Source organism: Zingiber officinale, chromosome 6B (assembly GCF_018446385.1).
Source record: "Zingiber officinale cultivar Zhangliang chromosome 6B, Zo_v1.1, whole genome shotgun sequence".
Taxonomy (NCBI): Eukaryota; Viridiplantae; Streptophyta; class Magnoliopsida; order Zingiberales; family Zingiberaceae; genus Zingiber; species Zingiber officinale.
In genome coordinates, this window is record NC_055996.1 from 61,431,317 (window position 1) to 61,503,405 (window position 72,089).

At 38.2% G+C, this 72,089-nt stretch overlaps 1 protein-coding gene and 1 pseudogene across 1 annotated transcript; one reads left to right on the top strand and one right to left on the bottom strand.

Annotated features, from left to right (window-relative positions):
• Positions 1–15,103: 15,103 nt before the first annotated feature.
• On the top strand, positions 15,104–17,399 carry LOC121992535 (transcription termination factor MTERF8, chloroplastic-like). The gene is made up of 2 exons (XM_042546993.1): positions 15,104–16,325; positions 17,220–17,399. Exon 1 carries the CDS (start codon positions 15,137–15,139, stop codon positions 16,322–16,324), a length of 1,188 nt encoding a protein of 395 aa, XP_042402927.1. The 5' UTR covers positions 15,104–15,136; the 3' UTR covers position 16,325; positions 17,220–17,399.
• Positions 17,400–53,448: 36,049 nt separating this feature from the next.
• On the bottom strand, positions 53,449–53,543 carry LOC121993293 (annotated as a pseudogene).
• Positions 53,544–72,089: the final 18,546 nt, after the last annotated feature.

Genomic DNA, 72,089 nt, shown 5'->3' on the forward strand with positions numbered 1-72,089 from the left:
AAAAGAAACGACCTCTAATGGTCCTACTCAATACACTCTTAGTGTACTAGTGTAATTATATAGTTAAGATAATATAACAACTAATTACACTACGACCTTCCAATGGTTTGTTCCTTTCCATCATGGTCGTGAGTTACTGTTTATAATTTATAAGGTACTGATAACATGATCTTCTGTGTGTGACACCACACACCATGTTATCTACAATATAAATTAATTGAACAACTACATTTATCACAAATGTAGACATTTGACCAATGTGTTTCTTATTTCTAGATAAATATTTTATACCAAAAGCTAGGCTTTTAGTATACATTCTAACAATCTCCCACTTATACTAAAAGACTAAGCTGTCATATCTGCTGCCATACATCTGATTCCCATGCCTTTCAAAAAGCTCTTGCCTTAAGGACCTTAGGTTATCATCTAATGCAATATAGGCGGCAACAACTTCTCCTCGTTATACAATTTCTCCTATTGGGTAGTACTTGCGCTCTATTGTGTTTACTTGCCTTATAGACTCATGGTTTCTTCGAGTTTGTTACTGCACCATTATTACAATAAATTGTAATAATCTTTGGACAAACTAGAAATCATATCTAAGTCTATCTTGAGGTAATTAAGTCATTCAGCTTTTATGGCTACCTCAGAGGCTTGCCATATACTCAGCTTCTATGGTGGAGTCCAGAAAAACACCTATGCTTATCACTCTTCTATAGTTATGACTTTTCCTCCTAAAGTAAACACAAAACCCCGAGGTCGACTTATTATTGTCCCTATCCGATTGGAAGTCAAAATCCGTGTAACCCACAAGGACCAAATTAACTGCCTTGTAAGCTAGCATATAATCTCTAGCGCCTCTAAGGTACTTTAATATATGCTTTACTGCAGTCCAATGTCCTTGTCTAGGGTTACTTTGATATCTGCTAACTATGCCCTTGGCAAAACAGATTTCTGATCTCGTGCATAGCATACATTAGGTTGTCTAACTGCCAAAGCATAAAGAACTGCTTACATGTCCTCAATCTCCTTTGATGTCATCGGAGACATCTCTTTAGATAAAGACACTCCGTGCTTAAAAGATAAGAAACCTTTCGAGGAGTTTTGCATGCTTAAAATGAGCAAGGATTTTTCGATGTATCAAGCTTGGGATAAATAAAATATATTTTTTCTTTCGATCCCTTATTACTTTGATCTCAAAAATATATACATTCTCCCAAGTCCTTTATATCGAATTATTTGGACAACCATACCCTTACTTCTGACAACATTTTGATATTGTTTCCAACTACCAAAAATGTTATCTTCGTATAGTACAAGAAATACCACCACGTTTCCATCACACCTTTTGTATACACAAGACTTATCCGTTTACTCAATAAATCCATAGGTCTGGATTACTTTGATAAACCGGATGTTCCAAGACCTTGAAGCTTTGCCTCAGTCCATAGACTGATTGAGCTTGCACACAAGATGCTCTTAGCCCTTTGCAATGAACCCTTCTGGTTGCTTTATATGGATGCTTTCATCAAGACTTCCATTAAGGAATGCTGTCTTGACATCCACTTGCCAAATAGATAAAAGAATCTGGATAGACTTAAGCATGGCTACCAGTGAAAAAGTTTCCTTTTTCATCAAGCCTTGCTTTGAAAGTTTCTACCTTCCTGTCTATCCCTCTTTTCCTAATATAGACCTTTTTACATCCAAAGGCTTTTACACCATTTGGTGGTTCTACAAGCTTCCAGATTTTATTAGAATACATATATTCTAATTCTTTTATTCATTACTCTTTGCCAAGATGCTGCATCTTTATCTTGGAGTGTTTCGTCATATGTCCGGAGATCAGGTTCATGTCCTCCAGGGATCGAGTCCAAAAACTCTCCCAAAACATGAATCTTTTTAGGTTGCCTAACAACCCTCCCACTACGACAAGGCACTTTCTGCAATTGTGTATCATTTGTGATACGTGTTGCAGTTTCCTTGTGGTATCTCATCTTGTACAGTTGGTACTAGATTAGACATGCCTTTTATTATTTCCTTAAGAATAAATTTTCTTATGGGCACATGGTTTATTACATAGTCCTTTTCTAAAAATCGGTCATTGATGCTAACAATGACCTTCTGATTTTTAAGACTATAAACCTACTTTCATTTTACTAGGATAACCCACAAACAAGTGAATTCCTGTCCAACTTATCATTGTCTCTCTTCTGCATATGTGCTGGACTACCCGAATCCGAATATGCTTCGAAATAGGCTTACACCTATTCAACAATTCTATATGAGTAGAGAGTTCTGACTTTAGAAGGTACTATATTTACTCCCGTTTTCAGAGTATATCCTTAAAATGATTTTGATAATATTCTTAATAACTCATCAATCTACTTATTTCCATAAGAGTCTTATACCTTCCTTTTCCTACACCATTCTGTTGGAGTGTACTAGGTGCAGTTAGTTTGGATTGAATCCGTACTTCTGATAAATGACTCCTAAATTCTCCCAAGAGGTACTTGCCACTACGATCTTACCGTAGTGTCTTGATACTTTTACTTTGTCGTTTCTCCACATCAGCCTCGTACTCTTTGAACTAATCAAAGCACTTAGACTTGTGGCATATCAAGTAAATATATCCGTATCTCAAATAGTTGTCTATAAAATAGATGAAATATTTGAAACAACCTCTTGCCTGGATGCTCATAGGATCACACAAATCAGAATGAACCAATTCCAATATATCTTTGACTCCATACCCCTTAGACTTAAAAGCTTCTTGGTTATTTTTTCTTCTAAGTAAGACTCGTAGGTTGGAAAGATTTCCACTACTAATGAACCCAAAAGTTCATCAGCTACCAATGAATCCTACTCAAGTTAATATAACCTAGCCTTAGAAGCCAAAGATATAATTGGTTCATTTTCGAAGGTTACTTTCTCTTAAAGTTAGAAGATGTGTTACTAATTTCCATTTGTTGCATCGTGAGAGTTATTGGATTTATAAATTGCCAACCAATGTACTAGAACAGATAACTTCCCTCTTTTTCTTAATAATAACTTTATTATTAAAAGAGGCAGAATATCAAGTTCTTTGAATAGTTTAGAAACTGAAAACTAGTTCTTTCTAAACTTGGTGCGTAAAGACAATTACTCAAAAATCCATGTTTTATTCTTATCAAAAGATAAACATCTCCCACTGCAACAACTACCATTTTTACAGTAGTGCCCATGTAGACAGTGTTTTAATTTTCATTTAGTTGCCGGGTTTCCTGGAACCCTGCAATGAATTGCGGACATGATTAATGGCATCTGTATCTACACTCCAGGTTCTGGTAGATAACACCGCTAAACATGTTTCAACTAATGAATTAAATACACCTATATTGTTCTTAGTTCTAAGAAGACAGTTTACCTTAATGTCCAAGTCCTATTTCCAATTATTACAATTGGGATTACTAAGTCTTTCTTATAGTATGACTACTAGGGGATTGACAAACATTTTAAATCCTAAGAATCACAAAAATACTTGGTCAAGATCAACTCCTTAAAAATCCCCATGAATTTTGTATGCCACGATAGTGTGAACGTATACAAAATCGAAGAGGAGATTTTATTCATTAATTTTATTATCTCGTCAACTTTACTTTATGACGAATAAAATTAATAGTTGATATGTCTTTGATCAAATATTTGGTCAAAAACTTTTGAATTTAAAAAAAATATTGATTCCTCAAACAATATTATTTAAATTCACCAACACCTCAAACACCGTGAATTTTGCATGCCACGTTAGTGTGGATGTATACAAATTCAACATTTGTAAAAGGAGGGTTTTAACCCATTAATTTTATTATCTTGTCAACCTAACTTTTTGACAAATAAAATTAATAGTTGGTATCATTTGGTCACACAAATAATAGCAGTGACTCCGATGGGGAGGATACTATTAGATGTGTCTAAGTGTATACCATTACTTGACACTAAGTCCATTAATAAGATTATGCCCCTTCCGTTGGGGAAGATCACACGCTCTTAATTAACTTCCTATAGTCATCCAAAAATGGAAGTCTGTTCTAGTGATCTACAAACAAGCTCATCCGTTATGGAGGAAGGCACTCAGAGCCAACGCGCAAGCTTGTTTGCATCACTTACAAACCAGTAATGGAGACCATGAGATTTACTTAAAAATCCCTCTCCCACTTAGTTATTTATAAATGAGGAATTTTAACTATGCTAGCCTACTAAATATGTAAACTAACATGCACACACAGCACAATATAAAAGCAACAAATAGAAAATCTAATTTTCAACTATTATGACTTTTGTCTCTTGTTGTCCTCCGTGTGTTGTCATCCCAAGCTGCTGTCATATTTGGCCACTGCCACCGGGTCTACCTGTCGCATCCATCTTGCTCCTAGTTCTGCTGCACCTCTGGTCCTTAGAAGGTTCCACGCTTTGCAAGATTCGATCCGCGACATAAATAGAATTTTACATTTTGATCCTATATTCCTCGAAGGAATGTACATGTAAACTAGATCGAACATAAAATAAAATTTACATCCATCAATCCTATATTCCATAAAAGGAATGTACATGTAACTAGATCAAAAATAAAATCCTAATAAAACTAAATACAGCTCCTGCTGTATTTTATAATACAATCATGCACACACAATAAAATGCCCTTGATATGTCCAAGGGTCCAATCACACACATAATAACTATAAGCCATAATAGTTGGATCCTACATCCACAAAGTTAGCACATCCTACTATTAACCTGCCTAAATTATGTATGACATGTGCATAATTAAACTAATACCAAATACACAGAGGCAAAACCCTAGCTCTGATATCAATTGTTGGTTGCTACTCGGAAAACCTAGAGGTTCCACTGTACAAAAATTTTGCACAAAGGTCTGAACCTTTTCCTAGCTACCATGTGTTCTTTTAAATTAAATTTTGGATCGCCTGCGGAACTTAACACGTTTGATCCAAAACTTAATCTATTTATTCTTTAAGGTTTTGACTTGGATCTCCTGCGGAACTTAACACGTTTGATCCAAATCACCTAAGTTATTAATTTCATTAAATATTAATTTCCAAAATTGGTTCCCAGTACTGACGTGGCGAGGCACATGACCTTCTTGGATATGGGAGCAACCACCACCGACTAGACAAAACCTTTTAAGGAAAGCTAATATTTAATTTCCTAAAATAACTTTAGGTCAACCGAAAAGAACAATCAAATCACAAGGAAAAGAAAAACAAAAGAACACTATATCAAAAACAAATTCGAAACACTAGAATCGTATGCCTCTTGTATTTAGTATTATTTCCAAAAATAACTAGTATGATGCGAAAAGAAAAATTACTAGTTATACCTTTTAGAAAACCTCTTGATCTTCTACCGTATTCCTCTTCTAACCTCGGACGTTGTGTGGGCAACGATCTTCCGAGATGAGAACCACCAAGCACCTTCTTCTTCCTTACAAGTTTCGACCATCAAAACTTCTCCTAGGATGAAGAGGTTCGGCCACCACCACCATGCTCCAAGGGATGCTAGAAAAGAGGCTTCTTTTCTCTCCTTCTTCTCCTTCTTAGATCTGGCCACCAAAGCTATCTCCACCATGAGAAGGTTTCAGCCACACAAAGGAGAGGAGAGGAAAGAAAGGGCCGGCCACACCCAAGGAGAAAAGAGAGGAAAAATAGAATAGAGTTCTTTTTCATGAAGCCTCCTCTACCCCCTCTTTTATAATCCTTGGTCTTGGCAAATAAGGAAAATTTAATAAAAACTTCCTTAATTCTTTTGCCATTGAAAAGGAAAATTTATTTAATTAAAAATAATTTTCTTCTCATCAATTCATATGGCCGCCCATATTAAAGCTACAAACAAGGAGAGTTTTAATTAATTAAAACTTCCTAATTTGTCTCTAGAAATTTATAAAAAATTTCTCCAATAATTTTCATCCCTTCATGATTGGTTAATAAAAAGGAAATTTTATAAATTAAAATCTTTCTTTTAAACATGTGGATAAAAAGAAAGTTATCTCTAAAAATTAAAATCTCTTTTAATCTACAAATAAGGAAAGATATCAAATCTTTTCTTAATCTCTTGTAGAAACTTATAAAAGAGAATATTTAATTTTTAAACTCTCTTTTAAATCATGAACATGGTTAAAAAGGAAAGTTTTCTTAAAATTTAAAATCCTCCTTTAATCAATAAATAAGGAAAGATTTCAAATTTTAAACTCTCTTTTAAACATGTAGATGATTTACAAATTAGGAAAGTTTTTACCAAAAATTAAAACCATCCTTTTAAACTACAAATAAGGAAAAAGATTAATCTCTTCTCTTAATCTTTTGTAGAAAGCTATAAAAGGAAATTTTTAATTTTTAAATTCTCTTTTAAAATCATGATATCCACATAAGAAATAATTTTAATAAAAATTCTTTTTAATATTCTAGTGGCCGACCACCTAAGCTTGGGACCCAAGCTTTGGCCGGCCACCTACATGGCTCATCCACTTGGTCTTGGCCGGCCCTAGCTTTGGTTCCAAGCTAGCTTGGCCGGCCCCATTGGATGGGTAAGAAGGTGGGTATGCGGTGGGTATAAATCTCTATATACTAGAGGATACGATAGGGACCGAGAGGAGGAATTAGTTTTGGTCTCCCGATAAAATTAAGCATCCCGTGCTCGCCCCGAATACACAACTTAATTTTATCAATAATAATTCATTCCACTAGAGAACTATTATTGAACTACCGCACCAATCCCAAATTATATTTTGGGCTCCTTCTTATCATGAGTGTGTTAGTCTCCCTGTGTTTAAGATAACAAATGTCCACTAATTAAGTAAGTTACTGACAACTTACTTAATTAATATCTAGCTCCAAGAGTAGTACCACTCAACTTCATCATCATGTCGGACTTAAGTCCACCTGCAGGGTTTAACATGACAATCCTTATGAGCTCATCTTGGGGACATTCTCAACCTAGATTACTAGGACACAGTTTCCTTCTATAATCAACAACACACACTATAAGTGATATCATTTCCCAACTTATCGGGCTTATTGATTCATCGAACTAAATCTCACCCATTGATAAATTAAAGAAATAAATATCAAATATATGTGCTTGTTATTATATTAGGATTAAGAGCACACACTTCCATAATAACTGAGGTCTTTGTTCCTTTATAAAGTCAGTATAAAAGAAACGACCTCTAATGGTCCTACTCAATACACTCTTAGTGTACTAGTGTAATTATATAGTTAAGATAAAATAACACCTAATTACACTACGACCTTCCAATGGTTTGTTCCTTTCCATCATGGTCGTGAGCTACTGTTTATAATTTATAAGGTACTGATAACATGATCTTCTGTGTGTGACACCACACACCATGTTATCTACAATATAAATTAATTGAACAACTACATTTATCACAAATGTAGACATTTGACCAATGTGATTCTTATTTCTAGATAAATGTTTTATACCAAAAGCTAGGCTTTTAGTATACATTCTAACAACTTTAACCATAATTTTAAATATTTACTATTCAAACTCATATATATATATATATATATATATATATATATATATATATATATATATATATATATATATATATATATATATATATATATATATATATATATATATATATATATATATATATATATATATTATAATATAATAGGAGCATGGGTGGATCAAGCCAGCCCTGGTTGAATTATCGATTTTGAACAATTTAGCTTGGATGACAACGAGAAGAGATCGAAAGTTTGTAGTTTCTCATAACTTTATTTTATCATAGATGAAAAATATCACATTATTATTTCATTAATAGGGTTAGTAATTGGGGTATAAATAATGTACTATTTTCGTCGGATGTTGTGGCTTATGCACGATTAATCTTGGATGGAAGGCCTGACCCCACAAACCGACTATTTAGATGACGTTTGCTTTAGGAGTTTAGGAATGAGGAAATTAATTCATTCCTAACCCTTGTGTTTAGTTGATGAAAATAAAATTAAAATTTTAAAATGAAACTAAAAAACTTGGATATTAATGAAACTTGCCTACTCCTTTGAGTTTTGATGAAAATAGTAATGAGAATTAAGTTTTAGACAAAAATACCCTTAATATATTTGGTCGTTTTTTCTTTCTCTCTCCTTATTCTATCATCGCACTTTCTCTCTCGTTATTATCTCTCATCGCAGTTTTTCTCTTTTCATTTTCTTCCATCACACTTTCTTTCTCATCGTAATTTCTCTTTCATCACACTCTCTTTCCTTATTTTTTATCATCATATTTACTCTCTCATTATACTTTCTCTCTTCTCAATCTCTCCTATCACACACTTTCTCTCCTCATTTTCTTTCATCACACTTTATTTCTATTCATTCTCTCCCATCATACTTTCTCTCTTGTCATATTTTCTCTCTCCTCTTCCTCTCTCTAGGTTTTGTACTAAGTTTAGTGGATAGGACTATTTGGAAAACCTCAAAGGCATAGTTACTCTAATGATGTCCAGGTGACTCACCATAGCCTAGAAGTTTATCCAAAGAATGCATGTTTGTTGAGCCCAAAGCTAAACCTAAATCTAACACAAAGTTAAATCAAATCCTAAAAATTGAATCTAATTCATCTCACAAAATCATAAGATTCCCTGATTGAAAACTTAGATCGGGTGAAATGATTATGAAATTAAAATTAAAATTAAAATTAAATTTAATTAAAGTTAAATTAAAATTAAAATTAAAAGTAAATTAAATCGATATTAAAATAAAAATAAAAATAATTAAATTAAATTAATTTAAAATTAAAATTAAATTAAATTAAAGTAAAGTAAAGTAAATTAAAATTAAAATTAAAATTAATATTTAAAATTAAAATTAAAATTAAATTAATTGAAAATTAAATTAAATTAAAAATCTTTGTAACTTAAAAATTATTTTAAAAAAATCTTTTTAACTTAAAATTTTTTCTCTTAATTTTTTTTTAACTTTAAAATTTATTTTAAACTTAATTTTTTTAAAATAAATATTTTTAACTTAAAAATCTATTTTAAACTTAAAATTTTTCTTAAAAAACTTTTTAACTTTAAAAATATTTTTAACTTAAAAATTTATTTTAAACTTAATTTTTTTTTAAAAAAAAATTTAACTTAGAATTTTTCTTAAAAATCTTTTTAACTTAAAAATTTATTTTAAACTTAAAATTTTTCTTAAAAATCTTTTTAACTTTAAAAATATTTTTAACTTAAATTTTTTTTAACTTAAAATTTTATTTTAAACTTAAACTTTTTTAAAAATCTTTTTAAATTAAAAATTATTTTTAATTTAAAATTTTTCTTAAAAATCTTTTTAACTTTAAAAATATTTTTAACTTAAATTTTTTTAAAAATTTATTTTAAACATATTTTTTTTTAAAAAAAAAATCTTTTTAACTTAAAAATTATTTTTAACTTAAAAATTATTTTTAACTTAAAAATTTTAAACTTAGAATTTTTCTTAAAAATCTTTTTAACTTAAAAATTATTTTAAAAATATTTTTAATTTTAAAAAAAATATTTTAACTTAAATTTTTTTTTTAACTTAAAAATTATTTTAAAAATCTTGTTTACTTAAAAATTATTTTAAAAATCTTTTTAACTTAAAAATTATTTTAACTTAATTTTTTTTTAACTTAAAAATTTATTTTAAACTTAAGAATTTTTCTTAAAAATCTTTTTAACTTAAAAATTTATTTTAAACTTAAAATTTTTCTTTAAAAAAAATCTTTTAACTTTAAAAATTTTACTTTTAACCTAAAAAAAAATGTGAAACGTGGTCAAAAACCAGGGGCTGACACCCTTGGTATTCGCTTCTGGGGCACCCGGAAGGGACTCCGGGCGCCCTGCCCGGAACACATCCCAGGCGCCCCGCCCGGAACACATCCCGGGCGCCCGGAATGGGTCCGAGCGCCCGGAGCCCCTATATATAGGGGGGCAAGGACGCCCCCTCCCTTTGCACCAAAACTTCTTCACTCTTGCCAATGCTCTTTCCGAGCTTCACCGCATGAGTGATCAAAATTAAAAATTTTCTTCGTTTTGCGGTTATTACGCTGCTGCGAATCAACTGAGGTCGTCATTTCTAGAATTATTTTACGATGGTTCCTCGATAAATCTCTTTTTCTTTTCTAAGTTTTTTTTAATGTGCTTTATTTTAGTATTTTCTGCTTAGCATAGTTTTGTTTGATAATCTAGGAAACGTCCTAATACTGGTGTTGGGCCCTCCACAGCTAGTATTGACCCTATGTTCCCTACTGATGAATTTAGGATTAGGTTTGACTCTACCACTTATATGCCCATAAGGACCAGATGTTTAAATAGACAGTTTTTTATGCGTTATAGGTCATTAATTACTATAGTTTGCAGAACCTTGTTTATTGTACTAGTTCGGTAAATATAGGTTTATGTACTGAATTTTATAACAACCTAGTGAAAGTAGATGACCTCATTTATACTACTAGGGTAGCTAGTACTGATATCACGCTATCCCCTACTGTCATCCAGACCTTTTTAGGCCTACGACCATCTACTTGCCCTTTTCAGTGTTATCCTCCTAGGGATTTACCGTTTAGTGATCCTTACTCGCATATTATTCTTGATACGATTTATTCGTATTTTTTTGGATGAGAGTGAGTACCCACTGTGACCCAGTTTAGGTCTGTTTCCCTTTAAGTTTAGGACTATTCCCTCTATAAGGTCTTAGTCTTCTGTATTCTACCATTGATCACCCACGACATCGCGGTGATGCGTCCATTTCACTCTTTTCTTCTTTACGCATTTTGCCATAGGTTAGATATTGACATTAGTCTACATATTTTTTCTACCATTATCCGCTCGCCCGGATTCACTACTAGTGGATGAGTTTATATGTCGTACTGTCATATTTTGACGGCATATATTGCCTCTTTACGCATTGATGTCACCAGAGATGATATCCGCGTTTTGACCGAGTTTGACATCATAAGGTCTAGGAACTTTTACATAGGTGGTATCCATATAGATGATGAGGGTATTATGTCTTGGCGGAGGGGGGCACAGCACCAGCCCAACACAGATGCTCAGCCAGACACCCAGCAGGAGGAGGCAGAGCATGATGAGGCTGATCCTGCCCCACCATCGCCTCCAGCTCGAGCACCGTGTCCCGCTCCTCGCACTCTAGCTGACCAAGTGACCGGACTAGCTAGAGGACTATGCCAAGTCTCTAGCAGGATACCTCCGATTTTCGCCGAGATATACGACGAGAGGTTTCCGACTTACGACGGGAGGTGCGACAGGAGGTCTCCGACTTGCGACAGGATATGCGGCAAGAGATCTTCGACCTTCAATGTGACTTATCCACTTCTCGAGAGGAAGACCGAACCCGACATACAGAGTTGTTAGAGATATTAGGCTCCATGGGTTCGGGCCCACCTCTCTCATCATCCCGATAGCCTAGACTATCACCATCCCGATACATTATATTTTTTTCCACATGTACTTGACTTTTGTGCTTATTGACTTAGTTATATTCTCATTTCGGATATTGACTTGTCTTGCTTGTCTAATAGATTAAGAATTTTAAAATTGTTTTCAAAAATGGTTGTTTTCAAATTCTAAGGTAAAATATTTTTATGTTTTCAAAATTTTTCATTTTTAGAATTTCAAAAACAGTTTTAGCTTTAGACTAGGTTAATCCCTTAGAAAGCATATACCCATAGGGCTAGTACTTGAGCATCTCATCAACACCTTAGGATTCCCTTGCTTGTGATTGTTGAACATAGAAAGGGGTGAGATGCATAGGCACATTGTCTGAACTTAAGATGCTTATTTTAGTGCATCGGCATAAGTCTGGGCTTTAAATACAAAACAGACATTAATCAGGTTAAGTTATTCAGTTTAGTCAAATACTAACTGATTTCAATTAGACTTAACCTAACTAACCAAGTGAAAGTTGTTATCTTCTAATAGTCAGTAAGTAACTAATTGGTTAGACAGTTGTTTATTTTTAATGTCAGGTTCAGGGGGAGGATTAAGTTAAACTATTTTTTTCTCTTTGAAAATATTTTGTAAAATTATCTTTGAAAATTGTTTTTACTTAGCCTTGAAAATCATAGTTAATAAACCTAAGTTTTAAAACTGACGTTTATAAAACAAAGTTTCTTTTATATAATATTTGGATCTTAAAGTTTTTTTTTCAAAGTTAGACTTATAAATTGAATCTAGCTTAGATTTTAAAATTGATTATTTAAAAAAAATTAATTTGAAAATTAGATTTTACTTAATTGGATTTTTTTAAACTTTATTTTGAATTTACAAACTAAGTTTTTCAAAATTATTTTCCTTAAACTTGAAAATTGAATCTTTTCAAAGTGTTTTCAGCTTGGAGACTTATTTTATTAAAATTAGGTTAATTTTACAAAACTTTTCTAAAGTTATCTTTCTAGCTTTGCCATCTTTCAAACCTAACTATTTTGAAAAGGTTATTAAAAATCACTCTTTCTAAGTTATCTTTCTAAATTAGCTATTTTTCATAACTTAGCTATTTTTGAAAAGGTTAAGAGATATTTTGTTAAAGCAAAATATTTAATTATTTAAACTCCCCCGAGTCAATCTGACTTATGTTAGTATTCTTTCTTGCAATGTTTCTTTTGTATTTATGATTATTTGATCCATGTTTATGTTTAATGAATGTCAAAGGGGAAGGGTTAGGTGGTTAAGTTAGTTAAAACGATAAAATACCAAATTTAAACCAAATTTAAAACAAAAACTAACTTAAAAACCTTATAATGCTTGTTTTACTTGCATTCTTTTTCACTAACTTAAATAGGTTGTCATTGCATAAAAAAGGGGGAGATTGTTGGTGTGGTTAACACTAACGGTCTAACTCAGGTTTTGATGAATGACAAAATAGGTTAAGTTAGTTTTGTTGTTATCTAACACTCTAATCGAGTGTGCAGGTGAAGTCCAGACAGGTCGACGGGCTGACCGGATGTCTGGCACGAAGCCCAGCTAGGTCGACGGGCCGACCGGATAGCTGGCACGAAGTCCAAACGGGTCGACGGGCTGACCGGACGTTTGGCACGAAATCCAGCTAGGTCGACGGTCTGGTCGGATAGCTGGCACGAAGTCCAGATGGGTCGAAGGGCTGACCGGACGTCTGGCAGGTAAGTTAAGGTGAGTCACTAGAGGAGAGTGACTGTGAGGACGTGTTCCCGGGAAAGGAACTTAGGCGCCGATCCGACTTAGAACCATTTCGAAACTCTAAGTCGAGATCTTAACTAGATTCCGGTCTCGGAGAGACGGAATCTAATTAATACTCTTTTATGTTTGATTATAAACTGCGCTAACAATCTGTTTTGCAGGATATATAATTACCTCGGACTAACGTTTTCTTACAGGAAGGAAGCTGCTGGAAAACATGGGTCCAGGCGCCCGGAGATCCGGGCGCCTGGAGGCAAATATTATCCACTTCGCGGCGTCGACACGTGGAGCTTCATGATTGGCTCGGCTACGTCACATCCAGGGCGCCTCGAAGGGATCTGGGTGCCTCGAACCTCCTATATAAGGAGGGTCAGGGTAAGCATCAACATCAACTCACGATATGCTCCTTTGTGCTTCTACGACGTTGCGAAGGCTCTCCGATAAAGCTCTGTTTTTCTGTCTTATTGTCTATTATCGGTATTTTCTTTCTAGCATTTCCGTACCTAACTTTTTATAATCAAATATTCGAATTGCTAGTGGATTGTCCAACGAAAGCACTCAACGAGTGCAAGCCTTGGAGTAGGAGTCGACAAAGGCTCTGAACCAAGTAAAAAATGACTCTTGTTAGTGTTGCTTTATTCTTTTGCCTTTACTTTTCCGCTGTGCGCTCTACGATTTTTTTATCGCTATTCACCTCCCCCCCTAGCGAAACTCATCGATCCAACACATATTTTCTCTCTACTTTTTCTCTTTTCATTTTCTTCCATCACATTTTCTTTCTCATATGCTTTCTCTGCCATCATACTCTCTTTCCTCATTCTTTCTCATCATACTTATTCTCTCATCATACTTTCTCTTTTCTCAATCTCTCCCCTCCAGACGGTCTAGTGGCTAGCACATGAGGTGTTGCCATCATAAGGTCTAGGGTTTGAATCTCGATATAGCTGAGGTAAATATCTCGCTCATGCGTTAGTCACTATTCGAAAGGCTAGTAGTCACCCGTGATTTACCTCCTCCGTGTTGACCCGGAGACGGGTTGACGGGGGTGCTGGGGGATAACACAGTCACTTTTTGCCACTATGATCTCTCACATCACACTTTCTTTCCTTATTTTCTCTCATTACACTTTACCTTTTTTCATTCTTTTCCCATCACATTTTCTTTCTCATTACACTTTCTCTCTCATCAAATTTTTTCACATTCACTTTCTCTCACATATATATTTTTCTCTAAGGGTAAAAAAGAAAATTTTGATTAATTCTGATAAAAAATATTTAACTAAACAAAACATTATTTTTAAGAATGATATTCATACTCATATTTATTCTCATTTTACAATATTATAATTCATATTCCGATTTCAATTTCTATGAAAGAATCAAACGTCATCTTAGTAAGTTTGAGTAGCACTGATGATGAGGTCTGAGATTTAAATCTCGGCATAACAGAGGTAAATATCTTTCTCATGCATCGGCCATTATTTCAAATGCTAGTAGCCACCACTACGATGCGTCAGTCACTATTCCAAATGCTAGTAGTCATTTATCATTTCTCTCCTCTGTGTTTGTCTTAGGAGGAATTAACGGAGACGCTGGGTGAGCGCAGCCACCACCACCTTGAGTAGCGCTGATAGCCATGTCACTGTAGCTCGAGGTGTATAAATAATGTACTTACAAACTATGATGGACATTTCAATGATCTCAAAAGTGAAAATATATGTGAAATTTGAGAGGTGAAATGCTACTTTCACTAACTTTCTTTCCAACGAATTTAACTAGCCGGTAAAATGTAAATTATCAAATTCTGAGGACAAATGAAAAACTTTGAAAAAATAAATAAATCCCGGAGCAATATAAACATGCTAGGGTTTTGGGGGAGCAAATCGAAATCTCCGAAGGCTAGATGATGAAGAGGCTACATTACTTCTCCTTCTTCTGCAAAACCGTGTATTTCAGTCGTTCTCCTCACCCCCACTATGCTGCCCTCCTCTTTGCCGTCTTACCTTACTCGGACTCCGCCACCGCCGCCGGCGCCGCATCCGCCACTGGGAAGCACATGTTCATGGTCCAATACCTCGTCGACTCATGTGGCTTCGACCAGGAGAAGGCCACCGAGGCCTCGAAGCTTCTCAAGGGCATCCAATCCCGGCAACAGCCCGACTCCGTCCTTGCTTTCCTCAGAAGTTACGGCTTCGATGACGCATCAGTGAAAAAGCTCCTACGTTATTCCCCCCAATGTCTTCTTTTGGACGTAGAGAAGACACTTGCGCCAAAGTTCCGAGCTTTCGAAGATCTGGGTCTCTCCCCATCCGAGATCGTCCACCTCGTCTGGTCGAATCCCTCCACCGTCCAAGTCAAACATGAACGCACTGTGCCTAAGATCGAATTTTGGCAAGGCCTTCTTGGGTCCAAGGATGCGCTGGTGAAGTTGTTCAAGAGAAACCGAGCGATTCTTTCGTACAGTATCGAGAAGAAGATCCAGCCCAACCTTGAGTTGCTCCGGGAATGCGGCTTGGACGGCCCAAAGCTTACCTCTGTGTTGCGGTACTGCCCACAGATCGTGGCACAGAATGCTGATTTCTTGAAGACCTTGATCAGTCGCGCGGAGGACTTGGGAGTGCCACAGACATCGGGGATGTTCCATATTACTCTGCGTTCACTCTTCATGGTCAGTCCAGAGAAGTTCAAGATGCAAATGGAATTGTTCCAGAGCTTCGGGTGGTCAGAGGACAATTTTGTTGCGGCATTCCAAAAGTGTCCTACCTTCACACAAAGGTCTTTGACGACATTGCAGAGAAAAATGGAGTTTTTGATTAATGAGGTTGGATATGCTTCTTCTTTCATTGCTATACGTCCGATACTATTGATAATGAGCTTGGAGAGAAGGTTAATTCCAAGACATCGGATCTTGGCAACCTTGAAGTCTAGGGGGCACTGTCAAAGGGATTACAAAGTGACGACATATATGATGGCTTCTGAGACCAAATTTGTAGAGAAGTACATTATCTTCTATAAGGATAGATATCCAGATCTGAGTGAACTCTACGCAAGCTTGAAACACACAAATACTTCTGATTCTGGACTTCAATGAGGTAAATCATTTTTCCCCTGCAATTTATCGCTCATGTTACCTTATTTTCACTGTATGGCTTCTCCTTTGTCAAACTCTAAAGCTAATATTTATGCCAACAAGCATGCATATGCGAAGATTCACAGAATCATAGCTTGTTTTTACATGTCAATAAGAACGAAGATGAGAACAATTCACAGGATCATGATCTTGATTTTGTGTCAATTGAGCTAAAAGCTCACAGGTTTGTTGCTTGCTATGTTAGACAATTGTTATTCTTGTATTCACGCAAACTCTACTACAAGAGACATTCTTCCTTTATGAAACATTCAGTAACATCTCCTTGTTTGAGTAGTAGTTACTCATCTATAAGTCCCATGGAATGTTGCATGGTTGGCCAATCAAGTCTCCTAACATATTTTTATAAATGGGAGAGAAACTGCTGCCACACATGCAATGATTATCACTTCTTGGATTTTGTCGATTGAAATGATATTACATGTTTGACACTGAATAGCTGCAATCTTCCAAAACACTACACTACTTGTGGGTCTGTGACATGAAAGGCCACTTTGAACCCATGGGGAACTATGCAAACTTTTGGATGGCTGAGAGCCAAACAGGAATGGACTAGTTTAAGAAAGAACAAGTGAGGTTAGACAAGCTTTTTGTTTGTCTGGAACCGAAAGGCTTGGTCCCTACAATAAGTACGAATAATGCAAGATATGCCTCCAAATAATTGGAAATGAGCAGATGAATCTCTGAGAAGTTTTGTAAAGAATTAAAATGGTAAATAGATGCAATCTTACCTATGGATAATAGTTAAGAGCTGCTTTTGTCCTTTCCTTCTAGAACTCCTTTCGTTGTTTGAGTAACTATCAACAAAGTTGTGATTTGGGTTGCATAATTTTCCTAGAGTGACACAAGGCAAATCTACCTGCTTCTGTACAGATCACAAGCAAGGTGAACTTCTAGTTCTCTGTTACACTCTTTTCATGATCTCTGTTAGTTATAGATCATATTGCCAGGTCATTTGTTAGTAAAACTTTGTACTTTGAAACATTAAAAATAGTAGAAAAGTGAAAGCCACATTGGTAGTGCATTCAATGTGTGGAGGTGGCTCAACTTGTTGATCTTCATTCTCAGTTTTGCTTGTACTCAGAAGTGAAGCAAGTCAATTTCCAACTAGCATAAAAAAATGTAGGATAATTCGTTAGCTCGAGTGTTTTTATTCTTTTTTGAAAAAATAGGATTCGAATTTGATCTGTTAAAATTCAGGGCTGACAGTATTGGACATTGATCCAAATACAATCAATAATGATAACATTAAGAAGTCAGTATATGGTCTAGGACTCTAAGTATGTGAATAGGCAATATGGATAAACTTGAGTTAAATTACTTTTAGAAATTTTAATGATGTTTTATCTTAGAGCATTCACATCATATTCCTATCCAAAATTTAAAATTTAAAGTGCAAAAAGCTATTTTATTAAATTTAGATATGTATTTTTTTTATATATTAACTTTTCTATAATTTATACTATCTTTAGTTTTTTTTTTTTTAATATTTTTTTCTCTATCTATGTAATATCTATTTTTTATTAATTAATTTATTCTTCTTTTATGTCTTTTAAATTAAATGATATTTTAATATTTAGATAATGAATTTTATTACATAAATTTAAAGAAATACTATTTATGAAATATAAATATAGAGAATAGATAAGGTAGTTGACCTAAATTTTTTTTAGATAGCTGATGTGGATATTCTTATACTTTTTTTTTAGAATAGTTTACTATTTTTAACTCATTTAAAATTATTTTAAAAATATAGTATATTATTATGTTACTTTATGCAATAATTTGTTGGCATAAATTAGATATCATACATCGATTTTTTTTCTTAATTGTTTATATATCTAGGAAACGATTAAGTTCCCATATAATGAAAAGAAAATGATAATGTTTTCAAAGGTTAAATTGCAAAATGAGGCAAATTAGGAGAAAGCAGGTCAAGGATGGAAGTTGGAATTTGTGCTAAAAGTTTCATAGACAATTAATTATTAGATTTGGAGCAATAAATGTGAATACAAGGAGATGAACCGTTTTAGGGCAGTGTTTTTCCCTTTACCAGCTATAAATTATTAGTTTCATCAATTGACAACATTTTGACATTGAAGAAAATGCCAATTAAATTTAAAAGGGTCAATTTATCTTTAGTTGTTGCCTGGCTATGATTTTTTGGCTTGGTCATGATTCAGCGGCTTGGCTATGATTTCCACAGTTAAGAGACGCGACTACGATGGAGATTGCAATTTCATGATCTAATTCTAACAATGATTTATGGCTGTAATTTCGTGATCAGTTGTAGTTATCTTGCGGTTGGTGAAATCACGGTAGTCGTGATGATCATAAATCAACATTTGAATTTTTCTTATGATGTTTTTTCACAAGGAGGAAAAAGACTATTTTATGAAATAACTGCATCTTTCTTTGATAAATTCATCAGAAAAGAAGTCTTACGAATTTTTTTCCCACAATTTTTAAATAAATTTAATTAATAAATTTATATTTCGAACAAAATAGAATTAAAGATTTAAATTACTCTCATTCCTGATAGAGAATAGTAGAGGGTATACTTGGTAAGTTGAAATTTATGGCAATCATAAATAATGTGTAGTACCTTCATATTCTTTACGTGAAAAAGATAATTTTGATGAAATAAAAGATAATAATTTAAATATGATTTGTAAAAACTTTAAAATAATTCCCACTTATCAATTATAGGAAGGTTGAAAAATAGATGAGCTGGATATGACCCCATGGAGACAGAGCTGAGCTGTTAGACAAGCTCACAGTTTGGTAGTAGGTTGAAAAGTTCTCTACTCAACTAAATCTAAAATGTCAAAGTGGGTTATGGGATGAATATATATATATATAGAAAAAATATGAATAATTATTGAATTGGATCATTTCATTTATTTCTGTTTTGAGTTTTCCATTTTTCCAACTTATGGGCCAACTCGAGCCAAACCTTCCCAACTTGAGTCCGCAATCCACGTGGATTGGCTTGTTTAAATTTGTTTTTATTGTAATGATAATTGATCCTGTCGGGAAGCTGAGAAGATTGATATGTCATTGTGTCGTGTCCGGAATGTTGACCGTATCTCCATGACTCAGATGATGAGGTGCCTTCTGTGTTGACTGACCAAGTCGTCCGAAGTCCCCGGATCGACAGTACCTGTATCCAGTGATCGGGTTGCCTCGGTCCCTGACGCCCTGATGCTCGAAGCGGGGTCCCACAAATGTATAAGTAGTCGAACACTAATGACAGAATAATGAAATGAATGCAGGAAAGGTACGATGACGTACCCTGGCCCCGGGGGGGCGCCCTCGAATGGATGGATGAGCTGGCTGCGGCGCTGATCAGGTCGTCGTGGCCATGAAGAATAGATAGACCTCGGCCAGATGAGCAACTGGCTCCTGTGGCTCAAAGTCGGACGCGATATGGATCCGTATGGTGATGCGCAGTCTAACTACAACGCTAGCTCGCAGGCCGGAATAGGGGCACGAAGGCCGAAATAGGGGCACAAAGGTCGGAATGCAATAGCGGCGCGTAGGCCGAATACTCTATCGGCTCGCAGGCCAGAGTAGACAAATAGTAAAAACCTGAGCATGCGGACGACGGCTGCACGGAGAATGACGGTGGTTGTTGCCGGAGGCGGCGCCCGCTGGAGGTAGTGCCGACGGCTGCTGGAGATGACGGCAGCGACATCTTTTGTCGCCGAAGGCAGCGGCGCTGAACGCCGGAGGCGGTGGCGCTGGACGCTAGGGGCAGTGGCGCTGGACGCCGGAGTCGGTGGCGCTGGACGCCGGAGTCGGTGGCGCTGGACGCCGGAGTCGGTGGCGCTGGACGCCGGGGGCAGTGGTGCTGGATGCCGGAGTCGGCTGCTACCTGCCTCAGCCGGCTATGGCCCGGATCGAGGAAGAGGAGAAGGGCGAGAAATGCAAGGACGATCTCTGTTGGCCGGAGGTGATCGGCGCCGGAGGGGATGAGGAGGAGAGGTGTCGAGGGTGAGAGCAGCCCGAAAAAGGGGTGTCGGCGGCTCCTCCGGTGTGCCATGGTGGTGACAGCCGCGCCCCCAAATCCCTCTTCCTCCTCCGTTTGTGCCCTGGCGACGGAAAAACCTCCACTTTGCTCTTGGCGGCGCCACCCCGAAACGAACCCAGCCCCCTCTGTTCACGAACCCCCTTCTCCTCTCTTAATACCCTAACAGTGAAAAGACCCCCTTACCCCTCTCTTCCTCCCTATTTACCTTTATACCCAACACTGCATCCGCATCAATAATATTTTAACTCAACTCACTTACATTGTTTAGTTGACTCGGCAGGTTCAATTTAAATTGTTGCCTCTAGATAGAGATAGTGAAGCTTATGTTTGGATTAGTGTTGGCCATATAACATTTTGAATGGAGCTCTGCTCTCTCCTGGATCATAAAGGTGTAATTAAGTTCTCAGGATATACTCCCCTTTAATCATAAAATTGGAGCAGACCTTCTATATGGCTTGCTCCGAGTGGGAGAAAGCAGAGCTGGCTGCTTTCCATTTACAGGATGAGGCTAACGCCTGGTGGATTACTCAGCGTTCCATCATCGGCGAGCGGAACGTTACTTGGGCCAAGTTCAGAGAGGCTTTTGAAAGTCGTTTCTTTCCACTATCATATCAGATGGCTCTCCAACAGGATTTCATGAGTCTGCGGCAAAACAATCGCTCAGTGACAAAATATAGTACTGAATTCAACCGGTTGGCTAAGTTTTGTCCAGAGTTAGTTGTGGAGGATAGATTTCGCATGATGCAGTTTATACAGGGACTAGATGGTTATCTGTAAGTAAGGCTTGCCGGTTTAGGGATCGTATCTTACTCAGATGCACTGGATCGAGCTTTGATGATAGAGTTAGCTCAGCAGAGAGCATTTCCGGACAGGAAGAGGAAGCATACGGGTCAAGCATCCAAACAGATCCAGCAGACACCGGTGACAGGACAGCAGCAGAGTAGTCGCAGTCGGTCAGGTCAGGGTACTTCTGGGGTATCTCGTAGGCCTCAGAAGTCAGGGCGGTCTTCTTCTGGACGTTCCCGGTTTTCTCAGCAGAACCGGCAACCACCTTCCAGCGATACTCACTATTTCCGATGTGGGTCCAGAGATCACCTTACCCCAGCTTGCTCTCTGGGACAGTCAGTTTACTTTTATTGCAAACTGCTTGGGCACCAGAGCCGAGATTGTCAGTTGAAGGCTCAGCACACGGGTTCCGGAGGGTCAGGTCAGAGGGGACAGTCTAGTCAGTCAGGGGCATATCGAGGAGGGCAGAAAGCCCAATCTTCACATCGTCAGCAGGGGATAGCTTCACCTGCAGCAGCAGCATTTGGCATGCTTAGACAGGAGTACTCCAGTGCTTCCATAGCACCCCAGAGTTCTGTTTAAGGACCTTATTATCCGACGCAGGGGTAGTATCAGATGCAGCCTCAGCCTCTAGGCCAGTACCAGACTCAGTTCCAGTCATCGGCACAGTATCAGTCACTGTCCTCTCAGTCTCCTCTGGCACATTATCCAGCACTACCTCAGTGGAAGGCTTTTGCCCAGCCGCAGCAGCCGCTGGCAGCGCTACCACCTCCTCCTCCGCCAGAGACTGGACGTGTTCATGCGATTACCAGAGAGGATGTGCAGCGAGCCGAAGGATCCATTTTCCGCGGTATGATTTCCATTTATGCATTTTCCGCTGATATATTGATTGATACTGGTAGCTCACACTCTTTTATATCCCGTACCTTTATGCGAGAGATTGGTAAATTACCTACTGTTAAACTGCAGCGATTGATCATCTCCCTACCGTCCGATGATACTTTAGACGTCACCCAGGAGATCAGAGGTTGCCCGTTAGACTTTGGCAACATGATACTTACGGTAGATCTTCTAGTATTGGAGATGGTCGAGTTTGATATCATTCTTGGCATGGATTGGCTGTCAGTATATCATGCTACCGTTGATTGCCAGACGAGGGTGGTCACCTTCCGGCCTCCGAACCAACCCTTGTGGAGTTTCACTGGCATCAGAGACGACGGCATCTCGATTATTTCGGCGATTCAGGCGCAGAAGCTGCTATCTCACGGCTGTCACGATTTTCTGTTATCTTTGATTAGTACTGAGGACAGCAGTAGTTCGCAGCTCTCCAACGTTCCTGTAGTCCGGGAGTACCCAGATGTATTTCCAGAGGAGCTGCCAGGTTTGCCTCCCAGAAGGCAAGTAGAGTTTGCTATTGAGTTGATTCCGGGGACCGCACCGGCATCGAAAGCTCGGTATCGTATGACACCAAAAGAGTTGAATGAGCTGAAGGTTCAACTCCAGGAGCTTTTAGACAGGGGATTCGTTCGCCCTAGTGTTTCTCCATGGGGTTCTCCGGTGTTATTTGTTAAGAAAAAGGACGACACTATGAGGTTATGTATTGACTACAGACAGCTGAATGCAGTGACTGTCAGAAATAAATATCCATTACCACGGATCGAGGATTTGTTTGATCAGCTCAGAGGTACATCATTGTATTCTAAGATTGATCTGCGATCCGGATATTATCAGTTGCGGGTCAGAGACTCAGATATTCAGAAGACAGCTTTCCGTACGAGATACGGTCATTATGAGTTTTTGGTAATGCCATTTGGGCTTACCAATGCTCCAGCGGTGTTTATGGACTTGATGAACCGCATTTTTCTGGAGTATCTGGATCAGTTTGTTATCGTTTTCATTGATGACATATTGGTCTATTCGCATTCCGAGGAGGAGCATGCACATCATCTTCGCATAGTCTTGGAGACTCTTAGACGACATCAGCTATACGCGAAGTTCAGCAAGTGTGCATTCTGGTTATCCTTAGTCGATTTTCTGGGACACGTGATTTCTAGCAGAGGTATTTCAGTTGATCCTCAAAAGATCGAGGCTGTCACCAGTTGGGAGCAGCCGAAGTCAGTTCAGGAGATCCTTAGTTTTCTGGGATTGGCCGGATATTACCGACGTTTTGTCGAGGGTTTCTCGCGTATTGCTATGCCGCTGACACGCCTTACCAGGAAAGGCGTGAAGTTCACGTGGTCCAAGGATTACGAGACCATCTTTCAGGAGCTGAAGCGGAGATTAGTGTCGGCTCCAGTTTTGGTTTTACCTTCTGGAGAGGACGGATTTGTACTCTACACTGACGCGTCTCTTCAGGGTTTGGGCGCTGTTCTGATGCAGCACGACAGAGTAGTCTCTTATGCTTCTCGACAGTTGAAGGAGCATGAGAAGAACTACCCAGTTCATGATCTGGAGTTAGCTACCATCATCTTTACTCTGAAGCTTTGGCGGCATCATTTATACGGTATTACATTTGAGATTCTCACTGATCATAAGAGTCTCAAATATATTTTCACTCAGAAGGAGCTTAATCTCCGACAGAGGAGATGGATAGAGTTCCTGAATGATTACGATTGTACTATTAGCTACCACCCGGGAAAAGTTAATGTGGTTGCAGATGCACTCAGCAGAAAGTCCAGAGGGACTTTGGCTTGTCACCGGACTTCAGTCACGGACTTGATTCAGGGTTTCTCTCAGTTAGACCTTGAGGAGCAGGGATAGACAGAGTAGGGTATTCTTGTTACTATGGTTGCTCAGTCGTCAATCAGGACGAAGATCCGAGAGGCTCAGGCTGGTGATCAGCATTTGCAGTTCATTAGCAGTCAGATAGCTTCCGGGCAGTAGACCGAGTTTACACGAGACGAGAAGGGTGTTATATACTTCTGAGGCAGATTATGTGTACCTCAGTCTCATCCGGTCTTATAGGAGCTACTCCAGGAGGCACACCGTTCTCGATTTGCGATCCATCTAGGCGGGACCCGTATGTATCGAGACTTGAGGCGTTCCTATTGGTGGAACGGCATGAAGAAAGACATCGCGGATTTCGTAGCTAGATGTCTTGTTTGTCAGCAGGTGAAGGCTGAGCACCAGAGACCTACAGGGTTACTTCAGCGGATTCCTATTCTTGAGTGGAAATGAGAACATATCACTATGGATTTTGTAGTGGGATTGCCGAGGACACGACGAGGCCATGATGCGATTTGGGTAATCGTTGATCGATTAACCAAATCCGCGCACTTCTTAGCGATCCAGAGGATTGATTCCCTGGACCGATTGACAGATCTGTATTGCCGAGAGATCATCAGATTACATGGTGTTCCGTTGAGTATCATTTCGGATAGAGATCCACGGTTCACGTCTCGTTTCTGGCAGAGTCTGCAGCATGCCTGGGCACACAGCTTCGTTTCAGTACAACTTTCCATCCACAGACAGATGGACAGTCAGAGCGGACCATTCAGACTTTAGAGGATCTGCTGAGATCATGTGTTATGGATTTCGGAGGCAGTTGGGAGGACCATCTGCCGTTGGTAGAGTTTGCCTACAACAATAGCTTTCATTCGGCTATCCAGATGGCACCGTTTGAGGCGTTGTATGGTAGGCCGTGTCGGACACCCGTTCTCTGGGATGAGGTTGGAGAGGCCCAACTGTTGGGACCTCATAGAGCTCAACAGGATGCAGATTTGGTCCGTACTATCAGACGGAGGATGTCAGAGGCGCAGGACCGCCAGAAGAGTTATGCTGATCGGAGACGCAGACCACTAGAGTTCTCTGTTGGCAACCATGTATTTCTACGAGTTTCACCCACAAAAGGGGTGAAGAGATTTGGCCTCAGAGGTAAGCTAGCTCCGCGGTATATTGGTCCTTTCGAGATCTTGGAGAGGATCGGAGTGGTAGCTTACCGACTGACACTACCACCGTCCCTGTCAGGCGTTCACGATGTATTCCACGTATCTATGCTGCGGAGATACGTGCCCGACCCGACGCATGTGCTGGCAGATATTCCAGTTCCAGTTCAGCCTGACATTACTTATGAGGAGGTTCCGGTACGGATTCTCGACCGGAAAGAGCGTCAGTTGCGGAACAAGACTATCCGGCTGGTTAAAGTCGGATGGCAGCATCATTCGGACGAGAAGGCTACTTGGGAGCTCAAGGATAGGATCCGAGCTCGATACCCCCATCTTTTCACTTGAGGTATGTGATTTAATTTGCCGTTCAGCATTTATACTCTATATCTGTTGTTAGTACTTGCTGATGGTAGATAACAAAATTTGGGGACCAAATTTTTATTAGTGGGGGAGAATGTAAAATACCGAAAATAGGCGAATAATAATAAGGGAATTTTTCGGAATTTTTAGAAATTTTTCGGGAATTTTTCGGAGCTCGTAGGGACGAGTTAGCGGGGATAAAACAGGACCCCGGGAAGGCCTGTTTAGGCTACCCTGATTTAATGAGGAAAAGTTTTATTTTCTTTTCCTTTTTCTTTTTTCTTTATTTTCTTTTGTTTCTTTTATTTCCGCCGTTCTCTCTTCCTCGCCAAAACCACGCGCGCTCGAGCCTCGCCGAGCGCCCGACTCCTCCGAGCCCTAACTGCACGGCGGTTTCCTCCATCTTTCTTCTCTTCTTCCCGACGCCGCCGCCCCTCTCAGCCGGAGGCCACCTCCAAGTCGCGGCCTAGGTCATCAATCGGCCCCTCTTACTGCGCTGTGCCCTAGATCTTTGCCGTCGGCCACTGCGAGCCCTAGCTGGCCATCGGCGCTCGTCGTCCCTTTGCCGTGGAGATCCTCACAGCCACCGGCCCTCTCCGATCTCCTATGTGCCAGCCACTGAGATCCTGCACCTCTCTCTCACGCTGCGCCACGCCTACTGGATTGCCGCCGCCGATCTCGCCAGTACCCACCATCCCTCTTCTGTGCCGCTGATCTGGAGCAACTACTGCCGTGCTTCTACTTTGTGTGTCGCCGAGAGTCGAGAGCTCGAGAAGGCGACATAGGGCAGCAGTGTTTCGGCAATGGGATTTAAGGTAAAGGTTTAAGGTTTGATTTTCGATTTTGTACTCTGATTCTTGTTGTGTTGTGAGCAGCACTTGTTTTGGGTGGAAGATCATGCTAACTAAGTATAGTGGTCTTTAATTGTAGATTCATTTCGCTGGTAGTGTATCGGGGTTCCACAACAGCTGTGATTTATCCGGCCATAATTTTCAGCAACATCCTTACTGTGAGAAGTGAGGTAAGGAATAGGGTTTTAATCATGTTGTTGACGATTGATAGATAGGTTAATAACTAAAGTTAACCTAGGTACATGTGTTAATTAGGGTTTGACCCTAATTTAGTGTCAGGGACTTTTATTTAGCTATTTATAGGAATTAGCTAAATAAAATCTATATATATTACTGACACAGGACTTGACGCGAGACGAGTATCTCGGAGTCAGATTTGGATCATTTTATCGGAGGCGGGTACTTTTGACTTATGTCATTTGATATACATAGTAGTGAATATAACAAGTTGCATTAATTATGTTCTTATTTATTCCGGTTAATGACTACCTGATAATTGTTACATGATTGATTGATTGTTTGTTTTGCATCTCATGTATTCCTTACCTGTTGATACATGCTTATAGGGGTAGTGATATACCATGCTTCACCATGTTCAGGACCTAGATTTTATACCTTCTGTGTACCTTTGATTTGACTTGATTCGTTGACCTATGATACCCTTATATATATATATATATATATGGATTAGGTCAGGATATTTTGTAATTAGTGTCATGCACCATTTGCATGATTGCATGCTGTGCGATAGTTTGCTCCATTATTGTTGAGCACATCGCCAGTTACATGGATCTGCACACACCACCACTCATGGGTTAGTGGTCGATTCAGGCAGAGTATGTTGCAGCAGGGACTCTGTTAGGCACCATTGGTCCGCTCATGGGTAGTGTGAAACAACGTGTTATCCGGTAGGGATTCCTCCCTGTCATCGTGTACCGGGAGTTGAAAGCATTGCGCTCCCCCATTTATGATTTGGGGTAGGAGGATAGGTGTACTCCGACAGCATCCCGTCCACTCGGTCACTCATCAGGAGCAGTGACGATAGAGTGCACGGTTGTCACATCCCTATCCACTCGGCCTCACTATTGGGTGTGAGATGATCGACTGGCGTCAAGGGTGACTAGGACGCATCATTGGCATCATATGCATGATGCATTTATTTCTTGTGTTTGTGTTTGCTGCATTTATATGCTGCATATTGTTTGGATACCCATGTTTGACATGCATACAGGATTTCCATATCACTCGGACTGTTTTTCCTTATACTCAGGTCCTGGTTAGTACAATTTCTCTCCTGTTTACTTCAGATGCATTTTTATCTTTCTTATACCAGGAGACTGTACGCATGATTAGTGCTAGGTGTTATTTCCCTACTTTGTATATCAGTTGTACCAGGAGACTGTACGCATAATAAAAAGTATTATTTTATTTCAAATTATAACAAAGAAAATTAATAAATTGATATAAACTTAACTTATATATGTTTCTCAACCCGCGGGTCAACCTAAGCTCGTCACGGGCTAACCCCGGCGGGTTGCCAGACTAGGCGGATTGGCCCGCGGTAGTTTTAGGTTGATAAAATTTTAACCCAACACAATTAAATTATTTGACAGGACGGGTCAACCCGATGGGCTCAGCTTAAATTGACGACTCTACTCATAGTGGTCAATTTTAGCATTTTGCTTACTTAAATACCATAATTGAGTCTCGTATGTCTCAACTCAACTTGAAGGAGCCCTACTCCTCGAGCTCTCAACTCTCTTCGAGCTCTTACCTCCCAGTATGTTGAGCTTCCCAAACTCTCTGAGCTTTCCTCATAGCAATTCAAGCTCCCCAAGCTTTCTACTTTAAGCTCCTCGAGCTTTCCCCTTCAAATTCAATAGGTTATAGGTCTTCTCAAGGTAGATGTTTTTGCAATTGTTGGCCACAAGCAATCGTAGCTCATAATCATCATTTTTGTGGTTAATAGCTAGCAATAGCAGAGTGGTTGATATTAGTAAAGGCAACTAGAATCGACAATTTATCAAATGGTGCACCTAAATTTTTGAATTGACTAAACGACGCATGCTACTTTGATATTTACCAAAGAGTACACATTTTCAAATGCACTTCCCGTTCTACCATCCTGACAAATTTGACTTTTCTATCTTTTTTTCTCTGTCATTTTTCTCTCTCTCCTCTTTCCTCTCTTCTATATATGCAACTTCTTGCTTATTTTTCTTCTCCTCTCTTTTCTTTCTTCATTCTTTGCATGCATGTATAGCATATGAATAACATTTTATAAGGTTTAATTAATTTTTTTTATAATATTCTAATACATCTGGAGAAGTCAAAATAAATAATGGATAACATATTTGAGCTCCTTGCAACCCTAGAAATCCACAGAAATTGAAATAGATGCAATATGAGATTTCTAGGTTCATCAGTAAATTTTGATCGAAACCCGGTGATAGACCTAGAGAGCTTCGATTGCACCCATTTCACTTCCTGTGAATTTCTGAGGTTGCAAGGAGTTCAAATATGCTATCCATTGTTTATTTTAATTTCTCAGAGGTGCTAAAATGTAATAAGGAAGAATTATCAAAATTCTCTATATTAGGCTTGATATGTACATATCAGACCCAACATATGCCTGATATGGAATGATATCAGGCCCACGTTAGGCCGATATGATTCCATATCAGGCCCAACGTGGAGAATTTTGATGATTCTTTATTATTACATTTTAACACCTCTGAGAAACCAAAATAAATAATAAATAGAATATTTGAACTCCTTGCAACTCTAGAAATCCATAGGAACTGAAATGAATGTAATCGGAGCTCTCTAGATCCATAAGTGGATTTCGGTCAAATCCACTGATGGATTTAGAGATCTCATATTGCATCCATTTCAGTTCATGTGGATTTCTGGAGTTGTAAGAAGTTCATGTTAGAGTCAAAATGTGCTTGGGGGGGGGGGGGGTGAATAGCTCGTAGCGCTCGTCGTTGCTTGCTTCTTGGTGATGATATGTAGCGGAATGTACAAGAAATAAAAATACAATGCTAACACAAAAAAAGGTAAATCCCCTACCTTAGCGGCCCCCTTAGTGCCAGCCCCACGGATATGGAGGGAGGTTCATGCAGGTACATAGGCCATAGGCACATGGTGGGGTAAATCCCAGGTCGTCAGTTCTTGAGAATCGACCCCTGGCCATTACGCCAGAGATGTCATCTGCCCACCGTCTGTGCTACACCCTCGGGGCAACAACACAAGGATTTACTTGGTATCCACCTCAAGAAGAGGTGATTAATCCAAGGATCCACATGCGACACACACTCCACTAGTAAAAACACTCCTTTATTGTAACTACCAAATGCGGAGAAGCGTTATACAAACTCACACAACAACAAGAAGAAAAAAAAGAAGCAAATGCAAATAAATCTTACAAAATTTTATACAATGAACCCTAGCTAGCTTCTCCTTCTTGTTTGGAATGCCTCTTGACCTTGGAAGTGCGACAACACTTTGCTCCAAGAAGCTTCAAGAACTGGCGGTGAGTAGTGGAGAAGTCGCTCAAGAACTCGCTGTAATCGCGTGGAGAAGAAAGCCGAAGAGATGCGTAGGAAATCGCTCATCAACGGCTATAACCTGCGCAATGGTCGGATCCCAATTGATTGAATGACTCTCAATCGATTGGGAAGACTTTGAATAGATCGGTTGATCGATTCAGAGTGCCTTTGTGCTCTCTAGAAATCACCTAAATCGATTGCCCGATCAATTTAAAGCTCTCGCACGATTTCCAGCCTCCCAATCAATCACCCGATCGATTGGAGGCTCCGAATCGATCAGCTGATTGATTGGGAGGGCTTCTGTGCTAATGACAATGCTTCCCAATCGATCCACTGATCGATTGGGAGCAAGTTTTGTCGCGACAGCTATCCAATCGATCCACTAATCCGATTGGGAGCAAGTTTTGTCGCGACAGCTATCCAATCGATCAACCGATCAATTGGACATGATTCATTCGATCGGTTGATCGATTGATCCATCTTGATTTGCCCTAATCAAGTCCCAAGTTCCTAAAACCCAACATCCGATCAACCATGACCTGCTGGGATATCATGCCTAGCATCCGGTCACCCTCGACTTGCTAGAACTTTCTCACCAAGTGTCCGGTCAATCCTTTTGACCCACTTGAACTTTTTCTCCTCGTGCCAAGTGTCCAGTCAGCCTTAACCCACTTGGACCTTTTCTCCTCGTGCCAAGTGTCCAATCAACCTTGACCCACTTGGACTTACTAACACCAGGTGTCCGATCAACCTTGACCCACCTAGATTTTCCCGTGTCTGGCTTCACTCACCAGGACTTTAACTTCTGCCTAGCTTCACTCACTAGGACTTCCCATCTGCCTGGCTTCACTCACCAGGACTTTCACATAGTTTCACTCACTAGGATTTTCATACTGCCTAGCTTCATTCACTAGGTCTTTCACTTGACTTCACTTACCAGGATTTTCCCACTGCATGACTTCACTTACTAGGATTTTCCAACTGCCTAGCTTTACTCACTAGAACTTTCAATTGCCTAACTTCCAGTTAGGACTTTCCCAATAAAGTATTCGGTCAACCCTTTGACCTACTTGACTCTTCTTCACATCTAACTGGTCAACCTTGACCAGAGGGGAATTGTATCAACAATATCCCCAAACGGATAATTGCACCTACAATCTCCATGTATTGTCAAACATTGAAACCCAAACATCCAGACTCAAACTCGAGCCAACTCAAGCTTAGTTAACTTGGTCAACCTGACCTAGGGGATATTGCACCTACAGTTCAAATATACTATCCATTGTTTATTCTGGCTTCTCGGGGTGTTAGAATATACTAAAAAGAATCCCTAAAAATCTCCACGTTGAGTCTGAAATGATACATATTAGGCCCACGGATCAATTTCCATTCAAGAAAATGAAAATTTTGCCCTGAAAGGACCATTAACCGTGTTGTATTCAATCTTCATTTAATAACTTAGAGAAGCTTCCATCTCATGAGTTTACTTCATGGCGATATTTTTACCAGTCTAAATCTCAATTAGCGTAATACATAAGTTCTGTGTTTATAAAGCATATTGACGCTAAAGTTGGAACTTTCACACACAATTGCATTGTGTTGGGACTGGTTGGCAGGCTAGAAGGGGGGTTGAATAGCCTAAAAATAAAAAACAAACAAACCCTTCTCGATCTTTCAAAATAACACTTGCATATAATTAAATAAAAGATAATAAACAAAAAACAGGAGGCACAGATGTTTACTTGGTTACAACCGGGGAGGTTGTTAATCTAAGGAATGAATCGCACACTAAAGATCTCCTTCAGGCGGAGAAGCCTCTTTACAGCAATGAAGCGCAGAAAATGAAGAAGCTAAACTAAAAGAGAAACTCACAAGTGTTGTGTAAAGAAATGCTTATTGATTGATTAGCTTCTGGACCAAAATTGTATTTATAGCCTTGGTCGGGGCGCTTGGAAGAGTTCCATGCGCCTAGGAGGGGATAAAACTTTATCCCTGACACGTCGGTCAATGTACACGTCAATTTTGATAAGATTTGACTTCCGGTAAAGACTGTTTCAAGATTGATAACTCTATATATAGATCATCTCCATCAATGTCTGACTTGCCATTATATCTAAATGTTTCTTCAAGATTTTTACATGATTTCATTAAGCTATCATCATTGACAAACTTCAATATGTTGGAATTGAACAAAAACCCAAATATTTCTTCATACTTCTAAAATTGTTCAAATCGAGCTTTTAGTAAAGAAATAGTTTGATCCATTAAAAAGATAAAATAATTAACTCTAAAAGATTCTTCAACTAATTGCATCATATCTTTACTACTACTTTCATCAAATTATTTATTTCTTTGGAATATTGTGTTTTTCTTTGAACGTAATTTCTATCTCTGTTCTTTTACCATTTGCTTTGCTCCATCATGGCCTTATAAAACCAAACTTTTGATACTCTTCAAAGTATGAATAAGTCCATTTAATTATTTAATTACAATTTCAAGAAATTTACTTACAGTCTTGATTACATGTAACAACTTGCATTAAATTACCATGCCAAGCAAGAATTCAAAATTTTCAAGTTTATATGTTGCCAATGATTCGGCCTCACTCTTTGTTTTTGGATTTTTACTCATTTGTGCCAAATCAAATAAAGCATCTTCAATTTTTTTTTTTTGTTTTTTATAGCTTTCACGATTTCAATGTGACTTTCCCAACGGGTTTGTGACAATGGCTTAACAGTCAGGCCTTTACATGATCTTTAAAAACATTCTAATGCTGGTAGAAGAAGAAAACAATGTATAAATATGTTGTATTACTCTAAACATAGACATAGCTTTAGAACAATAATTAGCCATATCACAATGTCAAATTAAGACCATGACATTCAAAAGGTGTATAAAAGGGTCTATGATTTATTTCAAATAAATTTTTTTGCACCCAATTATATTTTCCTTTCATATTTACAAAAGGTGTATAAAAGTCATATCACATTGTCACACCTCTGTCTTCTTATATCATCAATATTAAGCTTGAGATCATTCAACACAATTTTTAGTTCAGTAAAAAGTCTAAATCCAAAAGTGTCATCCACTTTCAAAAAAGATACCTAATATTCTCCCGCCACAATAGAGTTTGTTGAATTATCCCCACAACATATTACTGTTGGTGCGGTTAGCACTAACGGTCTAACTCAGGTTTTGATGAATGACAAATCAGGTTAAGTTAGGTTTGTTGTTGTCTGACACTTTTATCAAGTGTGCAGGAAAAGTCCAGCTAGGTCGACGGGCTGACCGGATAGCTGGCGAGAAGTCCAAGCGGGTCGACGGGCTGACCGGACGCTTGGCGAGAAGTCCAGACGGGTCGACGGGCTGACCGGACGTCTGGCAGGTAAGTGAGGTAAGTCACTGGAGGGGAGTGACTGCGAGGACGCGTTCCCGGGTAGGGAACATTAGGCGTCGATCCGGCTTAGATCCATTTCGGATATCTAAGTCGAGATCGTGACTAGATTCCGGTCTCGGAAAGACGGAATCTAAGTCATACTTTGCTCATCTATAAAACTGTGCTAACACTCTTTGCTGTAGGGTACATTTGCCTCGGACTAACCTTTTCTTGCAGGAGAAGGACTTTCTGGAGAAGAGGGGTCCGGGCGCCCGGAGGGGATCCGGGCGCCCGGAGGTCCGGGCGCCCGGAAGGGATCCGGGCGCCCGGAAGGCAAATTTCATCCAGCCGAGTCGTCGCCACGTGGAGCATCATGGTTTGTGCAACTACGTCACATTCCAGGCTCCCGGAAGGGATCCAGGCGCCCGGGATAGCATATAAAAGAAGCCCCAGTCAGGAGCTTCAGAATCAATCATCAACTGAGAACTTTTCGACTGCTGGTCCTGCTGCTCTACGTTCCTGCGACGCTAACAAAGCTCCGACAAAGTGCTTCTTCATTTTTCTTAATTTCCTTGTCGGTATTACTTTGTTTCATTAGCATTTCCTGTATTCATTTTGTAATTATATTCGAATTGCTAGTGATTGCCCAACGAAAGTGGTCAAGGACCACGGGCCTTCGAGTAGGAGTCGTCACAGGCTCCGAACGAAGTAAAAACAATTGTGTCTACTTTACTTTTCCGCTGCGCTTATACTCGATATTTTCGAATCGATATTCACCCCCCCTCTATCGACTCTAACGGTCTTACAAGTGGTATCAGAGCAGGTACCGCTCTGATTTGGTGCAACCACCAATCAGACAGGGGGTGAAATATTTTTTTAATTCCAAACTGATATTATTATCTTTTTGGAAGATTTTTTTTCCCGTTACACTTAGAGTTTCTATTTTTTCCGCACTGCTAATCCAAGACGAAGTCTTGGGATTTTTTTGTTCCAGTTAATTTAGTGTGTGCAGGATAAGATGTCTCAACAAGAAGGCTTCAGCACTGTTCGTCCTCCCCTATTCAACGGGGATGACTTCTCGTACTGGAAGAGAAGAATGGAGGTCTACATGAAGACAGACTACGACCAATGGATGAGCGTCACAAAGGCTTATAAAATTCCAGTAGACAACTCCGGGAAAATAATAGACCCTGAAGAATGGACAAATGATTTAAAGAAAAAGGCATCAATTGAAAACAAAGCCATCAACACTCTACACTGCGGACTAACACGAGAAGAACTGAACCGGGTCGGACCGCATGAAAACGCTAAGGAGCTCTGGGATAAACTGATCGAGCTGCACGAAGGAACAAGCGACGCGAAGGTAACAAAAAGAGATTTGCTGTTAAATAAAATTTTTAATATAAAAATGCAGGAAGGAGAAACGGCAAGTCAGCTCCACGCGAGGGTCAAAGATATCCTCAACGGTCTCCACGCGATAGGACACCAAATGGAGAACCGAGACTTAATAAGGTACGCGTTAAATGCTTTTCCGCGAAATAATTTGTGGGCATCAATTGTAGATGCCTACAAAATTTCAAAAAATTTATCTAAATTAAAATTGGATGAACTCTTCTGTGAATTAGAACTTCATGAGCAAACTAACGGCGGGGTCGAGAAAGGTGTAGCTTTATTCGCAGGTTCCTCTAAAGAAAAGAAGAACAAACCCGAATCTGAAGAAGATTCCGATCAAGACTCTGAAGACGAAGAACACCTGGTGAACCTGGTAAGGAAAATGTTCACCAGGAAAAAGAGAAGCTTCAGCAAACAGGATCTTCAGAAGATCAGTTCGCCAGCCGACTCAAGAAATGTCACATGTTTCGGATGTAACAAAAAGGGGCACTACAAGAACGAATGCCCAAGATTGAAACTTGACAAACCAAAGTCAACAAAGAAGAAAGCCCTCAAAGCAACATGGGACGATTCCTCCTCAGACGAATCTGAAGGAGAAAGGCAAAAGCACCAAAGTCACCTCGCGCTGATGGCTCATGGCTGAAACGGAAGACGAATCGGAGGAATCGGAAGACGGAATCGAGCCACGAGTCCGCACTCGTTTCCGAAGGTTCAAGAGGTATACCTAAACTTAAATCATAAATTCTTTAGAATTATCTCGTGTTTAAATAAAAATTAGTTAAATTGGAAAATGAAAATAAATCGCTTCTTGAGGAAAATCAAAACCTCAAGGAACAATTAAAAAATTCGAATCCAACTCAAGACCGAACACTTGAGGAGGAGAATTTATCATTGAAAAGTGAAATTAATAAGTTAAAAGAATTGTTGGAAAAATTCACAACAAGATCTAAAAATTTAGATTTAATTCTAAATAACCAAAAGGCATGCTATAATAAAACCGGACTTGGATATAAGTCAAAATCAAACAAAACCTTTAAATCATTATTAACCCAACACAAAGCAACTAAACAAGCTTGGGTCCCGAAAGCATGCTTAACCACGCAAGTAGGACTTAATCAATTCTATATACCTAAAGATAAAATACATTATATAAACTTGAATAAATCAGATCAAAAACTAAAAAATAAATTTAACTTAAAATCAAAATTCAAAACTCCACAAAACTTAGACTATCACCAAGTTGATTATAACTATAAAAATCGACACAAACCCAAAAATCTAAATTAATGGCCAATAATTCAGGGGGAGGCTCCAGAATAGCTGACACCTCCAAAACTAACATACCCGACAGGGTAACCCAAAACAAACTAACCCGACAGGGTAATCAGGATTAGTTAAAAAGAGACCGAGGTTAACTTGACTCATGGTACTGGTGAAGTTTTTGGATGATAGTACGTTAGGGAAGCTTGGGCATCGCATGTCTAGAAAGATATGGCTTCGATCTGGTGCATTTGGCCAAGTGGAACTGACCGAAGCTACCCTTAAACGAATCCTAACCAGTTAGACCAAGATTTAGTACTAAGATCCGTGGATAGGACTATTCGGAAAACTTCGAAAGGTTGGTTACTTCTAATGATGTCCCTGTGACTCACCAAGCTTAGAAGTTTATCCGAAGAATGCTTATTTGTGGAAACCAAAACTAAATCTGAATCTAACACAAGTTAAACCAAAAGTCTGTAATCAAACCAATTTCATCTCACAAAATCATAGGATTCCCTGATTGATAATATAGATCGGGTGAGATGAATAAGGCTTAATTTAATTTTAAACATAAAAATTAATTTCAAAATTTTAATTTTAAACTTAAAAATTTTAAACATCAAAATTAATTTCAAAAATTTTAATTTTAAACTTAAAAATTAATTTCAAAAATTTTAATTTTAAACTTAAAAAAAAAATTATTTTCAAAATTTTAAACTTAAAAATTTTAAACATAAAAATTAATTTCAAAAATTTTAAACTTAAAAATGAATTTCAAAAATTTTAATTTTAAACTTAAAAAAATTATTTTCAAAATTTTAAACTTAAAAATTAATTTCAAAAGTTTTAATTTTAAACTTAAAAATTAATTTCAAAATTTTTTTAAACTTATAAATTAATTTCAAAATTTTAATTTTAAACTTAAAAATTTTAAACATAAAAATTAATTTCAAAATTTTAATTTTAAACTTAAAAAATTATTTTCAAAATTTTAAACATAAAAATTAATTTCAAAATTTTAATTTTAAACTTAAAAATTTTAAACATAAAAATTAATTTCAAAAATTTTAATTTTAAACTTAAAAAAAAAATTATTTTCAAAATTTTAAACTTAAAAATTTTAAACTTAAAAATTAATTTCAAAAATTTTAATTTTAAACTTAAAAATTAATTTTAAACTTAAAAAATTATTTTCAAAATTTTAAACTTAAAAATTTTAAACATAAAAATTAATTTCAAAATTTTAATTTTAAACTTAAAAAATTATTTTCAAAATTTTAAACATAAAAATTAAACTCAAAATTTAATTTTAAACTTAAATTAAGTTTTCAAGATTTTAATTTCAAAAACTTAAATTAATTTCAAAATTTTAAAAACTTAAATCAATTTCAAAATTTTAATCTTAAAACTTAAAATTCTAAAACCTAAATTAGTTTTCATCTCAATTAAAAAAAAAAAAAGAAGTCAAAAACCAGGGGCGGGCGCCCCTGGTATTCTCGTCGGGGGCGCCCCGCCCCAGCAACCCCGGGCGCTCGGAAAGAGTCCGGGCGCCCGGAGTGCCCTATAAATAAGGGGCAGCAGGCGCCCCCAACCTCTGCCCCACTCATTCTCACTTTTGCCAAGGTTCACTTTGAACCTCAGTGCGAAAGTACTCTAAATTAAATTTTCGTGCGGTGAAGACGCTGTTGCGATTCAACCGAGGTCGTCAAATCTATATTTTTTCGATGGCTCCTCGGTAAAATATTCTTCCCCTCTCTAAAATATTTTTTTTTGTTGTCTTCTAAATTTTTTTTATATATTCTTTATATACAGTAAGAAACGAACAAATACTGGTGCTGGACCCTCCAATGCTAGTACAGACCCTAGGTTTCCCACAGACGAACTTAGGATTAAATTTGAGTCCACCATCTATAAGGCCATTAGGACTACCTGCATAGATAGAGCGTTCTTCCTAAGGTCATGTCCCTCTGCCTTAGAGGTTATAGGCCACTACAATTTAAGGAACCTTGTAGAATGTACCAGTCCAATAAACATAAGTCTATGTGCCGAATTTTGCAATAACTTAGTAAAAGTAGATGACTTCACCTATACCACTAGGGCAGCAGGCACTGATATCGTATTTTCGCCTACGACTATCAGAGAGTTTTTAGAGTTGCGTCCTTCTACTTGCCCCTTTTGTGCTATCCTCCGAGGGATCTACCGTTCGACGATCCCTACTCACATATTACTCTCGATACGATGTATTCGTATTTTTCTGGGGGAGAGAGAGATCCCACTGTGACACAGTTTAGGTCAGTAGAACTTAGAGTCCAGGACTACGCCCTTTATAGGGTTGTAGTTCTTTGTATTTTACCACTGACCACTCGGGACATCGCTGTGATGCGCCCATTCCATTCATTCCTACTTTATGCCCTGATTCATAGGTTGGAGATTGACATTAGCCTACATATCTTCTCCACCATCACTTACGCAGCCGGATACGTGACTGACAGTCGAGTCCATATGCCATTTGGTCACATTCTGACAGCCTATATGTCCTCACTGCACATTGATGTCACTAGAGGAGATGTTGCCCATATGACCGAGTTCGATGTTATATCCTCTCGGAACTTCTCCTTAGCCGGCATCCAGGTAGATAGAGATGACGGGACTATGACTTGGCGGAGGGGGGCACAGCACCAGCCCGATCCAGACGCACAGATGGACGAGTTCATGCTCGCACTATTTCCGGAGGAAGCCGCACCGGCTCCACCACCACCACCAGCTCGAGCACCACGACACGCTCCCCGCACTCTAGCCGACCGTATGACCGGACTAGAGAGAGCCATGGCGAGTCTCCAGCAGGAGAACTCCGATTTTCATCGGGACATACGACGAGAGGTTGCCGAGTTACGAGCTGCCGGGGACACCCGCCACACTGAGCTGATGACACTTCTTCGATCCTTGGGATCTGGACCACCCTCTTCAGCATCTCAGTAGCTTTAGTGATGACCTACTTCTGTAGCTACACTATTTGTAAAATATTTTTGAATTTATCTAGTGACATTTCAAACTTACATTGAATATGTTCTTGCTCAATAGACTAGGATCCTTCATAAATACTTTCAAAACTGATTTTATCAACTTGTAGGCTAAACTTGTTTGTTTTCAAAATTTCCATTTTTAAACTTTCAAAAACAGTTTTGGCCTTAGACTAGTCTTACATCCTTAGAAAGCATGTACCCATAGGTTTAGTTCTTGAGCATCTCACCAACACCTTAGGTTTACCTTGCTTGTGGTTGATAAACATAGAAAGGGGTGAGATGCATAGGCCATCTGTCTGGACTTAAGGTGCTTATTTCAGTGCATCAGTATAAGTCTGGACGTTAAATACAATTCAAATATTAATCAGATTAAAGTTCATCAGTCGAGTCAAACACTGACTGATTATAATTAACTTAATCTGACTAACCAAGTGAAAGCTACTATTTTCTAATAGTTAGTTAGTACCTAATTGGTTAGACAGCTGGTTGAAGTTAAATATCAAATTCAGGGGGAGAAATAAAACTACTTTAGTTTTCCAAATTGAATTTTAAACTTAATTTTGAAAATAAAAAAAAATCATTTGTTTAAAATTGTGAAATTTTTAAACTCACAAACTTTTTATCCTTTTTACCTATTCTTTGAAAACTGAACTTTTCAAGTATTTTAAACCATAGTTTTGAATCTAATACTTTTAAACTTTGAAAAATTTGATTTTGAAAAGCAAACTTTACAAAAACATTCCAAAAAATTTTTTTCTTACGTTTATCAAACTCCTTTGAAAACTAAAAGTAAAGATTTAAACTTAATTTTACTTTGAAAATTGTCCTGAGTCTACTTCTTAAAGATTTGACTTTACTTAATTTTGACAATTTAAATTGAAGGATAAATTTTACAAAATTTAGTTTACAAACTAAGCTTCTCAAAGTTATTTTTCTTGTTTTGAAAATTGAATCTTGTACACTTAGTGTTGAAAAATAAATTTCAATTAGTTTTGAAAAATAGACTTTTTCAAACTTAGCGTTGGGATTTTGGTTTTGAAAACTTATGTTTAAGTAGCATTTCAAAGTTGAAACTTGTTTTGAAAAATTTTTTTTAGACCTTATACACTTATGTTTGAAAATTAACCTATCTAAACTTAGCAATTTTTTTCTAAAAGCTAAAAGCTAATGCTTTAAACAAATTTTCAAAACTTTATACCCCCCCAAGTCAATTTGATCTTCTCTTGGATTTAAAAACTCAGTTATTGTTCAAGGTATTATTGTTTTCAGTATTTCTCGCTATGATTGTTTACCCTTGTTGTTTGATGAATGCCAAAGGGGGAGAGTTAGGTTGGTTAAGTTAGGGCAACTAAATGCAAACTTAAAAAAACTAACTTAAACCTTAAAAACCTCAAAAATCATGCTTGATTTTTGCATACTTTTTATCACTAACTTAACCAGGTTGTCATTCCACCAAAAAGGGGGAGATTGTTGGTGCGGTTAGCACTAACGGTCTAACTCAGGTTTTGATGAATGACAAATCAGGTTAAGTTAAGTTTGTTGTTGTCTGACACTTTTATCAAGTGTGCAGGAAAAGTCCAGCTAGGTCGACGGGTTGATCGGATAGCTGGCGAGAAGTCCAAGCGGGTTGACGGGCTGACCGGACGCTTGGCGAGAAGTCCAGACAGGTCGAAGGGCTGACCGGACGTCTGGCAGGTGAGTAAAGGTAAGTCACTGGAAGGGAGTGACTGTGAGGACGCGTTCCCGGGAAGGGAACATTAGGCGTCGATCCGGCTTAGATCCATTTCGGATATCTAAGTCGAGATCGTGACTAGATTCCGGTCTCGGAAAGACGGAATCTAAGTCATACTTTGCTCATCTATAAAACTGTGCTAACACTCTTTGCTGCAGGGTACATTTGCCTCGGACTAACCTTTTCTTGCAGGAGAAGGACTTTCTGGAGAAGAGGGGTCCGGGCGCCCGGAAGGGATCCGGGCGCCCGGAAGGCAAATTTCATCCAGCCGAGTCGTCGCCACGTGGAGCATCATGGTTTGTGCAGCTACGTCACATTCCAGGCGCCCGGAAGGGATCCAGGCGCCCGGGATAGCATATAAAAGAAGCCCCAGTCAGGAGCTTCAGAATCAATCATCAACTGAGAACTTTTCGACTACTGGTCCTGCTGCTCTACGTTCCTGCGACGCTAACAAAGCTCCGACAAAGTGCTTCTTCGTTTTTCTTAATTTCCTTGTCGGTATTACTTTGTTTCATTAGCATTTCCTGTATTCATTTTGTAATTATATTCGAATTGCTAGTGATTGCCCAACGAAAGTGGTCAAGGACCACGGGCCTTCGAGTAGGAGTCGTCACAGGCTCCGAACGAAGTAAAAACAATTGTGTCTACTTTACTTTTCCGCTGCGCTTATACTCGATATTTTCGAATCGATATTCACCCCCCCCCCCCTCTATCGACTCTAACGGTCTTACAATTACAAGATATTGGATCGAAAGCACTAGGGGGGAGGATGAATAGCGCTCGTGGCTTTCACTTACGTTTCAGAAAACTTTCGAGTCATTACGTAGCAGAAAATTAAATAATAATGCAAACGCAAACACCAAGGATTTTTTACTTGGTTCGAAGCCTGTGGCGACGCCTACTCCAAGGTCCACGCTCGTTGAGCATTTACGTTGGGCTCACTATAAGTTCGCAAAATATAGTTTAGAGTACAGCAATTAAGCACAGTAAGAAAATATACCAACAACTTAAGAATAGAAGATTGAAAGCTTTAGGTCGTCAGTGTCTTGTTACAGCTTTATCGGATCGTCTTTTGAGCAGTGCACGGAAGATGGATCGCGTTCTTGTTGATATCCTAAGCTACTGCTCGAGACTGCCTTATAAGGCCCATGGAGGGCGCCCTCATCCGCGACGAATCTGCAGCGTGGATGAGCTCCGACCAAGTCGCCACTTATCCGCCTGAGTTCGCCTCCAAGCCCATGGAGGGCGCCCTCGCACTAGGTCCAGGGTGCCCTCAAGCTTTATGAGGGTGCCCTCGCGCCTTGCTGTGAGGTCGTCTCTGTATGTGACCTGAGGCGCCTCCAAGCTCCATGGAGGGCGCCTCAGGTACTGTTCATCCAAGGCAGGGATGTCCAATTCACTTCCTGCAAAATACGTTAGTCGAACAAACCAACATACCCTGCAAAACAAAGTTAGCACAATATAAACATGATAAATAAAATATTTGACAGCTTTCGGACTATCCGATTCTGACTTCAGATTCCTGATTGAAAAACCTAGGTTAAACCGACGCCTACTGTTTTCTCACCGGGGAACACGTCCTTACCTACTCCACTCGAGAGAGTATACATGTTGCTAGACCGGTCCTCCAGACCGACTAGACTTTTGCTCAGCACCCGAGGCTCCAGGACTTGCTACTAAACGTCCGCTCCATGACCCACCCAGTCTTTCACCTGGTTCGCGACATCAGGACTTTCCACCTAGAGTCTCCGACTCTAGGACTTTTGCCCGAAGCCCTTGACCCGCTAAAACTTTTCGCCTAGGGTTACCACCCCCTAGGACCTAGGGTTACCGCCCCCTAGGGTTTTCCACCTGCCTAACCGTAGCTAGGACTTTTGCCTAAGTACACTTAGGACTTTCCTGCAAACTCATTCACACATGTTAGATCACAAATAACCTTAACTTTGAACCCTTTGTCATTATCAAAACTTAGGTTCGATCGTCAGATGCTTCCCGCACCAATAATCTTCTCCTTTTTTATCATGTCAACAAAAATCAAAATTAAGTAAAACATAATAGCATAAGATAGCATAAATGCAATATTAAGTAATTTGCAACATATTTAGCATAAATGCAATATCAAGTAATTTGCAACATATATATCAAAATTAGCATAAATGCAATATCAGGTAATTTGCAACATATATATCAAAATTAGCTTAACTTTCATATAACTTAACTTTTACTTTACTTTGCTCTCCTCCTTTGTCATATATCAAAACAAATACTAACTATAAAAGGGAATAATTAGCTCCCCTGAAAGGTAGCTTTAAAAAATATTAGTTTTGTAAAACAAAAGATATTAAGCTGTGTAAATGCAAAACATATATAGATATATATATATATATATATATATATATATATATATATATATATATATATATATATATATATATATATATGTTTTGAAAATATAAAAATTTCATACTATTTTTTTAAAAAAAATATAAAAATAAAAATGTTTTCATAATATTCCTGACCTAACACAAAATTTCAAATTTTTTAGAATGACTTAGAAAGAAGGTGATATAAAGTCAAAGAACTCTAAAACTTATGTACTTTAGCTTAAAAAAAATGTGAAGGACAAGCCCAAGTAAGTACTTTTAAAGGCTTAGCTGCCATATTTTGATAAAGCAAAACAAACTGTTTAATCATAAGGTTAAAATAGATGTAATTTAACATTAAGGTTAAAATAGATGTAATTTAACATTAAGCTTAAAATAATTTTAAGTCAAAATTTCAATTTCTTCACAAAGTCAAAACATACCAAACATATACAAAGTCAAAAAAAATAATTTTAAGTCAAATTTTGATACCACATAATTTGTATTTTAACACTAAAATAATTTTATTTTGAAACAGAGTTTTAATTTCAAAACTAAGTCAAAAAATAATCTTTATTTCAAAAACCAAGTTTAAGAAAATAATTTTATTTTAAAACTAAGTTAAGATAGTCTTTTTGTTAAAAAAATCAAGAAAATAATCTTTATTTCAAAACTAAATAAAAAAATGGAGATAAGAAAATATTTTTACTTAAAAACTAAGTCAAAATAATTTTAAAACTAAAAATGATTTGGTTACTCCCCCTTGATTAATGGCAGCTAATTTTTTAAATGCCTAGAGTCCAAGCATGAGTAAACAAAACACGTACTTTCTTTAGTTACTAGCTGTTTACCATGAGGTAGTAGCTTTCACTTGGTTAGTCAAATTAAGTAATTGTTCCAGTTAAACATGAATAACTTAATTTGATTGATATAAAGTTGATATTTATTACTTAGACTTATGTTGATGCACAGACATAAGCATTCTAAAGTCCAGGCAGTACCCTATACATCTCTCACCATTCTAAGACTACATTTGGTAGGGTGTAATTTGCCTTGTAATGTAATCAGGATTACATTACAAGGTTGATTATTTTGTTTGATTTAATTTTAAACTTGTAATGTAATGTAATCTGGATTACAAAAGATAGTGAAGTTTTGTAATCTGGATTACAAAACAAATACTATGTAATCCGATTACATTAGGAGGTCACCATTTAACTAAAATTTAAATGTTGAGTATACCCCTAGTTCACCACGGCTGCTGGTACCCGCGGCCGCCGATCGCCACCCGCGGCCGCCGCTCGCCACCCGCGACCGCCGCTCGCCACCCGCGGCCGCCGCTCGCCACCCGCGGCCTCCGCTCGCCACCCGCGGCCACCGCTCGTCGCCGCTCGCCATCCGCGGCCGCCGCCCGTCGCCGGCGACCATCGTCGGTCGTCGCCAGTGACCACCGTTGGTCGTCGTCGCTACCACCGCCGCCCGCCGTCGGCGACCACCGCCGCTCGCTGTTGGCGACCACCGCCGGTCGCCGTCGACGACCACCGCCGTTGATGACCACCGCCGCCCGCCGGGGACCACCGCCGGTCGCCGTCGACGACCACCGCCGTTGATGACCACCACCGCCCGCCGGCGACCACCGCCGCTCGCCGTCGGCCACCTCCGGCCGCCGCCGCCAACGGTTGTCGTTGTTGCCGATTGCCGGCGGTCAGTGGTTGCCGATGGCGGTGGCCGGCGGAGAAGGCCAACGGCGGCGGCCACTGGTTGCCGCAAGCTCCGGTAGAGGTGAGGCGGCCGTCGGTAGAGGTCGCAGGATATTTTTATCATTTTATAATATTACGAATTACATTGCTTATAAAAAATAATAGACACCAAACAAAAGAATGTAATCACCCTTGTAATTAAAGATTACATACATTACATTACCAAATGTAGTAATGTAATAAAGATTACATTACATTACATTATAAATTTGATTACATTACAAGCTACATTACATTACACCCAACCAAACGTAGCCTAAGTGTTTGTCATACACAAGCAAGGTAAATCTAGTATGCTTGTGAGATGCTCTGGCTGAATACTAGGGGTACATGCTTTCTATTGGGTTAATTCCTAGGCTAAATCCAGATTTTGAAAAACTAACAAAATTAGAATTTTGAAAATATTGTTCCTAGAATTTAAAACCAAGTAAAATATTATAATTTTTGAAATAACAACAAGAAGAATCAATTTTGAAAGTAACCTCTATTCTACTAAGCACATCCATATTTGCCTTCTAAGTGCAATGAACTCAAGTTCAGGTAAGGGTTTTGTGAAAATGTCAGCCAGGTTTGACTTGGACTCAATATAGTTATGTACAATGTCACCCTTAGCTACATGATCCCTTACAAAGTGATGTTTTATTTCTATGTGTTTAGTCCTTGAGTGGTGAATTGGAATCTTGGTTAAGTTAATTGAACTTATATTATCAATTGAAATTTTTGTATGTTTATATTCTAGTTGATAATCCTTTAAGATATGCATCATCCATAATAGTTGAGATGCACATTCCCCTAGGGCTATGTACTCAGCTTCAGTAGTAGATAAAGCAACACAGTGTTGCTTTCTGTTTGACTAACTTACTAGGCACTGACCTAGAAATTGATAGCTATCACTTGTGCTTTTTCTATCTAGTTTGCACTCGACATAATCTGAGTTAAAATAGTCAATTAAGTCAAAGGTGTAAGTTCTAGGTACCAAAGTCCTACATTTAGGGTTTCCTTAATATACTTAAGTATTCTTTTAACATTTGTTAGGTGTGACTCTTTTGCACAAGATTAGTATCTTGCACACATACCTACTGCAAATAGGATGTTCGGTCAACTTGCAGTTAGGTAGAGTAGATTCTCTATCGTACTTTGATAGTATTTTAAGTCTACTAGTTTTCCTTTTAAGGCAGAGTCTATTTTAACATTAGTTGTCATTGGAGTATTTATATTTTTAGAATTTTCCATGCCAAAATTTCTAATTAACTCCTTAGCATATTTTGTTTGAAAAATATAAATTCCATCTTTGGTTTGTTTAATTTGTAAGCCAAAGAAAAAGTTGAGTTCTCCAACTAGGCTCATTTCAAATTCACTTTTCATTAATTTGTTAAATTCTTTTAAAAATTTAGTGTTGGTTGAACCAAAAATTATATTGTCTACTTAAATTTAGGCTATAAAAATGTCTTTCTCTAAGATTTTTACAAATAAGGTTTAATCTATTTGACCTTGTTTAAATCCTTTAGATATTAGATAATTTGATAGTCATTCATACCAAGCCCTAGGTGCTTGTTTTAGTCCATATAGGACATTTTTTAACCTAAAAACATAGTTTGGGTGGTCCAAGTCCTCAAATTCTGAGGGTTGACTTACATATACCTCTTCCTTGATTAACCCGTATAAAAATATGGATTTTACATCCATTTGGTATAACTGGAATCCTTTATGTGCTGCGTAGGCCAGCAACATCCTAATATATTCAAGTCTAGCTACAGGAGCACAAGTCTCATCATAATCTAACTCTTCTACTTGGATGAACCCTTTTGCTACTAATCTAGCTTTGTTTCTTACTATTTACCCTTATCATCCAATTTATTTCTAAATACCCATTTGGTGTCAACTATAGTTTTATTATTGGGTTTAGGTACTAGTTCCCAGACCTGATTTCTTTCAAATTGGACTAACTCCTCTTGCATTGCTAATATCCAGTCTGGGTCAGGTAGGGATTCTTCTATAGTTTTGGGTTCAATTTTAGAAATGAGAGCTATCTGACTTAGGTTTCTATAGGATGATCTAGTTCGAGCTCCTAGGGTTGGATCACCTAAAATTTGGTCAGGTGGGTGATTGGTATTTATTCTTGATGATCTTAAATTAGGGGCAATAATTAGTTCTTTTGTATCTCTAGGTTTAAATTGAGCATCTTCATCATCTTCTATATTTTTTGAATTAATACTTTCTATATTTTGATTTTCATTTTCACTTATTGAGTTAGACATTTTCTTCATCAAAGATCACATTAGTTGTTTCTTCAACTTTTAGAGTTTCTTTGTTATACACTCGGTAAGCCCTACTGGTTGTGGAGTACCCTAAGTTTTTGAATTCAGCTTAGTAAATTTTAATCTATCTCTAGTCATGTGCTTGGAGCATCTGCTATCTAGCATTCATTGATCCAAATATTTATGTTCTTACACATAAAGTATTCGATTTGGTTCAATTTGACGGATTCAAGAGATAATTTGATTGAAATTAACTCCTTAATATTCCATCTCACCCAGTATAGATTATCAAACATGGTATTCCTATAGGTGATTGTGAGATGGTTTTGTGTTTAATTGAGTTAAGTTTAAATTATGAATTGGTTAGGTTAATTTAGATTTATTGATTGATTTATTAGGTTAATTGATTAATTAAGTTAGGTTAATTGATTAATTAATTGATTTATTAATTAGGTTAATTGATTTATCAGTTGATTTATTAGTTGATTTATTAATTGATTTATTAATTAAGTTAATTGAATAGATTGATTAAGTTAAATTAAATTAAATTAATTGATTGGGTTAATTTTATTCTAATTTTACTTAGGTCCATCTCACTTATTTCTAAGTTATCAATCAGGGAACCTTATAAATTTTTATGAGATGGTTAATTTTATCTTTGATTTAGATAATCATCTAAGGATTAATTTACATTTGAGTTAGACTCAAGTTTTTTAATTAGTCAATTAAATATCTATTTCAAGGATTGACAGACTGTGACGAAGCACTAGGCCTTCTTGGGTATGAGATCATCCACCACTTCTAGATAAAACCTTTCAAAGAAATTGGACATTTAATTTTCTTATTAAAACTCTTAAGTCTAACTAGTCAAGTGTAAATTATGCCTAGGTCTTTAACTAGCCTAATCTAAGCATATATAATAAAAGCAATAAAAGCAATCATCAAACAATTTTATCTATTGATAAAATTGGTCTTTCTATTGGCTCCCCCTAGATCATAGCCTCTATAGGGTCTATCAAGGTAATAGATTTAATTCTTGGGGATCTAATATTGATCAAGTCCAACTTGATTAACCAAGTTCGACTTGGGGGCCCATGCTTGGACTAATTTTTCTATTTGTTCTGTTAACAAGGGATACATACGACTTGTATTTGTATTTAGTCTTAAATCCAAGTCCGGATCAATTGTAAACGGCTCACTGTTTTCCAAGAATCAGATGAAGATTCTTGGAACCCAAAGTAAACCGTTCCAATGTGTCTTTTAGTTCCTTGACTTGATTTTTCAAGCTAGAATTCTCTTCCTCAAGCTTTTGGACTTGAGTTGAGGTTCCAGTCTAAACGAGGTCAGTCAAGGAGCTAGGGTTAGTCACTTCTTTAAGGGATGTTACCTCCTTTTGAAGTGATTTGACCCAGACATTTGATTTAGCTAACTTTCGCATAAGGTAATTAACTAAATTATAGAGTTTATCTACTTGAGAAATACTTACAGCAATTTTAGGCCCTTCAGAAATGGATACGGATCCGTGGCTTCGCTGGACTCAGCTTCTGATTTGCTCTCGGTCTCTGATTCATTGATTTGTTCCCAGGCCGTTAGTGCAAGAAAGCTCATCTGCTAGAGCTCTTCGTCGGAATCTTCTGACGAGGACTCATCCCATGTGGCTTGCAGTACTTTCTTCTTCTTCTGTTTCTTTGCTTCCTTTTGGTTCGGACAGTTGGCTTTTACGTGCCCCTTTTGGTTGCAGCCATAGCAGGTTACTTCGAACATGACTTTTGGACTTGTTTGCACCTTCTTGGATTGGATTACCTTCTTGATGTCCTTTTTGTGAATCCCATCTTCTTCTTGTAGAGCTTGCGTACTAGGTTGATGAGTTCGGCTGCTATCTCGTCGTCGTCATCTTCTGAGTCCAGTTCTCCTTCGGACTCGGGTTCGGTTCTGGCTTTGCTTTCGCTTCCCGGGTTCTGCTTGACTTGCAATTAAGGCAATACCCTTCTCGGCAGAGCATGTGTTAATATGTTCATGTAATTCAAATTCCAAAAAAAGTTCGTCTAACTTAATCAAAGAAAGATCCTCGGATACCTTGTAAGCATCTACCATGGATGCCCACAAGGTATTCCTCGGAAAGGCATTGAGTGCATACCTGATTATGTCTCGATTCTCCACCTTCTGTCCGATTGCATAGAGACCGTTGAGGAGGTCTTGGATGCGTGCGTGCAATTGATTGTCGTTTCACCCTCCTGCAATTTTATATTATATAATTTATTAAAAATCAGATCCTTTTTACTTACTTTCGTGTCGGAAGTCCCTTCATGCAGCTCAATCAGCTTCTCCCACAAGTCTTTGACACTTGAGAATGGTTCAACTCTGTTCAGCTCCTCCTTTGTTAGACCACACTGAAGGGTACATGTCGCCTTTGCATTGGCCTCGACCTTCTTTATTGTATTTGCATCCCAGTTTTCACACGATTTTGGTTTTCCCGAGCCATCGAGTGGAAGAGAGATGTCAGTCTTAATGATCATCCACATCTCGAACTGAGTTTGGAGGTAGGACTCCATTCGGACCTTCTAGTAGCCGAAATCTTCGTCGGAGAAGAGCGGGGGGGCGGGCTGTGCTGTAACCTTCTTGATGGGCCATTATAGTAGGAAAAATCTCGCACACAAAAAAATAAGAAATTTTATTCCAAGACTTGGTCTTGGATTAGTAGTGCAGGATTAAAGAATTAATTCACAAACTCGAGTGGTGTTGCACCAACTTCGAGGAAAAAATTGATTGCGATGAAACAGATCGGAAGGCGGGAATTATACCGATTCCGATCGATTCTGAAAAACTAAAAATTACCATAAAGAATTTGCTTGAATGGTCGTTGCACCAATTCGAAGCGACTCCCGCTCTGATACCAATTGTTGGATCGAAAGCGCTAGAGGGTGGGGAATGAATAACGCTCGTGGCTTTCACTTACGTTTCGGAAAACTTTCGAGTAATTATGCAGCGGAAAAGTAAATAATAATGCAAACGCAACCACCAAGGATTTTATACTTGGTTCGAAGCCTGTGGTGTCTCCTACTCCAAGGCCCATGCTCGTTGAGCGTTTACTTTGGGCAATCACTATAAGTTTGAAAAATACAGTTTAGAGTACATCAATTAAGCACAGCAAGAAAATATACCAACAACTTCATAATAGAAGATTCGAAGCTTTAGGTCGTCGGTGTCTTGTTATAGCTTTATCGGATCGTCTTTTGAGCAGTGCACAGAAGATGGATCGCGCTCTTGTTGATATCCTAAGCTGCTGCTCGAGACTGCCTTATAAGGCCCGTGGAGGGCACCTCCAACACTATAGAGGGCACCCTCATCCGCGCCGAATCCGCAGCATGGATAAGGTATGACCAAGTCGTCGTCTATCTACCTGAGTTCGCCTCGAAGCCCATGGAGGGCGCCCTCGCGCCAGGTCCGGGGCTCCCTCAAACTCCATGAGGATGCCCTCGCGCCTTGCTGCAAGGTCGTCTCTGTATGCTACCCGAGACACCTCCTAGCTCCTTGGAGGGCGCCTTGAGTACTGTTCATCCGAGGCAGGGATGCCCAATTCGCTTCCTGTAAAATTCGTTAATCCAACAAACCAACATACCCTGCAAAACAAAGTTAGCACAATATAAACATGATTAATAAAATATTTGACAACCTTCAGACTGTCTGGTTCTGACTTCGGATTCCCAACCGAAAATCCTAGGTCGAACTGAAGCCTATTGTTCCCTTACCGGGGAATACGTCCTCACCTACACCACTCAGGAGAGTTTACTTGTTGCCAGATCGGTCCTCCAGACTGATTGGACTTTTGCTCAACACCCGAGGCTCTAGGACTTTTTGCTGGACGCCCGCTCCACTATCCGCTCCACGATCCACCCTGTCTTTCACCTTGTTCGCGACACCAGAACTTTCCACCTAGAGTCCTTGACTCTAGGACTTTTGCTCAAAACCCTCGACCCGCCAAGACTTTCTGCATAGGGTTACCACCCCATAGGACCTAGTGTTACCGCCCCCTAAGGTTTTCCACCTGCCTAACCGCAGTTAGGACTTTTACTTAAGTACACTTAGGACTTTCCTGTAAACTCATTCACGCATGTTAGATCACAAATAACCTTAACTTTGAACCCTTTGCCATTATCAAAACTTAGGTTCGATCGTCGGATGCTTCCCGCAACAACACAAGAGACATGTATCCCTCATGACTTATGTCTGGAGTGCAATCTAGTATGACTAAATAATATTTTGTTTCTTTTATTTTTCTAAGAATTGTAGTTTTTACTTCATTTGCCAACATTTGAATCAATTCATTTTGAATTTTTGGACGAAGATATGTGTATTGTGTTTTATGTGCTTGAATAAGCCATATGTGCTCTTGCATTTATTATTGGATTGAACTTAGCAATCATTTGTAAAAAATTACAATTATTCTCAACATAAAATTTTTCACAATTTCCTCCGTATGCTAGATAATTTTTTGCAAGTTATAGGTAACATCAATTAACTTTTTTAACACTAATTTCTAATGCTCTTTTATTTATTAATTTCTATCTGAATACTTTCATCAATTGCCTTATTTTTTTCAATCCTTTTTCCATTGTGTGCTGTCATACAACCAATATGTTCCTTACTTCCTTCATGCTTTGTAAGACATTGAGTTAAATTATGCCAATTCTTGTAGCCTTTATTAGCTAATTGTCTAATTATATTCATGTTTTTGTGCTTTATGAACAACTTACGACAAAATCAAAATATTCTAACCAACAAAGATGAATAAACTAGCCATTTTCTATCCTTTTTTTTTCTCTATTTTACAATATCTGTTTATAATGCAACACATCAAAATGTCTACCAGCTTTTTCTTTAGGAAACAAGATGCCTTCAATTCTAGTTGGACATTTTTCTCTTAAATTTTGATCAATTTCTTTTCCCATTTTTCAGGATCATCAATATTCGAATGTGAAGAAATCTCTTGGTATATAGTTTTAGGTGAACATCAAAAATATTATCATTATCTTAGTCATCCAAGTCATTCACAATTTCTTGTTTAACACCCATTATATTTTCAATTTTCTTCTCCGTAGTAATTTTGTTATTGATATTAAAGTATTTATTAATATCTCCTGTATAACTTTGAATAAGTGCATCTTCTCTCTATTTTGTTTTTCTTTTTTTAAAATCGATAAATATTTTGGAGGCATGATTATATATTATACCTAAAAAAAAACACAATGTATAAGAACTAAGAAATAAGAATACAATATAAGAAATAAATAAATAATAAGAAGGGAAAAGAGAAATTTTTTTTTACAGGATAAAAAACAAAAGAAAAGAGAACTAAAGAAAGATAAGAAACAAAAAACACGTTCCAGGTAGAAACGAAGGGAATTTTACTTGAGGATTTTTATCGTTATGTACAATTTGAGAAGAACTCTGCGTCTTCGGCTATGCCGGTTGGTCCACTTCACTTTCCATGCAGGTTCCAGACAAGGTAAGGACAATAAGCATTTGCATGCATCTAAATTGAAAAAACTCAATTTGTAGTGTGAGGTGGATGCAACTTTGTGAAATATCTGATGATATCATAAGTATATCTAATTAGAAGTAAAGAAAAACTCATGAGCAGCCATTCAATTCATCAAAGAGGGAACAAAAGGAAGCCCTAGTTTTCGGACAAAATAGGAAAGAAAGGATATAAATGCAAAAGCTAGACAAATTAAATAGAAACTTACCAAAATAGAAGATGAATCGAAGAGGCTACTACCGCCGATTGTGTAGGAGACAAGCACCCTTGAAGAGGAGGAACTCATGGTGAAATTAGGGTGATAAGGATCGGCACTTCACGAACTCTGTTTTGTTCAAATTAAAATGTTAATATAAAATGACATAACAAATTATTAATTTTTGGGCCCCCTCTAGGAAGTGGACCTAAGGCAAGCGCCTGTGGGCCTCACCTCAGGTCCCGGCCTGTGAGAAATGGTACTTTTATAAATAAAGTTGCAACTTTGAGTCATTCCTAATGTTCACCTCAAACTTTTGAACAAAAGTATAAATATGAACACCACATTTGGTGTCTAATACCCACGAGGTCACGATAATGATTTAAAGATAGGGAGATATTTTACTATGGAAACATGGAGTACATGCGTCTAAAGTCTACCAAGAGACTCTTGTTGTCTTTCCCATGTATTTTTTTTTAATTTAGATATTCAAATTTCGAACTGATTAATATGGGAGGTAATCGATCTATATAAATTTTTTATTAGCCATCAGAATAAATTCGAGAAGCATCAAATGGCCGGACAATCACAATCAGACTTTCTTAAATTAGTCACGCTAGACAAATGTCTTGGAATTGCTCTTAGATGCTTTTGTTGATGTCACTATTGTCTTGCCACTTGCACTGTGCCCCTAGGGGCAAAAAAAAAATTGAATCGTTTCTTAATTTATGTGTGTCATCCTTGCGTAAGGGTCATGCTCTGTATCATTTCAATTTTATCGAATGACTCTGAAGAGACTACTTGTAGGAATGGAAGCACATCCCATCATCCTTCAATCTTCTTCTATGTCTTTCACTTCAATTTCTCTAGTTCACTAGAAAGACCAAGAGTGGAAGTCTTGCCCTTCCTCGATCTTGGGCTTCTTCTATTTTTCTTTGGTGACATTGTCCACTTGATAGACCTCATGTTTCAACTAATTACGAATCTTAAGTTTAGTCTTTCTCAACAAAGATAATAACTTTCTAAGAGTTTTGTTCCTCTTCATCATATTGTAGTTTATGATGAAACTACATGATTTTAACTCTGACAACTTATTAATATAGGCTGTCATGTTATGTTCATATTTCATAATGTCAAATTGTTGATCTTAAAGAGTCATCCCGATACCACAAACTGAGTATTTTATTTGTACAACTCTTTTGGATGGGCTAAAATATTAAAGACATCACATCTCTAATGTTGAGTCCTAGCAATCAGGATTATATATTATGTTGTAGTTAGATCAACATAGTAATCTTCTGGTCGTCATATCTTGTCTCATCCTCTATTAATGATTCTAAATTGAGAGACCTCTGTATTAGAGTCTTTCAAGAATTATCTTGATGCCAGATAGGATAACGATTATCCTGTGAGCTAATGAAGAGGAAGATTGACGGAAAAGACATGAAGAGAAAATCGGCAAGAAGATAAAACCGTTGTGTGTGTGTATATATATATATATATATATATCTATATCTATCTGAGGATTATTTCTTTTTGAGCTAGGATAATTTCTCAAATAATTAAATAAATATTTATATACACTCTAAATCTTAAGACAAAAGAAAAAAAATCCCAACATATAAATCCTAATTACTAACTTGTAAAAAAAAAGAAAGAAATCCTAATAAAAAAACTCACAATTCTAAAATCCCTAAACATATTCAAAATCTAAAAATATAAAAAATTACCAAAAAAATAAAATACTAAAAAAACTCAAAAATTACAAAAAATAATAATTTACCAAAAATAATAAAAAAAAGATCCAACGAATTCTCCTACATCAATCGTCTCGGGTTAAAAAGAACACGTCCTCGAGTTCAAAATAATATCATATGATAACTCAGGAAGAAAATCCTCTTACATTAATTCGAAAAAATCTTCTAGTTGTTGGACTTCATTTTCTTGTACGGCCATTATCCTGGGCTCATTGAGACCCCCAAAGCCGTTGTTGCAGCTTATTCAATACAAAGCCAATATTATCAACTTTTCCACGAACTTCAACTTATCTTATTTCTTATTTCTCCATATATCTCTTTTTGTTCATCCAGTGTTACTGGAAAATTGGAAACTGCTTCTGTAGCAAAATGCCCTAAAGAAGGCTTCTCATAGATGGCTAAGGTAGGATCTTTATCAGATGCTCTTCTGCTTTGCTTTCTGTACCATTTGAGAAGGTACCCTTAGTAAAAGGTTTCCTATGTCCATCAGGACCTTCAAATGGAACAGAATCAATAGCCAAATTTTCCTTTTTACATTTGTCTTGTCCAATATCTGTTGTATTATTTAAATCAAGTCAAAATTAAGATAGAATATGTCCGTATTTAATAAATTTGCTTTGAATCAAGTCAAAATTTAGATGCATAATTTAAGGATCCATGGCATAATTTTAGGATGAGATTAGTTTCTCCTACTTGCTATATATAAGCATGTATAGCCTATGCATAATCAAGTTTTAGATTTATTAGCAATATGAAATAAATTGATTTTCAATTTTTTTCGTCTCTTCCGAATCTAAGTTGCTGCTATCGAGTGTTCTCTTTTGCCTCTTCTTCATCCAAACACTGTCAAAGTGGTATTAGAGCCAACTTGCCTTCTAACTCTTTTTTTTTAATAGTAAAATATGACAAACAATTTTAATGTTGTTTGGTCTGGTCCAACTTAGATGGGAAGCTCGATTATAATTATTGATAGATAATGATGTCTACACATTTGAAAGCACAAAATCTTTGGAGCTCTATTGATCCAGGTCTTTTAGAAGGAGACGATGCAAACTCTCAACGTTGAGATCAACTTGCGTTGGGACAAATTCATCAAGGAGTAGATTATTCAATTTTTGGCATGATAACAAATGCCAAGATGGCAAAGGAGGCGTGGGACATCTTAAAATTGTCATACAAAGGAGTTGATCGAGCACAGAAATCAAAGTTACAATCGCTACGAAGGTTATACATCGATGTGAGATGACCTCTACAGAAATAGTTGAGCAATATTTTTCATGTCTTACTGATCTTGTCAATAAAATGAGATTATATGGAGATAAAATTAGAGATGATGTCATAGTTGAGAAGATTCTTCAAAGATTCTTCGAACCATACCATTGAAGTATGATCATGTGGTGGCCTCAATTCAAGAATCACATGATATTGAACAGCTAACAATTGTATAATTAAAAGGTATGATAGAAAGTCATATTCAGAAGATTGAATCAAAGATGGAAACACCAGCAAATGAATAAGCTTTAAAGAGTTAGTTACTCTTAACATGACTAACTCTAGTCAAAGAGGAGGAGGATTCAATAGAGGCCGTGGCGAAGAGGAAAAGGATATAGAGGAAAAGGATGAGGTAATTACTCAAATCAAGGAAGAGGTGGAGATAATGTCAAGCAAGATAAGTTTCCGGCTCACTGCTATAATTGTGGAAACTATGGGCACAAAATTACAGATTGTAGATACAAGAAATTCAGCAATCGTGACAACCAGGCAAATATTGCTCGAAATTATGGTGAGAACACTAATGAATCTGAAACTTTACTATTGGCTAGTAACAATTTACCTATAGATGAGAATGTATGGTTTTTGGATACTAGATGTAGTAACCATATGTGTGGAAGAAAAGAGTTATTCTCGGAGTTAGATGAATCAATTCAGTTAGAGGTTACTTTTGGAAATAAGACAAAAGTACCAATTTTGGGAAAAGGTAAAATTTATATTAGTTAAAAGATGGTTCTCAAAATTTTATATATGATGTCTTTTGTGTTCCTGAACTTCACCAAAACTTATTAAGTATAGGACAATTATCAGAAAAGGGTTATAGAATATGCATTACTCGTATTGCACCATAACAGATGGAAAAGGGAAATTGATATCAAAAGTAAAGATGTCTCAAAATCGATTATTTCCTTTGAATATTCAACATAAATTTCTTTCTTGCTTTAATTCTGAGATTTTGGATTATAATTTGTTGGTGGCATGTGTTTTGGGCACTTTCATTTTTGCGGGTTAAATTATTTAGTGAGAAAGAAGCTTGTTTTTGAGTTACCTGATATTATGAAGCCTAATCATGTTTGCAAAACTTGCTTAGTTGGCAAGAAGCATAGAGAACCTTTTCCTATAGGAAAGTCATGGAGAGCCACAAAATAGTTAGAACTTATTCATTCAGATTTGTGCACAGTTAAAGTTCCATCACTTGGAGGTAATAAGTATTTTATTACTTTTATTGATGATTTGAGTCGAAAAACTTCGGTTTATCTCTACATCAAAAGTTAGAAGTGTGTGATATTTTCAAGCAATTTATTTAAGTTATTTGTTGAAAAATAAAGTGAACATGAAATCAAAATCTTAAGAACTGATAGAGGTACAGAATATATTGTTTGTGATGATTTTTTAAAGAAGCATGGCATTCAACATCAAATGACAGCTAGATACACTCCACAACAAAATGAGGTGGCTGAGAGAAAAAATAGAACTGTTATGGACATGGTAAGATGTATGTTGAAATCAAAAAATCTGTCAAAGCATTTCTGGACATAAGTTGTATCTTGTGCTATTTATGTCTTGAATAGGTGTCCAACAAGAAGTGTTCAAGATAAAACACTTGAGGAAGCTTGGAGTGGAAGAAAGTCAACTGTCAAACATCTCAAGATCTTTGGTTGTTTGGCATATGAACATGTACAAGATAAGTTGAGGAAGAAACTTGATGATAAAGGTGAGAAATGTATCTTTATTGGCTATAGTAATACATCAAAAGCCTATAAGCTATATAATCCTAAAACTAAGAAAGTTATTATAAGTCATGATGTGATTTTTGATGAACATGGTAGTTGGAATTGGTCTATTGAAAAAGAAAAGTCAATTGTTATTCCTGATATTCCCAATGACTTTTTGGATGAGCAGCCTACTCAAGATAATATTCAAGTTTCTGTATAATCAGAAGCACCAACTAGGACATCACAACGCGAGCGCCGATTACCAGCTCACTTGCAAGATTACATACTAAGTAATGATAATGACCTGTCTGATGAGGAAATTGTTTAGTTTGCTCTTTTTGCATATTGTGATCCTATATCTTTTGAGGATGCTGAAAAAAGACTCATTGGTTAAAGGCAATGGATGAGGAAATTCAAGACATTGAAACTAATGGTACTTGGGAATTGACTGAATTATCTCCAAGAAAAGAACCAGTTGGAGTAAAATGGGTGTACAAGACAAAGTATAAGTCAAATAGTGAAATTGACACTTTTAAAACAAGGTTAGTCGCTAAAGGTTACAAGCAAAAAGCAAGTATTGATTACTTTTAGGTTTTTTGCTCCTGTAAGTAGACTTGATACAATTCGCATGCTTATTTCACTTACTGCTCAAAATAATTTGAAACTGTATCAAATGGATGTGAAATCTACTTTTCTGAATGACTTCTTGGAAGAAGAAATATATGTTGAACAGCCTTCAGGATACGTGAAGAAAGGGGAAGAGAATAAAGTTTACAGGTTAAAGAAAGCTTTATATAGTTTAAAACAAGCACCAAGAGAATGGTATAATTGTATTGATTCTTACTTTCATGAAAATGGTTTTTTGAGATGCCCTTATGAACATGCTTTGTATGTTAAACATACTAAATCTGGTGATACACTCATAGTCTGTCTTTATGTTGATGACCTGATCTTCATCGGTAAGTTAACCTGATCTTCACCAGGAATAACTTAAAGTTAATCACAGAATTCAGGGAGGCTCTGGTTAATAAATTTGAAATGACAAATATAGGCTTAATGAGTTGTTTCTTATGACTTGAAGTTATTCAGATGGATGATGGGATCTTTGTCTCACAAAAGAAATATGCTTCTGATATTTTGAAAAGGTTTAGAATGGAGTGCTCAAAACCAGTTCCTACTCCCATGATTGAAACGATAAAGTTGTCCAAAAATGAAACTGGTAAGAGTATGAATATTACAACTTATAAAAGCTTGATTGGGACTTTAAGATATTTGGTTGCTACGAGGCCAGATATTTCTTTTGGACTTGGGGTACTTAACAGGTTTATGGAGAAACCAAAAGAGTCACATTGGGCTGCAGCAAAGTGAATTCTCAAATATGTCAAAGGTACAATTAATGATGGAATCTTGTATTTTACTAATAAAACTGTGAAACTTGTTGGATTTACAGATAGTGATTGGGCCGGATATGTTGAGACTAGAAAGAGTACATCAAGATATGCTTTTCATCTAGGTTCAACTATTTTTTCTTGGTCCTCTAAAAAAATAACAAGTGTAGCACTTTCAACAACAGAAGCAGACTATATAGCAGCAACAAATTGTGCTACGCAAGCAATTTGGCTTAGAAAAATTTTAGATTTTCTTCAACACAAACAAGATGACCCTAAGATAATTTTCTGTGATAACAAGTCAACAATTGCATTATCTAAAAATCCAGTCCTTTATGGTCGCAGCAAGCATATAGATTTCAAGTATCATAAAACTAGAGAATGGGTTGAAGAAAAACAAATCAACATTGAGTGTAGCCTTAGTGAATGTCAAGTTGCAGTCATCTTTCCAAAATCAATAAAGACAGAGACTTTTCTCAAGTTGAAGAAGGCAATTGGGATGACTAACATTTGTGACTTGGTTTAAGGGAGACTATGTTATATTATTTAAATCAAGTCAAAATTAAGATAGAATATGTCTGTATTTAATGTATATGCTTTGAATCAAGTCAAAATCTAGATGCATAATTTAAGGATTCATGGCATAATTTTAGGATCAAATTAGTTTCTCCTACTGCTTATATATAGGCAGGTATAGCCTATGCTTGTAATCAAGTTTTAGATTTATTAGCAATATGAAATAAATTGATTCTCAATTTTTTTGTCTCTTTCTCATCTAAGTTGCCTAAAGTGTTCTCTTTTGCCTCTTCTTCATCTAAACACTATTAATATATCTGATTCACCATTTATGTTCTCCTGAACTACTGTGCTTTACTTCCATTATGATTATCCACAGTTGAGTTGCCATCATCAACATGAACGCCATCCTCAATATTCCTTATACTTGCACCTGTTTGTCTCAGATTGGAATGTAAAGTGCACCTTGAGCTTTGAATCCATGGGCGCAGTAGCAATGTTTTAGCATAAGGTCGCTGCATTGCATCCTTTTTGAAGCAGTGATGTAGAAAGTTAGTAATGGCAGGTGACAGACCCTCAGGTATAGGAGGATTCACATACTGAACAATCCGAAAAACTGCAGCCATTGGTTGCAGATCATACTAAGGTGGAACACATGTCAACAATTCAAAGATAGTGCAACCAACACTCCAGATGTTTGATGCAGCAAAAACACCAGACTTTTCAATAACCTCAGGGGCCATCCAGTATGGTGTTCCAACTACTGAATGTGTATTGAGATCCACCTCAACTTCTTGGACTTCGTTTGTATCCTTTACACTGATTTTCTCAACTTCAGTACTGGTTTCATGGGTTTCATCTTTATAAGCTATCTCAGTTTCCTTGTTCAATCACTGTGAATTCAGGCTCAACTTGCTGCTGAATATTATTCTCTTTCACATTCTCAGTAGAAATAGAAGATTTCTGCAATTGTAGCTCCTATATTGTTCCTACAGATGCCAATTGCTTCTGTTCATGGGGGATCTCAAAATCGAGATTTGCATCATCATCCAAAGTAGCATGTTTTTCATCGTTCTCTGTGTCTACTTTCTTCTCTTGGTTAAGCAAGAGTGACGTCTCAGAATTCGAGCTCTTTAATACTTCAGAAGCACCTTCACATCCACATGAGACCCAGACCGATCACCTTGTTGAAGGTAGTTTTCCATATGAGTCACAGGTTACTTCTGATTTAGCAAATCAAACTAAATCTCTTCATCCTTGTCCTCGTCATCACACTCTTCTTCATCTCGGTCCTCTGGGTCAAATTTCTCCTCCAAATCATTTTTGAATCTGTCTAGGTCATCTTGGGTGTTGAAGCTATCATCTTTCAAGCAATCATCGACCGATCTTGCACACTGCCTCAACACATGACTTCTTTGAAAATTCAGGAAGATCAACTAGAAACTCGATATCTCTATATTGTTCCTCTTGACCACGATTTTTCCAATACTCAGCATAACTGCATAACTGTGATATGGATTTTTGAAAGCAGAACCAAAAGTAGGATAAGAGACGACCTTTTAGATCATGGGTACTATAATCACAATGCGTGGCTTCCTCAGCTAGAACATGCCTCTCACAACCTATAGCACACACTTCATAATCTTCAAGGTTTTGCGCAGTTAGACACTAGATTAAATCTGTGACTTGTCTATGTAAATTCTCAATCTCATCTTGGGTGCTACACCCACAGTGCAAGGCTTCCTCACCCAGAACCTACCTCTCTTGACAACAACAACCTTCCATTAGATTTGATGCTCGACTTTCTCAATCGAAACCTACCAACTCTAATACCAACTGACGCCGAACATGATAGCTATTATCCTACTGACTGATAAGAAGGGGGGATTTGAGAAGAAGACAAGAAGAGAAAATCTTCGTCCTCCAGGTTTTTCTAAAATAAGAAAATTTTATTTAATAACTAAGGATAATTCTTTAAATAGTTAAACAGATGTTTATATAGACTCTAAATCTTAATCTTAAGACACAAATAAAAAAAAGAGATTCTAACATATAGACTTCAATTTCTAACTGGTAAAGAAAAGAAAGAAATCTTAATAAAAGGGAAAAACAACTCGCAATTATTAAATCCATAAATAGACTCAAAATCTAAAAATACAAAAGATAAAATTACCATAAAAACTACCTAAATTCCCTAAAACCTCTAAAACTATAAAAATAATAAAAAAAAATCCAACAAATCCTCCAACATCAGGTTGTTTTTATAACGAGATGCCTTTGTAGGTAACATGCATGACAAAGAAGGTTTTGCCATAATCCACACCACAACAATATTGGGTATATGTGATGTGAATGAAGAAGAGGTGGAAGAGGAAAGAGACTCCATTATGAATAAGACTTTAGTCCTACATTGGAAGTTTGAAGGCATATTGATTGGTTTATAATGATTCACATGCATTGATGATGTGAACAAATGCATGAGGAGAGGCTCTCTCTCATGCGTGGGTGTACATAGGCCATGCAAATCCAGGGCCCAGATTGCACTGAACCAAGTTGACTCGTGTACGAGCATGATCTGTGCGCGCCTAATGTAGGACCTGTCGGGAAAAAATTTACCCAAGTGGAACAATCAATATTTTAGCACATAAACTATTTTACTGCTTGTGTAACGGATGAATTAAATTAAGGATTAATGCATAATGCTTGGGGAGTAATGGTCATTAATCGATCATCAACGTTGTCATTGATCTGAGTTCCTATATAAGGAAGTCGCGATCATCAACAAAAGACTAATGCAAACACAAGCAAAAACCCTCCACCTCTGTACCCCTCCTCCTCTATCGTGCATCTCTTGCTCGACGCAGTACCTGTGTGTTGGGTGCTACTTGAAATCCCGTTCTGTTTTCCCTGTACAAAAATTTGTACAAGCACAGAACTTTTCCTAGCAACCCATGTGCTCTTCAGAAGTTAAACTTGGATTAGAAATGAAACTTAACATTTTTACTCCAAGTTCGTTCTTCAAAGTTAAACTTGGATTGGAAACGAAACTTAACATTTTTACTCCAAGTTCAACCCTTATGTTCTTCAGAAGTTAAACCATATTACAGAAGTTGATTAAATATCTATTTCAAGGTTTAACTTCCAAGTCGTTGGAGAGACACTTGGCCTTCTTGGTTATGGGATCATCCACCACTTCCTAGACAAAGTCTTTCAAAGAAATTGAATATTTAAACTCCTCACAATAAAACCTAGGTTTAACTAAAGAGACCTCAATCAAAGCACAAGATCGAAAACACAAAATCGAAACACAAAATTGCTAGCCTCTTGTGTTGGTTTTTCAAGATCCACACAAAGAAAAGCTAAACTAGTTAATACACAGAGGAAACAATTAACTAGTTATACCTTTCTTAGTAGACAAAGACCTCTTGATCTTCTGCTATATTTCTCTCTTCTTCTTAGACGTCGTGTGGGCGACGATCTACCAAAATGAAGACACCCAACCTTCTTCTTTTCCAAGCCTTCGGTCACCAAAGAATACAAAGTGAAGTGACCTCCTTCTTCTTCTTTTTCTCCTCTAAGCAACCGGCCACCTATGAGCTCCTTCTCCTCTTCTTTTTCTCCTTCAAGCCGTGACCACTAAGGTAAGATGGGCACCGACCCTAGAGAGAAGAAAGGGAGGATGAAGAGGAATAGATGCCGCTGGCCTTAAAAGAAAACAAGGGAGGAAGGGTCGGCCACAAGAATAAAATAGGAGAAGAGCTTTAGGTTAGGAAGAGAAATGTGGAACATCTCCTAAGGCTCCATCTACCCTCTTTTATAATCCTTGTTGGCGGCTAAAAGGGAAAGTTTTAATAAAATTTTCCTTTTTCTATTGTGGATGGTTACAAAAAAAGGAAAGATTAAAATTTTTCTTTTAAACCATTGTCAATAGCTATAAAAGGAAAAGTTTTAACAAAACAAAATCTTCCTTTTATTCCTATAATGATTGGTTACAAAAAAGGAAAGATTTTAACAAAATTAAAATCTCTCTTTTAACCATTGTAGATAACTACAAAAAAGGAAAGATTAAAATCTCTCTTTTAACCATTGTAGATAACTATAAAAGAAAAGATTTTAGTAAAATTTTATTTTCAACAAAACTTCTTTTTTCTCTTCTTGTATGGTTGGCCCCATGCTTGGGCACCAAGCATGGCTTGGCCGGCCCACATCTTGGGCACCAAGAGGGCTTGGTCGATCCCTTGCTTGGGCATCAAGCAAGGATATTGCCAGCCATAAACTTGGGTAAGAAAGAAAATCAAAATAGGTGAATGCGAGGCTTTATAGAGGCTACAGCGGGGACCGAGAGGAGGAATTGGTTTTGGCCTCCTAATGAGCTTAAGCTTCATGTGTTCGACCCGAACACTCAACTCAAGTTCATCAATAATAACTCATACCACTAAAGAGTTATTATTGAACTACTGCACCAATCCCATATTACATTATGGGCTCCTTCTTATCATGAGTGCGTTAATCTCCCTATGTTTAAGATATCGAATGTCCATTAATTAAATGAGTTACTGACACTCACTTAATTAACATCTAGCTCCAAGAGTAGTACCACTCAACTTCATTGTCATGTCGGAACTAAGTCCACCTGCAGGGTTTACATGACAATCCTTATGAGCTCCTCATAGGGACATCATCAACCTAGATAACTAGAATACAATTTTCTTCTATAATCAACAACACACCATATAAATAATATTATTTCCCAACTTATCGGGAATATTGATTTAACGAATAAATCTCACCCATTGATAAATTAAAGAAATAAATACTAAGTATATGTGCTTATTATTAATCAGGTTTAAGAGTATGCTCATCCATAATAACAGAGGTTCTGTTATTTTATGTAGTCAGTATAAAAATAACAACTTCAACTGGTCCTGCTCAATACACTCATAGTGTACTAGTGTAATTTTATAGTCAAGATAAACTAATACCAAATTACACTATGATCGTTCCAATGGTTTGTCCCTATCCATCTTGGTCGTGAGCTACTATTTATAATTTATAAGAAACCGATAACATGATCTTTTGTGTGACACCACACACTATGTTATCTACAATATAAATTAAATGGACAATTGTATTTTATTAAATGCAGATATTTGACCAGTGTGATTCTCATTTCAAAATAAATGTTTATACAAAAAGCTAGCCTTTTAGTATACACTCTAACAATCTCCCACTTATACTAAAAGACTATGCTACCATTTATGCTGTCATACATCTTATTCCCTATCCCCTCAATATGCCCATCAAAGGCTCTCGCCGGAAGGGTCATAGTGAAAGGATTTGCCAGGTTATCAACTGATGCAATCTTAGCGACAACAACTTCACCTCGTTTTACGATGTCTCGTATCGGGTGATACTTGCGCTCAATGTGTTTACTTGCCTTATGGGCTAGTGGTTCCTTCGAGTTTGCTATGCACCACTATTATCACAATAAATTGTGATAATATTGGGCAAACCAGAAATTACATCTAAGTACCTCAAGAAGTTTCTGAGTCATGCAGCTTCTTTAGCTGCCTCAGAGACTGCTACATACTCAACTTCTATGGTGGAGTCCGAAACGTATTTCTGCTTAACACTCCTCCAAGCTATGACTCCACCTCCCAAAGTAAACACATACCCCAAGGTCGACTTACTATTATCCCTATTTGATTGAAAGTCAGAATCCGTGTAACCCACAGGGAGCAAATCATCTGGCTGGTAAACAAGTATATAATCTCTAGTTCTTTTTAGGTACTTCAATATATGTTTTACGACAGTCCAATGTCCTTGTCCTGGGTTACTTTGATATCTGCTAACTATGCCCATGGCAAAACAGATATCTGGTCTCGTACATAGCATCGCATACATTAGGTTTCTTACAGCTGAAGCATAAGAAACTGCCTTTATGTCCTCTATCTCCTTTGATGTCTTAGTAGACATCTCTTTAGATAAAGGTACTCCATGCCGAAAAAGTAAGAAACCTTTCTTGGAGTATTGCATGCTAAAATAGGCAAGGATAGTATCAATGTATGAAGCTTGGGATAAGAACAACATCTTTTTCTTGCGATCCCTTATAACTTTGATCCCTAGAATCTATCCACATTCTCCCAAGTCCTTTATATCAAACTACTTGGACAACCATACCCTTACGTCTAACAACACTTTGACATTGTTGCCAATTAGCAAAATGTCATCTACATATAGTACAAGAAATACCACCACATTTTCGTCACTCTTCTTATATACACAAGACTCATCCGGACACTGAATAAATACATAAAACTAGATCACTTTATTAAACCGGATATTCTAAGATCTCGAAGCTTGCTTCAGTCCATAGACCGATTGAGCTTACATACAAGATGCTCTTTGCCCTTCGCAATGAATCCCTCTGGTTGCTTCATATGGATGTTTTCAGAGTTCATTGAACTTTGCCATGATGCTGCATCTTTATCTTGGAGTGCTTCATCATATGTTCAGGGATCAGGTTCATGTTCACCAGGGATCAAGTTCGAATACTCTCCCAAAAACATGAATCTTTCAACCCCCCCCCCCCCCCCACTAAGACGAGACACTTCTTGCAATTGTGCATCATTTGTGACACGTGTTGCAGTTTCTTGTGGTATCTCATCTTGTACCGTTGGTACTAAAGTAGATGTGTCTTCTCTTATTTCTTCAATAACAATTTTACTCATGGGCTTATGGTTCATTACATTGTCCTCTTCTAAAAATTGGGCATTGATGCTAACAATGACCTTCTGATCTTTAGGACTATAAAATAAACCACCTTTCGTTCCTTTAGGATAACCCACAAACAAGCAAACTTCTGTACGTGATTCAACTTATCAGTGTCTCCCTTCAGCACATGTGTTAGACTACCCCAAATCTGAATATGTTTCAGACTAGACTTATGCCCATTCCACAATTCTGTGGGAGTAGAGGGTACTGACTTAGAAGGTACCAAGTTCAGAATGTACACTGCCTTTTTCAGAGCATATCTCCAAAATGAATTTGGTAATTCTAAATAACTCATCATTGATCTAACCATTTCGATAAGAGTCATATTCCTTTGTTCTGCCACATCATTCTGTTGGGGTGTACCAGGTGCAGACAGTTGGAATTGAATCCCGGCCTCTGATAAATAACTCCTAAACTCTCCTAAGAGGTACTCGCCATCACGATCAGACCGTAGTGTCTTGATACTTTTACCATGACGTTTCTCCACATCAGCTTTGCACTCTTTGAACTTATCAGAGCACTCAGTCTTACGACGCATCAAGTAAATGTACCCATATCTTGAATAGTCGTTTATAAAAGAGATAAAAAAATTTGAAACCACCTCTAGCTTAGATAGTCATAGGTTCACACTGTAAAATACCAAAAAAAATGGTGAATAATGATAAGGGAATTTTCCATAATTTTTAGAAATTTTTCGATAATTTTTCGAAGCTCGTATGGACGAGTTTACGGGAATAAAAGTGGGTCCCGAAAAGGCCTGTTTAGGCTACCCATTTAAGCGAGGAAATGTTATTTTCTTAATTCCTTTTCTATTTTCTTTTATTTATTTCCTTTCTTTCTCTTCCTCGCCAAAACAGTGCGCGCAGAGTTCTTCTTCCTCGTGCCGAGTCGCCATCTCCTCCCGCGTGCTTAAGCCGTGATCAAGAGAGAAGCCGACACTTCTCTTCCTCCTCCTCCCATCTACCGATTTTCCCCTCTCTGTGCTCATGCCCTAGCCAGCCCCGATGCCACATCTTTGCCTCTGCCATCGACCCTTGCCGTGAAGATCCCACAGCCGACGCCGACCGAGTGCCACCTTGCTCCTCTGCCATAGAGCTCGAGCCGACGATGTCGACCGAGACTTCCTTTACCCTAGTGCCGGCAACTCGGTCCACACCCACTTTCGACCACCACAAGAGCAAGCCAAGCAGTGCCGGGGTCGCGTCTTTACTCGACACTGCCGAAGCCGACATCGTCGGTCCCCTACAGCCGACTGATCCCTTCGTTCCTCCTTCCCGAGTCCTTCCCTTGCGCCACTGTGCCCTAGCTCTCTTTTCTGACGGCTCCGATCAGTCGTGCGACGACAAAGCCATGCCCTAACAGTGGTCCTTAAGGTAGGTGATTTATCGAGATGTGGATTTGAGTTCTTGGTCTCTATTTTTGATCTGATCAGGGATCCTCTTGCTTGCTATCATTTGGTTTCGTTTGGTGAAGGATTTCCAACAGAAAGGTTACACTGCTAGCTCCATCTGATTTGGATCACTGTTAGCTGTTGAAGAAGAGGAGGTAAAGGGAATAAGGGGACTTGCTGTGGTTTTCTTGGTTTCGGCAGAATTTCCATCTAGCAGCACTTTGTTTCCGCAGCGGTTGTGAGTTTGAGGTATGTTGTAGGAATTTGGCTACATGTTGTAGTTAGATAATGAATCATGTGTAGATTGATTAGATTTATGTGTTGAAGTAGGTATGATTGGATTATGAATAGTTAGGGTTAAAGAAGCTAACCCTAGATGGTCGGTGGATTAGGAATTTGTTTAGCTATTTGTTTATAATTAACTTAGCTAAACTGTACAATTTACTACAGGACTTTGACGTGAGATGAATATCTCGACGTCGTATTTGGACCAGATTGGACTTTATGATTGGAGGCGGGTACTTTGACTTTATGTCTTTTGATATGCATAGTAATGTCTTTAACAAATAGCAACGATTGTGTTTTCCTTATCTGCTTCGGTTGATCACTACCTGATCTGTTACATGCTTGTTTGTTTATTTGCTATGCACATCATGTTAGTATTTACCTGATTATATATACTTATAGAGGTAGTGAAACAACCATGTTATTTATTAAGTTCAGGACCTAGGGTTTTTGATACCTTATCTGATCTGTGTACCTTGATTTGATTCATTGTCCAATGGAACACATTATATATATATGGATTGGTTCAGGATATTGTCATGCTTAGTGTCATGCACCATTCGCATGATTGCATGCTGTGCGATTGTCGGCTCCATTGTTGTTGAACACATCGCTAGTTACATGTATCTGCACACACGACCACTCATGGGTTAGTGATATATTCAGGCAGTGTATGTTGCAGCAGGTGCTCTGTCAAGGGCTCCGTTGGTCCACTCATGGGTTAGTGTGATGCAGCGTTGTAGCAGGACAGGGATCCCTCCCCGTCATCGTGTACCAGGAGATGAGAGCATTGAACTCCCCCATTTATGATTTGGGGTAAGGAGGATATGTGTACCCCGACAGCATCCCGTCCACTCGGTCACTCATCAGGAGCAGTGATGGCAGAGTGCACGGTTGTCACAGCCCTACCCACTCGGTCTCACCATTGTGTGTGACATGGCTGACTGGCGTCAGGGGTGACCATGACATTTGCATCATATGCTTGATGCATTTATTGCTTGTGTTTGCTGCATTGACTTGCTGCATTTATATGGATGCATATGATTGACATGCATACAGGATTTATGACACTCTCGGTCTAACGACCCTGTTGTACTTATACCTTGGTCCTGGTTAGTACAGTTTTCTCCTGTTTTATTCAGTTGTATTTATCCTTCTTGTATCAGGAGACTGTACGCATGATTAGTGCTGGATGTTATTTTCTTTATTATGCATATCAGTTGATACCCGCTGAGTGTTGGACTCACACCCTCCTCCGTTGTTATTTTCATGTTGATGCTGTCCGGAGAGTTCCAGTCGCTAGTCCCCTGCAGTCCACGAGGACGTGTGATGAACTTTTAGTTTTTCTTGTTTAGACTTGTTTTGGCCTTTTGAATACTTTAGATTTGTATTAGTTTACCTTATGGATAAAGTCGATGAGTTTTATTTAGACTTATTTTACTACATGCCTGCCTAGACGGCAGAAGAGGTAAGTTGATTTTATCGTCGGATTTGAGCTTTATGAGTGTAGTGGAGTAGGAATATGTTTTGAGCTTTATGGGTGTAGTTGAGTAGGGTTGTTTTTGAGTCATATTATCACTGTTATAGTTTGTTAAATTATTTACTGCGTGGGTGATTGTTTATATTATTGTTATTCTTCCGATCGTGTTGGTCGATGTATATGTGGCCCAGAGGGCGATGTAGAAAGTTTCAGATTGTCCGCCGTACAGAGGAGATGCTGCTGAAATTTCTTCTGGCAGAGACTCCTTCGGGGCGTGACAATTTATTTGGTATTAGAGCGCCAGGTTGGCGATACTTGTTTGATTTTCGTGTTACGGATTTTCGAGATTTAGCTGATACCAATTTATTGGTATCAGAGTGGGTTATGATACCTGCTTTTGGTGTTCTGGATATTTGGATATCCATTTCGGTTTGTACGAATTTCCATTATAGTTATGCTTCAGACTTTCATTTCGGATTTGTATGGATTTCCGACGATTTTCTCGTACGGAATTTCGAGGTTAATTTGGGGACTGGACAGCGATGGAACATCTCCAGACGGCAAATAGGTATGATGTTATTTTATGATTGTTATACTAGTAGTGATATTTGTGATATAACTTAACAGATATGAGGAGGTCTACACGTATTGCTGCGAGACGTGGTGTTGGACGGCCATGTACGAGGACCTTGGGTGCTCTTGATTTGCTAGGGATGCCTACTGGGGCTGAGCCTGTCAGTCCGGGATAGACTCAGCATACTGCGGGCGCCTCGGGCTCTCAGACCCCGATGGCTCCTATAGAGGTACCTACCTCGGCTGTGCCGAGTGTACCTATCCCTACTGTATTTCCGATACCATCAGGGGTACTACCGGCATACCCCGCACCTGCTCCGGCCCAGCCTACGGCGTACCCGGCACCACCGCCACCTGGATCTACCGTGTACCTGACACCAGTGGTACCTGTGCCCCTAATACCTATAGTATACCCAGCAGCACCTGCACCAGCGATGTCGGCTGCTCCACATCCGGTACCATTACCTACCGTACATCCAGCCGCGGCCACCTATGTTCACCCTACAGTGCCACCGATGGCTTATGTTCTAGTTTATACAGCAGCACCGGGAGTACCTCCTCCGGTCTATTCAGCGGTACCACCTGTAGCACCAGCTCCAGTGGTTCTGCCAGTTCCTGCAGCTGTCCTGACACACCTCGCTGACATTGTCATGGCACGAGCTAGGATTCCGGTATTAGCAGAGTTGATGAAGAGTCGATTCACACTCTTCCGAGGAGACCCTGATCCGAGTATGACCCTATCATGGATAGAGACTATGGAGCAGACCTTCTTCTATATGGCTTGCTCCGAGTGGGAGAAAGCAGTGCTGGCTGCTTTTCATTTACGGGATGAGGCTAACACCTAGTGGGTTACTCAACATTCCATCATCGGCGAGCAGAACATTACTTGGGTCAGGTTCAGAGAGGCTTTTGAGAGCCGCTTCTTTCCACGAGCATATCAGATGACCCGTCGGCAGGATTTCTTGAGCCTGCATCAGAACAACCGGTCGGTGACAGAGTATAATGCAGAGTTTAACCGATTGGCCAGATTTTGTCCAGAGCTAGTTGCTGAGGACAGTACATGTATGCAGCAGTTTGTTCAGGGGCTGGATGGACATTTGCAAGTAAAGCTTGCCAGTTTGGGTAGTGCATCTTATTTAGAGACGTTGGACAGAGCCCTCATGGTTGAGTCATCGCTGCAGATAGCGTTTCCGGATAGAAAAAGGAAGCAGCCTGGTCAGACGTCTGGACAGATCCAGCAACCACAGGCTACACATCAGAACCAGAAACAACCCGCCAGTGACAATCGCTGTTTCAGATGTGGGTCCAGAGATCACATCACCCCAGCTTGCTCTCTAGGACAGTCAGTTTGCTTTCATTGCAAACTGCCTAGGCACCAGAGCCGAGGTTGTCCACAGAAGACTCAGCATATGACTTCCGGAGGGTCTGGTCATGGAGGACAGTCCAGTCAGTCCGGAACTTATCGAGGAGTGCGAAGAGCCCAACCTTCGCATGGCCAGCAGCGGATTGCTTCCCCTGCAACAGCTGCATTTGCCATGTTCGGACAGGAGTACCCCAGTACTCCCATAGTACCCCAGAGCTCCGTTCTGGGACCTCATTATCTGACGCAGGGGCAGTGTCAGCTGCAGCCCCAGCCACAGGATCAGTATCAGACGCAGTTCCAGCCATCGATACAGTATCAGTCTCCGCCCTCGCAGACTTCTCTGGCGCAGTATCCAGTACCACCTCGGTGGCAGGCTCTTGCCCAGATGCAGCAGCCGCAGGCAGCATTACCACCTCCACCTCCGCCAGAGACTAGGCGTATTCATGCGGTTACTAGAGAGGATGCGCAGTGTGCCGACAGATCCATTTTCCGCGGTATGATTTTTATTTATGCCTTATCTGCAGATATACTGATAGATACTGGTAGCTTGCATTCTTTTATATCTCGTACTTTTATGTGGGAGATTGGTAGATTACCCACTTTAAGATCGCAGCCACTGACCGTCTCTCTACCCTCCGATGACACCATGGACGTCACCCAAGAGGTCAGAGGTTGCCCGTTAGATTTTGGCAACCTAATACTTACGGTGGATCTTTTAGTATTGGAAATGGTCGATTTTGATATTATTCTTGGCATAGATTGTTTGTCTGCATATCATGCCACTGTTGATTGCTAGACGAGGGTGGTCACATTCCGGCCATTATGAGTTTT

What these genes read in the sequence shown, in the direction of transcription:
- LOC121992535 (XM_042546993.1), top strand. Translation starts at nt 15,137, where the DNA reads ATGATGAAGAGGCTACATTACTTCTCCTTCTTCTGCAAAACCGTGTAT.